Raw genomic sequence first — 60948 nt, 5'->3', positions numbered from 1 at the left:
TGTTGTGAGCTTGTGTGTCCTGGGCATTGGTAAAAGGTTATGGGGAGGAGTGTCTGAGCAAAAGTTACCAGTTATACGGCCATAAGGCGGACACATACACCACTAGTACGTTTTAATTCCAAACACATCAACAGTTAAAAGCCAACATGCATGTGTACCAATTACACTGCCACCTACAGTCTTCTGTTTGGTGTTTCGCTATCGCTATTTAGCGAAAAAAAAAAAAAAGCGCTATTTCAATTGGCTGTGACGGATGAATGCTTTTGAATAAGGCTTCAAAAAGCAAGGCTGATGATGAACATGCACTCTGAGGTTAATGTCCACCCATAAATGTCTGGTGATGTCACTTCTGCTACACACTCTGTGCAAATAGTAGGGGAAAATTGTAAAAATCCATCCAATAGTCATTTTAGTGTGTGTGTGTGTGTGTCCATAAGACTTTGGTTTATCTCTTTAGTTATTTAGATACATATGTGTATTGAAACTAAATATCAACATTAACTGCATTGACTTGACTCAACATGAAGAAACAACACATGATAGAAACCTCTAGCTGTTGTAAGTGTTCAATTAAAGAAATATGAGCCTGGGAGCAGGCAGTGCCACGGAGGAATAAATCACTAGCCCTGCTGCATACTAATCTGGCTCGCATGTTGCTCAGCAAATTAAAACAGCTTGCTTAACTGACACCTTAGGCCATCTACCTCAGAAGTGCTTGGAGACTACTCCCTCGACTCCACCAGGGTCAATCACTCATGCCATTCACATGAAATTACACATTCCACCCGGGCATGTAAACATCGTTCAGTTCAATAGAAAGATATGGACGCTCTGGCTATTAAAAGGTTTTGTGGAGAATTGGATATACTGTCTTCACCACTCTGATGATTATCATTGATTTCCTTTTTTTCTGCAATGGAGTCATTGTGAAAGTAAACAGAGTAAATCATAAAAGCCCATATGGGCCATGACAGACCAGAATAATGTTTATTGCGGTTTCCAAGACAAGGAAATCTATGAGACTTTGATCTAACTACTGGGCCTATTTAAAACCATTTATATGATTTGGCGTAGCATACCATTCCACTCTCTATTACTTCACATGGTATACCAAAGAGAGAAAAAAAAATCATAAAACTGTAAACATCCTGTCGGAAGCCATTACACTAACAAGTGCCAATCATGCACCACACACAGTTTGTATTGCATCAGGATACATCAGGCTGGATATGACAAATATTTGTCTAAAAAGTCACGGGTATTACAGATGAACAACAAATTATGCATTTGCGCTCTGTGTCTGTCATAGGGCACTAATGCTGCTTTGGAGTGGAGCAGATTCTCACCGCCTGCAGGCCCCCAAAGCCGTCCACAGTGCTGGAGTTGCCATGACAAATAAACATGGCAGAGTGAGTTTAAACCCCCCCACACACACACACACACACAGTGAATTCACCTGCCTCTCAAGAGCGAGGCCAACATGGCGCTAAATGCAAAAATAAACTCCATCAACAGGGAGGCGATGTCCCTGACCTGCTGGCGACCTTTCATTAGAAGTGTTTATTTAAATGTGCGAGGAGAAGAGGCTAAGTGGCTTGTTTCCCAGCTCTCCCTTTTTGTTAGCATTTCACACCAGGACTACTGCTTACCTTCCCACCCTACCCTGCCGTGCCTCTCTTTAAGCCCAAATTGGCTCATTAATCGAGCATCAGCTTTGAAAAGAGACCAGAAATAACTTGTCCAGACCCCCTACCCCCCATCACACCACACGGGCACACACAGACATACACCATCACCAACTGCCAATGACTATCCCATTAATAGAAACTCTCCCTAGTGAAATCTCAGATGATCTTATTTTTATATATAATATTTTATTTATTTATTTACAGCCAGTGCCCAGTTTGCAATTAGATCAAACTAAACTTGAGCTGTCTTGTTAGCTGTGACTTTCTCAACTTATCCTCAAGTGACAAAGATAGCACAGGCGTGGTGCAAAACACCATTTTACCCTCACTGCAACAAAACACCTCTGTGAAGGCCTCTGTGTTGTGCTTTTGGTAGCAGTACTCAGAAGGCACAAAATGTAATTTGCTGCCTCTGACATTATAACAAGGCAGAAGATGGCAGCCATGTTTGTTGTTGTACATTTATTTATTAAATATTACATATTCTTCTACAATCGTTTGAGCTGAGCTAGACTGTGGGAGCAGGACACAAAACCACAGTCCATGACACAGAGTGCCTGGCAGATCAGTCCATGACACAGAGTGCCTGGCAGATCTTTCATTTGGTGGCGAGTGCTCCCCACTTTGGCTTTACAAAGCAGGGATCGCTGAGCTGTATTAATGGCATACTGCCCTCTGTGCACACACACACACACATACGCGTATGCACGTACACACACACACACACTCATATGCACGCACGCGCACACATACACACACACACACACACACACGTGTACGCACACACACACACATATTCTCTTCCTCTCTCACACACACACACTCACACAAATGTTCTCTCTTTTTTACACACACACACACATTCTCTCTCTCTCACACACACACACACACACACACACACACACACACACAGGATAGCACCCTATTATAAAAGACTGTGCCTGCTGTTAGAAGGAGCGAGCTGAAGGACTGTGGGAATGGAACTATAATAATATAGATCTACCATACACCGGCCGGACTAATCTGCCAATTTAAGCCTCAACGAGCCAAAGGGAAGCAATCCAGAAGATTGATTTCAAATGCATGCAGCCTCTTCTCCTCTTCTTCACAGACTTGGAAATAAACTGCTGTGTGTGTGTGTGTTTCTGTTAGTATTTTTTTTCATTATTATTATAGCAGACTTGAACGAGTTGCTAGAGGGTGAGCACATCAATTCAGCAGCATGGCTGACTCTGATCTGAGCAGAATCGAAGCGCTTCTTTTTTTTGTGTGTGTGGGGGGAGCAAGAATATTGGGGACGGCGAAGAAGAGGAGAAGAGCGTAGCAGAGCGCTGAGGATGTGAGGTTAAGCAGACAAGAAAGTAGAGAAGAGGGTCTGTGCTGGCCTTCAGGCCACTCCATTGATCCTGTCACTCAGGGAAGAAGCAGCTGCTTGGTCCATGTGTGTGCATGTGTGCGTGTGTGTGTGTGAGTGGGTTAGAGAGAGTTCCACGACTGAGTCAGCATGTCAGTGCATTTGATCTGAGACGCTCACAATCTTGGTTGCAGCGGAGTTTAATGAAGGCCACATATTATATATATATCTATATATATAAATATATAAATAATATACCCATCCTCCAACTGTAGTTGTTTCAGAACAAACTAAAACAAACTGTATCAGAAAAGCATTCACAGTTGTCGGCCTCCCAGTGCAGTGTGCCACAGCCTTCGTGTCGATTCATTTCAGGTCACAAGACCCCTCATTTAGGTCACATGTGGGGGGGGGGGGGGGTGTACGTGCTCTGGGTCGCCGTGAGCTAAAGCTAGAGAATGGGTAGTAGGCCAAGTGTTAGGGTGCGGTGGAGACAGCGTCTGTGTGGGTTTGGGTGCATGCCTGTGTGTTTGGCGGGGACACGAGAGGGCCAGAGAGAACAATGTGACATTGTTGAATCTCTCGGGAGCCCAGGGTGGAGGTTTACAGAGATGGGAGGTTAACAGGAGGGCCAGGGTGAGAGTGTAGAGTACAGACAAATGCTTTTCTATGTGTGTGTGTTTGTTGTTTGTTTCTCTCTCCCACACACACGCAGTCATATGGTCATATGGTCCATACACAGACACACACATACTTTCTGTCCCGGTCATCTACACACACTCTCTCTATTTCATTGTAAATACTCACCCATCATGGTCCATCAGGCACACTTCCTCTCTTCGCATTTTTCTGCTTGTCAGTGGTGCCCTGAGGGAGTGGAAGGTGGGCAGTCTTTCTCTGTCGCTCAGGTCAATACTAATACCGTCCTGCAGGCCAGCCACGGAAGCCTCACAGCGGAATGGGACACAGCTGTTCAGGCACCCCACTGAGCTGGTCGCTCCGACTTCCCAGTGCCTGTGGCCCTCTGGCAACATGAACAGGACAGAAGCCCTTCTCTGTTTATTCACTCTCAACAGTGTGTGTGTGTGTGTGTGTGAGTGAGAGAGAGAGCGAGAGAGCGAGCAAGCGAGAATGTGGGATCCACGGGTATGCATGGGCTGATAAGATATACTGTACAGGATGTGATGTTATCTGAGCTGGTGGTGAGGATTGGATACATGCATGTTTGGTTCTCTTACACTTTCCTCTGCATGCTTTTCTACTGAGTGCAGGTTAAATATATAAAATATAATATATATATATATATATATTTCCATTTGATTGTGTACAAATACAGTATCTTTATGTATGTCTTCATTTATAGTAGCCTATGAGCCTTGTGATCATATTTGGCATGGCTGGGGCACCACAGAACTTAATCCTGTGCCAGAGTGTTACAGTCGAGAGAACACAGGGTGGTATGGCAAACCTACCCCACATAAGACCGCATGCAGTGTGTGTGTGTTGAAGGGGGCATGTTCAGATTTAAAAAGCACCATACTAAACTCAAACAAGTCAACAGAAAGCCACTGAGAGAATATATACTCAAAAATAACTGCATCAAAAGAGGGACATGCACATGGTCTGTCCCACTGGCTCATTCATTCCTAATGGGCCGTCTGACTGGACGGGACGGTCATGTTTCCCCCACAGTACTACACACAGCTTCTGCACTGTTCTGTGCCAAGCCTTTCGCACTGCTTTCCCCCCTAGGCCTGCTGGAGAAGGATGTGTGTTTTGGCTGTGATTCAGAAGAAGTCAAGCTCCAAATAGAAGCAGGTGCGTGTTGTGTGTGCGCGCACACACACACACACACACACACACACACACACACACACACACACACACACACACACAAATGAATCTCATACAACAGTATGGCTTGTATATATAGATATAATATATATAGAGAGATATACTTTCATATATTTTCAGGATTTCAACAAGTTGTAAACACCACTTTCGCAGGAAAGGCACAGTAAAGCCAGACTCAGCTGTACTCTCAAAACAAACCGATGGTACAAAAAGCCATTAAATTAGAATTCACATGAAATCTCCTCTGCTCATTTCCCAGGGTGAGTCTGAGATCAACTCAGTAGGGGGGGAAACCAAACTCAATATGCAAAGAATGGAAGCATCACATTGAACAAAGGAGAAATAAAACTAAATGCAAAGACTTTAGCTTAGCTGAACATACGTGAAAGAAATATTCTTTTTTTCCCTTAACCTAACAGAAAGATATCCTGTAAAACACATTTCAATGAGGGTTTCTGAATGAGCTTCAATGGGGCAACCTTACAAGAACATAAACACAGCAGTACAAATGTCACATTCTAAACTCAAACATTAGGGGGACCTGAGGTGTAACTCAAATCACTACTGGTCCAGCATGTTTACCATTCTGTCTCCAAGTAAGCACGGGGAGAGTAACAGATGGTCTACTCACCAAGAGAATTATGAAATATTCCCTTTAAACATCATTCACTGACACAAACAAAAACAAGTATGTGTGGATGGGATGGGATGGAGTGGTATTCTTTGGTAGTCAGTGGATGTCCATTCTTGCACACCTGGTGGTTCTCAGGGGTCGGTGCAGTTCTGCTGTGTACATGTCATTAGGTACCCTTGACATTTGGAGTGCCAGAGCATGTAAACCGCTATTACATACACCGCATGATACAGCAAACAGGCAGAATGAAAAAGCCAGAAAGACTGGCTTCAGAGGTCGAGCCAACTTCCCACAATACACCACACAACACACACACAAAGCCCAGAGATTTAAAATATTAATACCAAATGGGCATTGTGTTCACGAGTAGCCTTGACTGATGGATTTGTGTGTGTGTGTGTGTGTGTGCGCGCGCGTCTGTGTGGGATTGTCTGTCATACTAGAACTACCCCGTGCTGTCCTATAGACCTGTGTCACAAGCGTCACAAGCCCCCAGCATGCACCCTCCCACATATCGATCGCTGCATCCATCACACACACACAGCTGTCGGGTCTGTTGTCCTTCTGACCGGCCTTTATCACCGCACATCCCCTTCCCACCAACCGGCGCACGGGACGTCGCCCCGTTTATAATTATCTCTGATGAGAAGCACAGAGCGCCCATGCCCACACCCACGGTGATCAGTTCAGTCTGATAGAGAGGCGGTGGGGGGAAAGCCAAAGCAGGAAAGGGAGGATTAGTCCACCACCCCCCCCCCATCCTCCCCCAACCCCTCGCCCCCCTGTACTACCTCAGCCCACTGTTGCTGGGCTGTGTGTGCTGCGTGAGGTAATCGCGGAGGTCCTTGGCGGCCTGGAAGCGGCCGTACTGTCTGGTGGGTTTGGCGCACTCGTCCAGCAGGGCTTCCAGGACCCCGCTGCTGACCACGTCGGCCGGGGGGTCGTGTAGGAGGCCGCCCGTGGCCCCGCGCCAGGTGGCGTGGCGCGAGAGCAGGTTCTGGCACACGGCGTAGTAGTTGTGGTCCACGGTGACCCGTGAGCACAGGATGTCCTTGGAGAAGGAGAGGCAGGTCTCTTTGTCGCATTCTTCAGCGCGACTTTCATACCAGACGTCGTAATTCTCTGGTTTATCTGCATACAGAGAAAGGGAGAGAGGAAGAGACCATGATGTGTTATTGTTTTTGATAAAATCCAGTCTTTTCAAATGACTTACTGTAGGCCACATCCAGTGTTATTGTGTAACAATTCAATCGGTGTTATTCATATAGATTTGCCTCAGCAATTGATTGTTCTGCTCTACAATAATGTGGTCTTGCAGAGATAAGTGCACAAAATCTACAGAACATCGATTGAAAACACACACACGGGTAGAGGTGTGAAGTCTACTGCGCCCCCCCCCCCCCCCCAAAAAAAAAAATCTACCACAAAACCACTTCCCCTCTGGGCCTTCTCTCCATCTCAACCATGCGCGCACACACACACACACACACACACACACACACACGAGCAATGACCTATTTTGAAGTGTGCCGTCTGCCGAAAGCAGCGGAGCAAAGAACATAACCTCCAGTTTCTTCCTTTAGTGTACTAATGGAGCGGACTGCTCACTGCATTCAGGAGATCAAGTGGAATCAAAGCCTCAAGACTGAGCTTCAGAAGCAGTTAAGGTGAGGCCAAGTCTATTCATCACTAACAAATCAAGTGCTCCCACTCATTCAATCAATACCAGAGAGAGAGAGAGAAAAAAACAAAATAAGAAATACAGAGTGCAAGTGCTTGCTATACTGAAAGATATATGCAGAAAGAAAGAAAGAAAGAAATTTAGACCTCAGAATATCAGAGGAGGGTGAAAAAGGTAGATGGTTTGGAATCGTCATGACAAACAGGCAGGAAGAGTGTCCCGTTCATCAGCACAAACTATATTCGGTCACTGGGCCATAAATAGTGACAGATCCGCTTTCCCAGTCATTTGACACAAGTCAATGGCATGCCAATAACTAATTAGAGAAAATGAAGTCACCACTCTGCCAATCAATCCCTGCACAGCCAATTATGAGGGGGCTAGACAGAGCACCATAGCGCAGCACTTCCGCACAGGCCACACTTTAAGCCCCATAGTGACCAGCGTGGCACCACGGAGTACATCTGGTGTGTTACAGACCCAAGTGTTTTACAGAGAGGAGCTGACACTGCAGATGTCGTGTTGAATGGATGGCGGAGTAAAACAGAGAGAGCATATTTCTGCAGTGCAGGAAAAGAGAGAGAGAGAGAGAGAGAAGTGGTATTTGGCTCATGTATCTGTGACCTAAAATTTTGAACTGATATAAAAAGACACCAACCTCAAACTGAAAGAGGGTATATACTGGATGATTTGGAGCAAGCGCGCACACACACACACACTATGTCTTCAGTATCAAAAGTAAGCATTATTATTCATATCACACACGCTCAGGTAAAATGACTCACAATTCTATCACCTTACACTAACTTACTTCTAAGTTGAAGAGTTGGGTATTATTCTTCCCCATTTTGCCACAAAGGGAGCTGGAAAGGCCCTTTCATAAATACCTTTAGCGGCTCACCTGTGGTTTCCTTTTAAGGTGCCAGTGAGGTGCACTTAAAGTGGAGAGCATGGAGCTATGAAATTCAGTACCAAGCCTAGCGGGAACTACCACAGAGATTGGACCTACAGCAGAGCGCTCCCTGAGAATACTAAAAGAATGGCATTTTGGGTAACACAGAACTGCTTATAATAAATCAAGTGTCAGTAATCGTGAACTGGCATCAGAAACTAAATGAAAGGACAAGTCTCACCTAATGGCCACCTTACACCAAACAACTTTGACAAGATTTGGGAACGATTCTTGAAAGATTGGAGTCTTTTGAGTAAAGCTTGAATGGGGGGCATTAGTTAAAAGACTACAATCTTTCAAGAATCTTTCCCAAATCTTGTCAAAGTTGTTTGGTGTAAGGTGGCCATTAGTCATTTAGATGTTTATGAAACCCTTTATGAACCCTTGTTAAGATAGAATTAGCCATGTATAGCCATTATATAACCCATATAACCCTGAGCCTCCAACTTACTTTGCTTGATGAGTCTCTTGTCAGCCACGATGACATTCTCCGCATCCACCACTATGACTTTTCCATCTCGCGGGCCCACAGCAAAGTTGTCGAAGCTGACGTCCAGCAGGTAGAGTGCAAAGTCGAAGTCGTTGTTGGTGAGCTGCTCGGCGATGTCCATGAGCTGCTTGGCCAGGTCTAGGCGCTTCTCCCACGGGGCATTGTAGAAGCTCCAGAGCTCCTCGCCCACGTAGTTCTCCGCCACCATCCGCCCGCACGCACCCAGGTACTTGGCGAAGGGCCAGCCCTCGTCAGATGGGAAACTCTGAGTGAGAGTGAGAGAGAGAGAGAGATGAAAGAGTAACATGATCAGAGGAGATGGATGGCCCCAATTATCCCAAGGGCTCGTCGAACTCAAGAAATCTCCCCTTTCTTACAGGAGCATATGGGGGAAAGAGGCGAAAACATAAAGTTGAAAAGAAAAAAAGAAAAACAAAACAAAACAAAACATGACAGAGATTGATACACACAAAAACGCCACTGTGTAGGTAATATCCACATTCTGCAGTAAACGGCTCAAATATTAATGCTTTGTAGTTCCACAGGGTTTTGATATCTGACTTACTGGAATGCTACTATTCTCACTAATACTCAGCCGCTCACAGGCAAATGCAATTAAATTAAAGATTAAAGGCGAAATTAATAAAACCATGAAAAAAAATGAATGGGTGATTTCTCAGACTAACAAGCCTGGGATGGAAAATGACTGTGGTGAGAAGGAGAGAGTGGAGTCTGTCCTGAAGAATAGCTTCACTGTGTTCTTGCCTACTCGGCCAACAGAAGAAAAATCAACCTTGACAAAGTTTTTTAAGCACAGTGGATATCTGATAGCCCCATTTCAAGTGGAGTCATTAAAAATGAATGGATAGCTATTTAATATTTCATAAAATGACTCCAATAATTCAGGACACAACACATACAAGCACAGGCACTCAGGCACGCTCACACACAAGCATAGAGTATGCATGAGATGGCTAAGGAAACGGACACGGCTACCCACACACTTCCGACAGTGCCAAGTTAAGTAGGGCTGCGATGTGCTTATGCATGACAACCCACAGACAGCCCTACATCGTGGCTCTGCTAAAAGCTCCAGAATTACAAGGTCATCTGACAAAAGGCTCCTAAATGGCCCAGGACACTCTGTGGAGATGGGAAGCAGGCTGGCAACCACACACTGGCAGAGAAGGGAAACGTCATGCTCCCATCTCTGCTGATGCACACAATAAGAGGCTAAGGCCGGTGATGGGCCATGTGTCTATTTATACTGCATGTCTGCTTAATAATGTGACAAAGAGTGGTGAACAACCCATTCAAACATCAATTTCCTCACTTTTTACCACAGAGCTGTAGACATTGCATCGGTGCTGCTGCAACTTCAAGTGCAGACAGACAGACAGACACTACCGATAAACCTGCTTTTCAGCTTAGTTCAAACTGCACCGTCAACCTCCCACCAAGACCCTGAAATGTTTTCTAAACCATGGCACACACTACTGCATATTCAGCATTATTGTAGATTCAACACTAGCCTTGGGTAAACAAACAAACAAAAAAGTCCATTCAAAAACATCCCCAAGGTAAAAAGAAAACCTATGATTTTAATTTAAAAAAGGACCCCATTTCAACCAAGTACTATTCACCAACATGAGTGCACTTGATCTTAAAAAGCTGCTACTACGGAGCCTATATATATTTTAGAAGTATTTTGAGTCGAAGTGTAGGTGTTACTTCGGAGTCTGGAACTTTGGAGAATTTCATGACGTTAATGAGCTCCTCTGGCACTCTAGGCACTTAATGAGGAAAAACAGTTGCCGTTTAATTAGTAAAACATTTAACTTTCAGTGCTAACCTTTCTACCACACAAATTAAACACCCTGCTCAAATCAATGCGGTTAACTCTGTGCTATATATATATGGGGCTTGTCCTATGGCTCAGTGCCATATTCTTTGACCTTCAACTTAGCATAATATAAACATCCTCTAAATGCAGGAACACACCAGTGTCACTAGTTTGCTGGCAACACATACTGGTTCCAATCGGAAATACAGGAAACTCGATCCAAGCAACACGCACGGGGGGGTCGAATTCATCTAGCAGCAGCAGCTCCATTGGAAGGTCAACATACAAAAATGAGCAAACAAGCCAGCCAGAGCTTAAGTCAACGAGGATGCCTGAAGTCCATTTCCCTTGTTTACTTTCCATACCACTAAGGCAGCCTTGGAGGTGAACTTATAAACAACCTTCCGGTCACTTTTAAATAAATAAATAAATAAATAAATAAATAAATAATCAATCTCTGTTACTATGGCATTTGGTGCCCATCAAGTCAAAAGGGAAGACCAGAGGAAAGCGCCTGAGGTATTTTAACATAGTGAATTCCCTGTCAGGTAAGGCAGGGAGCTTGGCCAGCTTTGTGACCTGAAAGAGATTAATGGCTTGATGGACTTGTCGTCGTCGTCGTCGTCGTCCCCCCCCCCCCCACCACCACCACCACCACCACCACCACCCTCAGGCTCGGCCCGTACTATTCTCAGCCTGACTGAGCAGATGGGCCATGCTTTCAAAGAGGGGGGGGGGGGGAGTACGAGTAATGCATTCACATGGTTAACAGGCACCCACTCCTGAAGTAGACCGTACAGTGATTGTACACAAAACCTGTGTCACAGAGAGTAGAGAGTATGAGGGTTAAAGTAAATGGCATAGGATAAAAAAAAAACATTGAAGTAAACATTCTGATAAAATGGACAGCATTAAGATTCTTGTCACACGGTGCACTAGCAATCTAAGCAACCCTTCCCTTCTCATGAGATAGCCCCCCTTCAGCCTGGAGCAAAGTAGCCAGCCCCTGCCCTCTACACGACTCGGCAAACAAAAAGGAACAACAAATTGTTTTTCCATCGACACTAAAAATACATGGCCACAAAAGCTGGAAGCTAGCAATTCAGGAAGCATGCTGTGAGGAGAATGGAATGACCTCTGCGCTAAACAAAAGTTGATATGCTGTCATTGTCAGTAGCAAAAAGCTTCCTCAGGGCATTGTGCTCAAGTGTCAAAAGACCTTAGTAAGAGGGAATACAGTTAATCACTCAAACCAGAGAAATAGGATTTGTTTTCGGTCTCAAACACTTCAGTCACAAACTGAAATGTCAGGTTTGGTTTCCCCCGAATGAGACTGAATTCACTGATGATTTGTGATGGACTGCCCTGGACAAGCACCTTTTTAGCTCCTCTCATGGCTAACTTGAAAAGAAAACCATGAGGCTTCAGAGGGCAAGGCCTTAGATCACCATTAAGCATTGCATAAACAAATATCAATGACTCAGGACACCATCAATCAGTGATTGCACTGAGTGGCTGAGCTGCCCTGCTCTTTCATTACGCTGATGGGATCACTGTGCAGGCTGCGTGATGGGCTTTGGGGGGGGAGTGGGCTGACACAAACAGGGCTAATCACAGTCAATGGATCACACTTTGAGAAGGAGCTGATTTTGCCGTTTACTGCACACACAAAGAAAAAACTATTGGCCAAGGTGTCACAGACGGAGTGAGTGGACAAAGTTAAGGAGATCAATATGTACATCAAGTACTTTAACAAACGTTGTTTTGTTTACTGGCTGTTTAGACAGCGGAGGTCGATCATAAGCATAAGTCGACTGGAATCAATGAGTTTTAGCAATGCAGAGGGGATGCAGAAGCATTGATGATCTCGGGAAAAAAAAGCTTTGCAGGACTTTCAGCTTAACGGCTCCCACACACAGCTGCGTTCCGTCAACGCATGCCAGTGGGTGTTCCTCGACGGTAGCTATGCTAATGACTTGAAGTAAAACCGTAATGTGATTGGTTGGTGCCGTCCGTAGATTGGCTTGATTTGCCGGTGCCGTCTGTTGGTGCAGCAACAGCTGAACTCCTCAACGCGAGCGGCGGGAGAAACGCAACGGACCCACAATTCAGTTCGGCAACGGATCACGTGAGCCCATGTAAAGTGAATGGGATGTGTCTCCAGCAACGCGATGCACGCAGCTGTGTGCAGGAGCTGTTACGTGTTACATTACAACAGAGAATACAGAGTGCTCTGGCGTCTATCCGTTAATACATCGTGCAAGATTGTAGGCTACTCCAATTTTGCAGATAATTTGTTTCCAATGAGATATGAAGTTCCGAAGCCAATGTTTCTGTAACACGGCACAACTCGCAGAAGTACATCGTATCTCCTGTGAACATTTATGCAAATGTGGAGACCTTTCATTAATTGCTGCATAGCATTTCATTTCAACAAAAGAGTCCTTCAATTCCATTCAACTACCAAATTGCACAGAAAAGCACAGCAGATTTCAATCCAGAGTCTTTATGATGGGCATATTCATTGATATAATTCATATACTTTTTCAAATGTTACACCCATGAATTAATTTTGAAACCTGGCTTCAGTGCTACTAGCTCTGAATACAAGGTAGAGGTTGTGGTAATTTTAAAGCCTGCCAGTTGGCTGCATGCAGGGTTTTAGATGTGGCAGTTAATTTGAATCCACAGTTGTGACAAAATACATACATTCATATAGGACTTTTTTGGACTACGGAAACAGAGAGGGTGGCTGGTAGAGTTCTTACCTGCAGCACTAGAGGCTCTGGGTTGAAAGCTAACGTCATGAGCAGCTGCATCCGCTCTGTGTCCTTCAGGTTCTTCAGAAGGAAGCTTCCGGAGTCCTTGGTCTCGGCGTAGCGCCTCACCACCCGGTCAAGCAGTCTCTGGGACGGACAGTGCACCAGGTCGGACCAGCCCTCCACCACCTCGGGGGTGAGGAGCCGCACGTCACCGTTGAGCCGTGCAAACTCGGTCTTGTACATGGACTGGATGAGGTCACAGCGGGGGCGGCCCGTGGCCCGCTTGCAGATCTTCTGGTCAATGTCGGCCAGCTCCTGGTTGGAGCCGAGGCGCTTGAGCACGACCCGGCGGGTGCCCTCCCGGGGCTCACCGTACTGGGCAAAGTAGACGTTCTTGACGTTGAAGAAGTCCAGGAAGCGAAGGCGACCCCACGTCTCGAAGGACACTTGGCCGTTCATGAACTTGCGGCACCAGCTGGTGCCGAAGCAGGCCGGGCACTTGTTGAGGCCAACAAATCGCCGGTCGGTGAGCTCGTTTCGCTGGAAGGAGGCCAGCAGGCTGTGCGTGTTCATCAGCACGATCACAAACAGGCCCGCCACCAGCAGGAACTTGCTACAGCGGTACAGGCGACTAAACTTCAGAGACAGAAAGCGCATCATGGTGTCGAGCCACAGCGGTCAGGGACGGGGACAAAAAGGGTAGGGAGGAGGGAGCAGGAGGTGAGGGGTGAGGGGAGATTTGAGACGAGAGTCAACGTCTAGGGTTCATCATCATCATCATCATCATCATCATCTGGGGCGGCGGTGGCTGCAGTAGCTAAATCTTGATCCTCGTCATCAACGTCACAGCCATCGTCATCATTGTGGTCACCTTCATCTTCACCACTACTGGCATCCAGAAATGTCTGTGTTGGGAGCGAAGTAGCAGATTTGACTGAGCAGCGGTTTTCCCAATGTCATTTCCAAGAAGTGATGAACCTCCGCCAGTGAGCTTTTCAAGAAAGAAAACAAAAAAAACATTAAGGAATCATGTACATCTCTGACATTTACACAATGTAAATTGTATGAAGAACATAACACACTGTACATAACCACTCAAAACACTTCAACATTGTATGAGAGTGTTGGAATATTGGCAGCTCATGTTGCTTTAATCATATTAGTGCAGGGGATGAATATGTAAAGGTACACTAAAGACCACATCCTTCACTGGAAGTTGAACAGACTTGGAAACCTTAAAGGCTGCTATCACTCACCCACAGTCCAGAGGCAATCATTTAGCCCAGTGACTCAACAGTGACTACAGACTTCCTAGCCAGAACTCTTCCAGCTCAGCCACAGAAAGGCATAAGGCTTTGTGCAATGGACCGCTGTTAGGAACATGCTGTAGGTTCACCATTACTGTTTACACATAATAACGATAATAACCCATTTCTGTGCCACAAATTTAATTAAACGAAAATTAACAGAGTCAACTGGTATAATGCTTTTCCAAATCCTGTAGAGAAGTATTCAGCAATTCATTAGGCTACATGCCTAAGTATACCTAAACTTCATGCTATCTAGGTTTGCATGTTGACACTCACATGCTTCCTTCTATTAAACCAAATGCCAAGTTGGATGTTTTTCAAGGCAGCCTGTGATTCCTGTGAACTAAATCTTGAAAGTGGACTAGGAGTCCAAGCCTCTGAGAGACAGAGAGAAATCTAAGACCTGTCCCAATGTAAATACATGAAAGCTTTTGATTTGTTTTATACTGAAAGTGTCGGATGTTCAGAAGGAAAATATGAGCATGTTCATCGACTGCCTTGCAATTAAAAGTTTGAATGAATTCCTCAAAGTATTTTGTGCCTGAATCATAAAGAGCACAACTCATGCCAAGAAAACTGCCAGCTACTTACAAGGGAGGGCACTTTATCTCACCGTTTCCCTTCATTATAAATCCTAAATGAATTCGGCTGACTCAATACATAAAAGGGCTGCTACAATCTCGACTATGTGATCTTCACAATTAATTTTAATTGGCCAAAATAATTTGTGAGATAACAGAGAACTGCGGATATTGGGGTCTGCTTAGGGGGTATTGTTGAAGACTGGACAATGGTTTATGTCTAACCTTTGCCCCAGCTTCAAGAACAAGGAAATATAATTAACCAATGATAATAACCGTGATGAGAGAGGCTTGGAATTGGGATCTCCAAAAAGATTCAAGATAACGTTGGACAACAGTTTACATATATAGCCCTTGTCCCCTGACTTCAAGAACAAGAAATTATAATTACGCTCAAATGTCTCCAATGATTCCTGCCTGCACTCTCTGATCACATGCAGAGCTAGGCACTCTAAGGCATTCATCATAAATCTGCAAATTAGGTCACATGAAATTCAAAATAATTAGAGGTCTAAATCTCAAACCACTCAACAAACAATTATTTCCCCGAGGCCAGCTCATAAAAAGCAGGTTTAATTAGAGAGACTGCAACACAAATATATTCCTGGAAGTGGATGTTGGACTCAACAAGTGGTCCACACTATTAAAAAAGGTGACTGAGGTGGTCACTAAAGAAGTGTTTCCCTCTTTTTTAACCTTACGCTCTCACTTCGAACAAAATAGAGCAGTCTTAAAGAAAATATGAAGGCCTAGCACCTTGCTGTTAAAGGCATGCTCCCACTCAGCAGTCAAGGGCATGTGATCAAGACAAGCCACAGCAGGCTTCAAGTACGTTCCATCCCACCGCACTGTGATTTAATGATGCCATCAGTGCAGCTGGATGCCAGTGACAGTGGGCTTGTAGATTATCTAGGTGTAAGCCAAGCAGAGATAACGACACTGACGAAGCCGCTTAAGGCAAAACTTCTTCCCTAAATAAAAGCCATAGATATCTGACCGCAGAGCTTTGATATATGCTAGCCTCTTCAAAGTTCCTTTGGTCTAAGGAACCAGGCGCTGAAACAGTCCAGGGGAAAAATTTATTTACATTAGCATACCTAGCAGAGCACAATTTCCCTACTTGTTGTTTCTTTCGTGCCTCTTTATTCTTTTTCAATCACCAAAAGAATCCTTGGGTCAAAGAATTCGCATAGTCGGTTATTTGAGCTGGGATTACTTTTCAGTGTGAATCATCGGGGAATCAATCACAACTCAAGGTAATAATCAGATGCAGCACGTCCTTAAACACAGAGGCGAGCTTTAAAAATCAGTGCATGCACACGCTCCATTGTATCTGCATCGGTCATGATGACCATACCAGACTGTGGTGAATTCCCCCGTGAACATAGACCAAATGGTCATTTTTTTAGGGAGTACAAAGAAAACACAAACAGGACCATCGTTTTGTGTTTTGTGTGTCTGTTGCTCTGCCAGACTAGACATTAATCTTGTTTGAGTTATTGATCTGCATTTACAGCAGCATGCGTGCCATGTCACAGACACAGATGTAGCACAGCCATTCCGTTATGTTCTACAGTCCGTCACAGTGAAATTGCATGAGACGTTCCTGCTCTCCTTCATGACAAACCATCAGTTACACCAGGAGAAGAGAGGGAAAAAAACAAGTCGATAAAAGACTGAGTCCCTCAGATGCATCCAAGATCATCATTAGACACAAGACAGCAGAGGGAGTTTCATTCAGATGTTCGAGCAACTGCTGAGCATGAGGGTAGGTAGTCTTCAGCAAAAGAAGACAGTGTTAAAAAGCTGAACATAAAAAAGCACATGACTCATCCATGACAATTTTGTCCAAACTGTCCCACTTAAACAGATTTAGGTATAGCCCTTCAACTTGAGAAATCAAACAATAGTAACTGCAAGGACAGTGTTTTTTTTTCCAGCTCTCTCAGCTTTTCTTCACATCCCTGTCAGCGCTGCTTGTCCTAAGCTTCCTTTACAAAGTCCTGCAACTGAAGGCTGCTCAGAAAGAAGCAACAAAAGCTTTGCCGTTTTACCCTCCACTCAGTTTAGGCAGAAAATACTTGCATGGAAATGAAAACAAAAAGACTGCTACTCAGTAGTCATTTAAAAAAAAAAAAATAGAGAATGGGCTTTTTTGCAGAGGCTATTTTACTGTTGCCGTTCGGTTCAATAAAGACTACCGCTCATAAATACAAAAGAGGATTGAGCTCAATTAAAATTCCTTTCTATGCAGTTTGCATGTGTAGGCCTACACTTTCTTTCCTTTATTAGTGACTGGTAGGCTACAGCTACACCACTGTGCTCTCAAAGACGAAAAAAAGAAAAACATTGCTATTCTTGTTGACTGACTGTAGGAGTCAATAATGTTTGCTCACATATGCATTCAACATGGCATTATGTTTACTCAGACAGCTTTCAGCTTCTCAACGGAGGAAGTAATATTACTGTAGTTATGCAGTGTATGTAATTCACTACAGGCAAGGCGAGCTGAGCTGACAGATGAACTCCAAGGCAGAGGCCAAACATTCTCCAGCATGCAACATGTAGCCTACAGCACACATGCAGACAAACAAATCAGTAAACTAATTGTTTACTTGGATTTATTCATTCATACCTTTACAAAACAAACATTTTTTTGAGAGTCAAAACGGCAGTTCATAGGCAGGAAGGCAATAGAACATGGAAAAAATGCCTTTCACTGCACTGCCTAGGCCTATACTGTAGAAATACAGTATTTGGAACTTTTTGTAAAGGCCTTATCCCAGCAACTATTTGTTAAATTGGCATTAATGCTTATAATTGAAGGATTTCCCTTGTTAAGTGGCTTTTCTAGCAACATATTACCATGTGAAATATCATTGAGAACTTACTAGAAATTACTAGTTCTAAAGCCTACACGAGGGGAACAAAAGAGACTCCGCGGATATCTCCAGCCGCTTACCACGCACTCTTGGTTGAATAATGACTTCTGAGAAAGTTTGGAAATTCTGTCTGGTGCTCTAAATTCCAACTATATGGGGATGACAGTATGTAGGCCACTCTGACCCACATGTGCAGTAAGGCTATGCGTTGATGCCGAAACCCTTCCTGCCGGAAATCTCGTATGCATGGTGCATACAAATATCCCCATCGGGATCACCAACACCAGCAAACCTACTACAATTATCGTAATTAGAAGCATGCAAGCTAATCGGCGACACTAATTTTAAAACACAACCATCAGTAAGCTAGAATTGTTGCCACTCGCAATTCCTGAAAGCAACACGCAGACGGTCACTGAACTCAAACTCCTGATGTGTGTCGAGTTTATGAAATCCTTCTCATTATAAAATAGGCATTCACAGACCAGCAGTATAGGCTACTTACCAAAACTACCACTCGACTGCAGGAGATGGGTGATTGCTCTATTAACCAATGTGTCCAATTTGAAAATATAGCGATATATGTTGTGACGATACCATACTCCTACCTTCTGAATGTGGACATAAAGTAGGCTGGCCTAGTTCACAAGTAGATTACACTGTTTTGTTGTATTTTGTTGTATTGTCCGACATTGCTGTTCTGGAGTTAAGTAATGGTGCAATCTGACAGATTTTAGTAAATTAGCTTAGCCTATGACGTTCTTCATTGGGAAGTTTTCTGTGGGGTCTTGCTGTATGTATGTAGCCTAACGCTAATTCGAAGCGTCAGCTAGATAAATACATGATGGGTCGTCGTCGTATGCATCTGCAAAAACAAATCACTTATGCACGTGCATCGAGCAAAGTTCTTAAGGTACGCTATCAGTATGCCGATTCAACACGATAGCACCGGGGTTCGGCTCGGCTCCCGAAACAGGAAAGATTACACAGCACAGAAGTTCAGTAGTAGTAAGATAACTTAACAGCAGCAACCCGTTTTAGTCTTGAAGACATATGTCCGCGGAACATAGCCTACTAGGCAATGTTGATTAAGACTACAGCTTACAGTTCCACCGGGGTGTCGTTACATCAGGGTTTACATTCGGGCGATCATTTCCCTAAAATTCCGATGTATTTTCATATGTAAAGTTAGTAAAAGTGTGTACAGAAATGCAGTCCTATAAAAAATATTAGTTTTCTTGGAAATTATCTAAAGCAATGGACCTAGGCTACAAAACAGTATTGGCACATAGGCTAGGAAACGTTTTGAGAACCTACCTGTGTAAAAACTAAATAGAACAGTTGTCAACTGCATTGGAGAGGAAACATTTCCGATCGATATTAAACTCTTCTCCGACCAAGCAAGTCTTGGTCATCGTGGAATCTCGACATCTCCGTGCTTCTTAAATGCATTGGAAGTCCAGTTCTTATTCCCGTAGATAGTTTATTGAATATCATTTCTCCTTTTTTGTAATCCGGGCTCCGTGGTCTTAAGCATTCAAGCAGCGGCACAATAGCTCTCACTTCGACTTTCTACCCCCCTTCAACAGCTCCGGATTCAATCTTTACGACCCCCTTGTCGGTTTACAGCATTTGTTGCTAAGCAGCCATTCCTCAATTGGTTGGTCTTTGAACCCCTCTAATTAAACCCTATTTGTTGTTACTTCACATACAAAGATTTTAGGGAATTTTTGGATGCCCCCAATTGAGAAGGCTATAGACCTCGTTTTACATTAAAGATAACAAATTGTAGCAACCCTTGGGTCCAGCAACCTTTACTGATGTCCCCTACTGAAAGGCAGCTCAGGATTAATGGCCTAACATGACCTTTAAATAGCCTACCAATAACGTTAAAAAGCTACAGTAGCCTATAACAGTCTTACAGTAGGCTATTTGTTTGTAGGCCAACTTGTAAATAGGCTTTTGAACCATTTGGACACTGAATTAATTCAGTGAATATTATTTTTTGTCTGTAGCCATTATGTATTTGATATATTTCGTATGCATTGACTTGGGTGTAGGCCTAGGTCTATAAATGTGTTAACAAAATTCAGGGTGTCATGAATTTCCCCTGGGGATCAATAAAGTATCTATCTATCTATCTATCTGGATATGGTAAATATTCACTGCACACAGCATTTTTTATGTAGGAAGTTGCAAAACATGTCTCCTTTAAAAATAGCACTATCAGTGGAGAGGGGAGTGAGTGAATATCACAATGAATATTTTAACAGAAAGCCTAAAGTTAGTGGGAGTCAGCCCTCTATGTTGTGCACTAAGGCCAGTGCCTTGTCAGTCAGGCTCATCCAAACTACAAGTTTTACTGTATCTTTGCAATTCTACAGCATTGTGACAGAATAACTAGTTCACCAATTTTGTATGTAATGACTCAAGCAATTAAATGAAGACTATTAGTTTTATTGGGAACAACTATTCATCATCCATAAGTATAGTTCATTTTGACTGACATGACAAAGCAACTGATACATGTCCAAAAGCATTTGCAATTTGTTCAGAGGAAGGAGAAATTGCTACTATGATGCGCATGATGAGAATTTTCATTCTGATCTGAGAAAAGCACCAAAGCGACTGAGAAAAACTGTAACTATCTTGTTCATAAACAATGGTGTCAAGACTTCTCATTTTGATGACACTGGCAGTTTCATTGACATGAAGACTTGCTTTTGAGGAATGGACTATCCATTTTGAGCAAGTGACGTGCTTTTGCAGGTTATCCACTAGGTTTTGCAGTTTGCACTAATTGTTTTGTGAAATGCACTAACTGCTGTGCAAATGTTAATAGTGATGTGAGAAAAGCACCAAAACTGTAAGCAATGAGCTTGAATTGTTTTCATCCATTGCCTGATGAAAATTCTTATACTGCATATTGTAGCCTATACATTGCATAGGCCTGTTTCATGGGTCCTGACTGTCATGACATTTGTATTTTATAAACCGACCAGCTTTTTGAATTCAATGTTACAATGTGAATTTCTGCACAGTTATGTAGGCTACTTCCAGTGAAAATTCCTGTGAGGTCCAAGCTATGTTCAACTTTCCCCAGTACACTGATGCCCTCTGGTGTTCATGTTGTAGAGGTGTCTGTGCACATCATTAATGAGAATCTTAGGTCTGACTCGAGCTATCACAGAGGCACAGATAGAGTTTAAAATTTCATCTTAAGAGTTTGCCATGGCATTGTTCATAAAAGCACTTTGCAATTGGTCACATAGGGGAAGACCCATTTGGAAAGGAAATGAAAGATTGAATGGGGAAGGAAAGATCATAAAGCCTGAGGTTACTGTGTTTCAGACTGACAGAAGCTGTGTGACTTCATTATGCTGTGATGCCACTGTGGTATTCATTGACTCTCTTCCAATATTTGAGAGTAAACATCTATTCAAAATCTCCAAACAATGTTCTTTGTCCAGTTGCTGCAGAATTTAAATAGATAGATAGATAGATAGATAGATAGATAGATAGATAGATAGATAGATAGATAGATATGGGGTATGGAAGCATACAGTATGTATATATATAGGAGCAATTTAAGGATCATGCCCTGAGGACCAGCTTTCTCTCGGACTATGAATGTGTCAGCCTTGGGCATGAGCAGGTCTCATTAGTCTGCAGAGGAGAGAGGAGGATGCTGTCCCCGGCAGAATTCAGCTCATTAAGCAGACGGCCCAGATGGACTCGGCCTGGAAAAAGATAAGGCTATCATCACATTACAGGGTCCATTCAGTGGCTGGTCATTGGGGAACCAGGTTCTTGCAAACCGCAGTCAAATTTAATTTAGCATCAAGGTAATTAGCCAGTAGTAAAGACCAACCTCACACTTGGTCTGAGAGAGAGAGAGAGAGACTGTGTGTGTGTGTGTGTGTGTGTGTGTGTGAGAGAGAGAGACTGTGTGTGTGTGCGTGTGTGTGTGTGAGAGAGAGAGAGAGACTGTGTGTGTGTGTGTGTGAGAGAGAGAGAGAGAGACTGTGTGTGTGTGTGTGTGCTGGGATGCCACCCATTTGAGCTTGTTGCACATATATATGCATCATTTGCTTTGTTACTAAAGCATCTGTCATCAAGTTTTTTTTTTCTTTTTTGAGCAGCAAAGTCTGTGGTGTCTGGAGGTCCTTCTGCTGCTTGGGTAATTGATTTAGTGGAAAATCTTTCTTGTAAACAGTTTGGCAAAGTAGGCAGAAGTCGGCTCAGGAGAAGTTTCCACTCTCCTCATGCCCAAATGGAAACCAATTGTGCTTAGTCTGCCTGACAACACCAGCTGGATCCATCAGTTGTCATTACAACAGCCAGATAAGTTTGCTGCAATAGCCCATATCTCACATGCCTTATCCATGTAATGTTCAGTTCTCCCCCAACTGTCTGAGCATCTATGTATTTATCTCAAAAGGCTTTGTGTTACAGCAAATTATTAAAAAGACTGAGCTTTTTGGATGAAAGTTGATGAACTAAGAATTACTTTAGATATAATGACTGATTGCAAAATGTTATGTTTATTCATTCAAATCACATATATTTTAGCCATTTTGAAGTTCATCATCACTTCACTATCTATGAACACATACACATCCTCTTCTACCTCCAATATCCACTAGATGGTGCTCATGTCCCACGTGCCAGTGAAAGTTGAAGTGCATGAGAAAGTGATTCATCTCACTGAAGTCAGGGTCTTAATGAGAAACCCTGATGTTTCAAGGCATGGAGCTTCACAGCACATCCCATTAGCTTACATGAAAAAGACTGGCATTTTGATAGAGTCTCACACAAAGCACAGTTATGATTGTTGCACAGTGGTGATTAACTCACCTGCCCAGAGGTTGGGGAAAAACAACCATTTATTCATCTTGGTCAAATGGCCCTTCGGCAAAAAGATATTTCCGAGAAGCTAAAACACTAACACTGAAACAGAAGTAATAAGCGCTAACACACACACACACACACACACACACACACACACACACACACACACACACACACGCACAACACACACACACACACAACACACACACACATACATGTACACACACACAGCATCCATTCCAGAATAGAGAGGTGGTAGGGTCATTACCAGAGGATGTGGAACTGCGCTGTGCCAGCATTTTGAATGCAAATGAGATACTGTATCAGCTGAAGAGTAACTCTGATTCCAGATTCACTTCCTTACATGCTCTGTGTGTTGTGTGCACTCGATCACTTGATAGTAACATTGCACCATTGGCAATGCATTTCGATAGTCGTAAATGCCGGGGTATTCTCAGCGTAAAGTCTCTATGTACTTACAACCGTTTTACCCCAGTTGAGTTATACTGTGTACTGATATTTTGGTATTTGTCTGTATGTCTTGGTTACTGTTAGCCTTCTAAATGTAAACAGCTATGAAAGGCCTAAACATGCTTTTATGATACCTTTGAGACCACATTCAGTCAGACCTTCAGTAAGCAAGAGAAATTAAGGCTTTTTAAATATGTGTAGCGGACATTTCAAAGGTCTCTACATATTCAATATTTTGGAGATCAAAGATGCCTTTCACTAAAGGTTTTCATCCAGGCAGTCTGACCTCCTGGAAAGGCCTCACTCGCAAACCTCATGCATAAACATGTATCTCTGAGCTGTTTTGCCATGCTTCAGTTCTCTGGGATTTACAAATAAGCCATTTATTCTTGTATGTATTTTGACCTTTTTTCCCCCACTATGTTTTCACTTTGAGCTCATCTTCTATACTTGTGTAGGCACTAGGCAGTTATGTTTACTACATGGTTAGGTGGAGTTTTAGAGCTCAGGGGAGATTGGAGGTGAGTAGTAGAGGTGATGTACTGTACTTGTGCGATTTTAATTAGTCCACTAGAGGACCTATCTAGTGTTATGGCTGGAAGGCAAATAGCATTGGGAGACAGATTAGAATATGAAAGAGTATCTTGACCTCATCAGACATAAGAAAAACAATCATATCCTATTGGCTATGAATGCAATACCTGAAAGTGTAAGGGCAGTTTACTCTCACACAAAGGTCGTAGACATCATTACACTCATAGATTGTTAGACTGGGAGCTATTTTGACAGAGGGACAGGTACATTTGTCTCCTGTTTTGAAAGGCTTGTCTTGCTTTTCCCAATGAGAAGGATGACTGTCAATTACCTAAGTGCCTCTCCAGCACCCTCCATCTCCCTCTAGCCCTGGGAGAAAGGAGACAAAGGACACTTTTTTAAGGCATAGCTCAACACTTATGAACCACGATGGGCCACCAAACCTTTTTCCATGGTTGCATTGTGTCCTGATGTATATTTGTTTTGTTTTATGGTCTATGTCAGTGTTTTAGGCCACAGGTTCTCAAACCTTTCTATGCCTACCCCCCCCAACCATACTACAGTGCCATATACGTAATAGCGCCTAGGTCTGGCCTACTACCTCTACTATACTACTCTATTTACAGGGATTGGTGATGCATTCTCTCTCAGTTTTGCATTGTTGCATTCTCTCTCAGTTTTGTACAAACACACAACCTCAGGTTTTCCTCATCCTGCTTTGAACACAGTTGTGGTGCATTTTGAGCACCATCGGCGTGTGCTGGCGACTCAAATAAAATCTCCTGCGACCCAGCCGTGGTCCCAGTCTTTGGGAACCAATGTTCTACTCCAACGCCCTTCATGTTGACATTTTTTTTTGCTGTGTAATTTTAGATCAAACAATTGCCCCTGATGTAATGCAATATGCAAACAGACTGGTCCTCTCAGGGGATGTTTGACAGTTTAATGGAGCTCTCTTCACACGTGGGAAAACGGCTGTTTGTAGATTTAGCCTACCAGCCCGAGACTATGGTGGCTGAAGAGTGGCTCGCTCATTCTGACGCTCTCCACAACTAAGTGCTCCATGTAACCAATTTTTGACATTAGGCATCTGATAAAAAGGTTTGATTAAGGTCCAGTCCCCCCCCTTTTTTTCTCCTTTTTCTCCAACTCTCCAAATCTCCGACCTTAAAGGCGCTATCGAAAACACTCTAAAAGCTGCTCCTTGAGCTACCTGTCACCAGAAAGGTTTTGTCATGATAAAAGGGCCTCCTTGATTGCCCCAATGGCGTGTCAAAAAACCTCTCGCCAAATCTATAAAACTAGTAAATAAAAATAATAATAATAAAAAAGATGATAGGAATTAGTCACTAGCACAACACCTTCTTCTTCTGCAGGAAATAAATCAGATGGATCATGTACAGTATGTGAGATTAATCTCTGCTGTTTTGCTAGGTTGAGACAGCTGTCAACACCTCTGTCTGAGCTCTCTCTGTTTGTGTGTGTGTGTGTGTGTGTGTGTGTGTGTGTGTGTGTGTGTGTGTGTGTGTGTGTGTGAGGACCAGTGAGGACCGATGATGTTCCGTTAAAGATCCACTCGGCGGGGCATCATGGCTGGGAGCATTGAGGCGATTGATTCCAGATGCATTCTGGATGAGCCTGCTCCTCATCACTCACACTGGAGCACTCTCATTTGTCTCATTCATCTCCGACAGCAGCAGCGACTGGGAGTGAACCTACTCTAAACTATCTCTTTCCTACTCTAAACGATATCTTTCCTTTTACAAATAACATTTTTTACCTCATTATGTGTTTTAAAAAGGGCCTAAATATGAGTGATTACAGGAGGAATCATTTCTCCTGTTTCCACAAACGTTATTGCAAATGTCACAATGAAATTCTACAGGAATAAACCTATGTTTCAGCACACTGCTTCATAGTTGTTTACCTACAAGACATTTGTGTGAAATCATAAAATATGTTAGTTATTTATTGTCATACCATCCATACATAGTGTTTAGTTCTTACCTAAGATCATTTTGGTATAGCAACAGTCCTCTGCTTTTGACAGGCATTTACAGGTAGGTGAAATACTGTCTTGCTTTCATTTACAACTTGGAGCAGACAGCGTAGAAAACTGTTGCATCTTGCCTTCCCAGAAATCATTAAACAAGCTTCCGCCAAGCTCCCATTCAAAGTGGCCTACTCGTGGGCCCTGTCAGTAGTATAATGCTGGAAATGCTGAATGTGTTTTTACCCATAAACTAGAATTTTGCGCAGAAGCGCTGATCTTGCAGCAGGGCCTGAGACGTAACCCATCAATCCAGTCCCCTGAGCCAGTCAATAAAAGAATAGCTCCTTTTCCATTAGGTGCCTGTGCTATCTGCCTGCTCCTAGCCAGAGCAGGGGCCAGACGGGGGAGAATGTATGAATACCATCCAATAAATGTCAACAGGCCAGGATAAGAGATACTGCTCTCTCTCAGCAGCATCATATCTATGTGGTGGAGCGTGACGGCATAAATAGAAATGGCATTTTTATGCATAGAGGGATACACCCCATTAAACCTGACTCTCTGACTTCGTCTGTGTGCACAACTGCGGGTAATGTTTCTGACAAGAGCGCTCAGGCGTCAGTGGAAAAAAAGGGGGTTCTATGCGCTTCATCAAAGATGGTTGTATTTACCTCATCAGAGAGGTCATTTCCCTTTCTGCCAATTCTTCGTTTGAATATTAAACTGTGTTGGCACAAGCAACCTTGAATGGCCCCTGTTGCAATGAGAAACGACTTAGTGTGTATGTGTCACAATCCTGACTGGTCAGTTGTCACTGGTACTTTAGCAGAAGTGCTTTTGTATTACAGAGATGAACTCAGGGCATGAGCACTGGATGAATTATGAGCTAATTAATTTCTGTTAATTTCTTGTACCTAGTAGGCCTAATGCCTTTTACCTAGATTTCTACCTAGTATTATTATACAGCTCTTCAGAATGCAGAAAGTACCATTAGCATGAAGCGGGATAATTTCCACTGGTCATTATCAGAAAATAAGTCTCAACAGGTTGAACAGAACCCCGAGGTGAAGCGGAGGACCAGTGAACAATATATTATCCATAACATAATTACCTCCAAGCTAATGCTGTGTGGCAGCACAGTAAAATCTTCACCTCCCATATAGTGGACATATTTTTATACACTGCCTTCCTGTTCGTTCTGTCCTGTCCAAAGGCCGCAGTATAGCTGCCCGTCAGTCACAATGTTGTAAACGCCACCATGTTGAAGAGAGCACTCAGCTGAACAGCTGTGGGACGAGAAGCACAGACAGCTGCTTCTCCAGACAGGGGAGCTCTAAGACCCACCTCCGATGGAGAGAGAGAGAGAGAGACAGAAAGAGAGAGAGAGAGTGTGTGTGTGTGTGTGTGTGGTGTGTGTGTGTGGCAATTGTTCTGTTATTATTCAATAAATGTGCACAAAATGTCATATTAATAAACTCATATAATCAAATTTGTTAGTCAATTATGAAAACTTATTATAACATAAATACAAAATATGCATAACATATCATATACTTACATTATACTACGTAACAATATTCAATTTTAATTGATTGATTTTTGACACAAAACAAGTCATAATATGCATGCAAATAACTACAAAGCCCAATTCAAGTCAACTATAAATCACCTTAGCGTCTGAAACTTCATACAGCTTAACTATTCAGACCTTTGGGGTCTAGCGAAGCTCATGGCCTCAAAAGTGGCTTTTGCGCTGATGACAAAGTTATGTATCATATGTCTGAGCAGGACGGTGGTGGGGATACAGCGAAAGCGTTTTAAACTGGCAGATTTGCAAGAGAACGGTCCTCATATGACAGCCCTGAGCTGGTTGGTTGTTGTGTTATGCCAGGGTGATTATTCAATTACAGGCTTCCTCAGCCCGAGTGCAGGAGATCAAACCACATAATTACATAACAGCTGCTGAATTAGTCAAGGGGCTGGTGTGTGATCAGGCCGCGAACTGGAAGCTTTCTGTTTTGTGTTTGTTGCCGCTGTGAAAGTGTTTAATATATAAGCTACTGTATACATGACATTTTCCAACTTAATGGTCCAAATCACAGGTTTCTCCTATTGCTTAGTAATTTAATGAAGATGACTGACGAATGAGAATCCCACAAGGACTTAACAAATGCTATATGTTAGACTGTCTGTCTTTCCGTCTGTCTGTTGTAGTGGGTGTGAGGGTACTGTATATCATGGGTCTACATATGTACAGAGGTGTCAAAAGTATTCACATTCATTACTCAGGTAGAACATTCAGAACATGTTTGGTGATGGTGGAGGTTATTGTCCAATGTTTCAACAATATCAGTGGTATTAAATAGTTCCTAGCGTGTTGAGTGTATATATTGTGAATGTGAATAATACAGTGTGATTTTTTTATGTTAAAAGTTGCAATTGGTGAATAAACTCTTTTGAGAGGTGGATAAACTCTATTTCTGAAATTTCAGAGGTAGGTAAATTGTGTTTACTTGCGTTTAGCCTCCACTACATCCCTGGATATAGGGTTTAAAAAGACTTCTGTAGAAGTTGAAGTGTACAGTAAACCATAAACTCAAGTAAAAGTACTTGTTTCAAAACTACTTAAAGTATAAAAGTAAAAGTAATGTAAGGGAAAACAATGCCATTAAGGACAAAAGCTTATGCCGTGCCACAGGGGCCTATAGTGCTCTACCCCACCTCCCCCAAAAAACATTAATATGTTATATTAAAATGTTAATGTTGAAAAATGTTAGATGCACTGGGCTACCTGTTCAGCCGCACACAGTATATGCATTTTAGTATAGGTATGGCCAAGGACGTACAAAGGTTGGTTGGCAACCACCTTGCTGGTGCTTGGTTTGGTTGGGAAATTTTGTTCGAGTTCTCTCGAGTCTCTGCCACGGACATCTTTGTACTTGGCTACATACGTCTGCTATGTCCTTGCCGGAGTGTGACGTTCTTAGTGTCTTAGTGCGCAGGTGCAATGGATCACATACAAACCAATAGGATGTCGGAATGGTATATGTTTATACTTCTAATCCAACCACAATCAAATTCACTCTATCCGGATGGCGCGATTTAGCTGGATAGGTTTTTTTTTTTTGAACGATGACGTCGGAATGAAAACAAGCCGAAACAAAATAGGAGTAACGAGGCTATTTTTAAAATGTAAGGAGTAGAAGTAAAAAGTCGGCTGAAAAATAATTACTCCAGTAAAGTATTGATACCCAAAACTTCTACTTAAGTAAGGTAACAAAGTATTTGTACTTCGTTACTTGACACCTCTGCATATGTATGTGTCTGTGTGAATGCATGCATTTTGATTTAATCTTGCCCTGCTTTAAGTCATGCTTAAAAAATGTGCCATGGAAAAAGTGAGGCCATATGCGGTCATCGTTCATCACCCCCCTCCACACACACACACACATACACACTCCTCACCCTCACTGCGCTTTCCTGTGAGTGACATAGAGTGAGCAGCCAGGCACTGACATGAACTCAGACAGCTTATATAAGCCCAAAGCATTCTGACAACTGCTGAGCCTACTGGGCCTCCCTCTCCCTCTATCCCTCTCTCTCCCTCTCTCTCTCTCTCCCTCTCTCTCTCTCTCTCTCTCTCTCTCTCTGTATGTGTGTGTGTGTGTGGAAGTAGCGTATAAATGTGCTCAATACAAAATTGCCTCCTGAAATAAAAACATATCATAATGCCTTCATTTTTCTCCACTGCAATCTGACAAGAAATGCAACAATCCACAATGCAGAAAAATGATTTTTTGAAGTAGTGTCAAATGGCACTGCAGAAAACTTTTTTACATTGTTCTCACAATCTTTTTTCAATTAAATTCACATAATTCACGTGGTGTATTTCCATATTATGATTGTGTGTGTGTGTGTGTGTGTGTGTGTGTGTGTGTGTGTGTGTGTGTGTGTGTGTGTGTGTGATTGTCTCTCCCTCTCTCTCCTACTTTTTTAACGTCAGTGTGCCTTTGTGCCTTTCCGACGCTGCCATATTAGCCATTGCTCTCCTACACACGAGCTGTAGGCATCAGCAGCCTTGGCTGTTCACAGGGCCGAGGTGTTCTCTGATCTTATGCAGCCCCCTCCACTGTGCGATAACACTGATAAATGAGCTTCGCTCAAGCTGTCACACTCCCCCAGTCCTGTGGTGTTATATCCGGATAGTGAAGCTTCTGCTTTTAACACTTAACACGGACGGGCATCTCTGCCTCTTCTCTTAACACTTAACACACATGGGAACCTCAGGCTGTATTGCTCTTTGTGGTGAAGGCTGTAACAGTGTATATAGACGAATAATGACAATACATTTAAAGTGTGTGTATGTATGTGTGTGTGTGTGTGCGTTTCTCTCTCTCTCTCTCTCTCTCTCTCTCTCTCTCTCTCTCTCTCTCTCTCTGTGTGCCAACACATGCATGTGTGTGTAGAAGGATGATTGGGAGTGCAAGAGAAAGAGTGAGAAAACAGAATGAGAGATTGCAGGGGATTAAGCCCAGTTGTTAAGCTTTGTGTAGAAAAGATGTGTGTGCATAGTTCACATGTCGCCCATCTGTACCTTACTTGCATGCAGTGACATGTCTCACACAAACACACCTGCATGCCTTACTTCTAGACCCACCTGAGTGAACCCAGATCAATCTGACATCACCTCATTTTGCCTGGATTGTCCTGACACAATCTGGCGCTGAGGGGGTTTGTGTGGGCTCTTGCATGAGTGCCTCCTCCACCAATATCAGCCATCTGTCCTAGTGAGGGGAGAATACAGCAAGAGACTGTACAAGAAAAGGCACTGATTCCTATTCACAGTGGAGAATGAAACAATCTCCATCAAGGAGAGAGAGAAAAACAGAGGAAGGGGAGATAAAAGAGGGAAGACAGAGGAAATGATGTATGAGAAAATATCAATTCAAAGAGAGTAGAGGTGCATGGGAGAGAGGGAATAGAGAGAAAGGGAGATGGAGAGATAGAGGGAGAAAGAGGGAAGCGGAGGTGAACAGACAGCATTCTGGCTGCAGATAGACAAGTGCACTGAGGAGCACTGTGACTCTTTGGCTGCCCCTCCTCCTCATCCTCTCCCCCTTCTCCCCCTGCCAGTAATGAGGGAGAAAGCCACAGGCAGGCCCTGGGGCTCCAAGCACAACAGTAAGTAGAGTAAGAGGCATGGTGGCCCCAGTGTGTGTGTGTGTGTGTGTGTGTGGGGGGGGGGGGGGTGTTGTACTAAACCTGTGTTGTAGCTGTTGTTTTCGTTGCCGGTAATGCTTCCCTGTTTTGGGATGTTCTGTTACAATGATTTATTCTTATTCTGCCTCCTTGTCAGTATGTTGGGGAGGAAGATGAGATGAAGATGAGAGTTGGAGATATGAGAGTTGTCTTAACATTTTGACAGTTAGTTGTTTCTTCCTCTGTCTACTGCTTATTCTTTTTAGTACGGCATCTGTCTGCCAGCATATGCATGCTGTCCCTCTCTTGTACTGGTATCCCTGAAAGACCTTGGAGTTGTATTTTATTGCTGAACGTCTAGAAGAGATCTGATGTGGCCATCAAAGCAGTTATGTTACAGTTACTTTATTTCCTTTTTCATGCCTGCAGCTTTTCTCCCATGTTAGAATCTTTCATAAATTTAATTTCCAAAACTTTACAACTTTATTCCAAACTACATCAATACTAACTGAAACTGACAATAGTGTGGCATGGTGTTGTGTAGACGGCTCAAATAAAAGCCTTACTATATCAAAGAATCCTTTTTTTTCAGCATGTACTTGTGTTCACGTTGAGTATATTAACAGCTGCTGCAGTTGCATCTGAACTGAGACTAGTATGAGAGAAGACATGACTGCACTTGAACTAATGCAGCCCCACTCCGCCTTTATGAAATCCATACTGTTCATAAACACACAGCCTCAGTAGAAAGCATACTACTATAGAAAGCAAACTACTTACGACGTTTAATGACATTACATGCTGAAAACACATTGCCACTCCAATCAAGACAGAGCAGTGATGCTGTGGCATAACCTTCCTTTCCACTTCCCTCTATAGAAATTACAGGTTGACATTTCTGGAATAAAGAGTTGCATCAATGATACACAAGCCTCTCAGTGCTGGGGAAAGACAATACATCTTTACGAGCCAACCTGCTTACTGAGGCAGATCTAATAACGCTGCAGATGACGAGAGGTCAATCTGACCCCCTGCATAAGTAGACTAAAGTCACAGTCCTGCGCCCATAACCCTCCAGTTTAAAACATTTACTGTGTGCGTACCTGTATGCAAGGGTTGTGCTGCTGTGGATAGCGATGCAGTGGAGGTCGTTTAGCTCGGAGCTGACATCTCTCCATAATGCATGAGTCAAAAACAAGCGTGGCCCAGCAGCCATGCTCAGCAGCAGGGATAAATCACTCATGCCTGACGGCAGTGTAGCCGAGGGGGGAGGAAAACCAGTACCTGGCCTGGTCAAGGCACAGCAGCTCGAGTAGACATTTCCTCTGCCACATGAGTAAATAAATGCATGTGTGTGAGCATGAAGGTGGCAGAGGTAAAACTGGTCATGAGAGAGCCATGCAGGTTGCTCTATCAACTTGAAGGGGTTTTCTCTGACTCTGCAAGTCTCTGCAAGTCACAAGTCCACAACAAGAAATGTTATGGATATTTATCCTCACTAGACTATACTACTATACGACCATTTTAGACAACAAAGAAAGAGACCATGGACAGGCTGAATAACATGTGCCTATCATGTGTGTGTGTGTGTATGTGTGTGTGTGTGTGTGTTATTGTTGTGGGATGACACGGTGTCAGTTTCAGGCTTGAACCTGAATCTCATCTTCAGGCTGCAGGAAGTCTCTCAGCCACTGGGACCGGCAGGCAGGTCAGGGCATGTCAGAAATGTACAGATATACATATACAGACACCATGGGAGTCGATTATCCAAGGGTACGTGTCCCACCCACTTTTTATAACTGTTCATGTAATATCGAATGTCCATGTCAGACAAGATTACACACAGCTCAAAACACTTGTGAAGGCTTTCTCGTTTTGATTACAGCGGCGCTAGGTAAAGTTAAATCCATGTCAATAAAACATTGCTAACATTAGTGAACAGTTTTTGTGAGTGCTACATCCCAAATACAGAATTAACAAAGTAACAAATATTAACAAAGTAATTAACAAACACCCACTTTCAAAAAGCCTCCGACGCCCATGACAAACACACACAGAGACAAACGCAGACACACACACACACACACACACAGCCTTGCTGATAGTGATTCACATTCACAGAGCACACATTCTCTCTCTCTCTCTCTCTCTCTCTCTCTCTCTATCTCACACACACACACACACACACACACACACACAAACACTTACTCAGCTTTGCCCCCCTACCACACACACACACACACACACACACACACACCAACACTCCTATGGGAGTTTCAGTCCACTGTTCCCATGGAAGCCTACATTCTCCTCTAATTGGGTGGAGAGATATGTGTTTGTTGTTTTCATCTGCGACAAGTGATGATGCAGTTATTCTAGGGTTTATGAAGCACCATCTTTCTACAATGTTATTATTAAAAACGAAGACTTAAACTTACAATTTCTCTCTCTCTCACACACACACACACACACCCACAAAGACATAGACAGACACAATAACACGCACGCTCACACATTTTCTCTGGTCCTTTTGGGAGATTCTCTCCACTGCATAATTTTGGCTCTCCTACAGAGAGAGATAGAGAAAGATAGCATAAGGAAAGGGAAGAGATCAGGGAACATGTAATATGGCTGAACGTTTTTTTCATTGTTTTCTTTCCCCTAACTTAGACACACCAGTCCTCTGTCAGATGGTGGCTCCCTGGTTTACTCTCTCCCTCTCTCTTTCTCTCTCTCTCTCTCTCTCTCTCTCTCTCTCTCTCTCTCTCTCTCTCTCTTCTGTTTATGCAACACAGTATGTTGCTGTCATACTGGAGAAGACAATGCCCTGCTGGTCCCTTCCTGTGAGACTGGACAGTCAAAGCACTGCATTCAGGACGAGTCTGAGAAGCACACAGTCGTGGTTTGTGTTTATCGAGAACAATAATGGTGTAGAAAGACTAATCCAAGGCTTTTTCTGTACAGGGTACTTTGGCTTTGTATTGTTTTGATTTGTTGTTTTATGTGCATTATTGAGACACAGAGAACAATTCACCACTCCAACTGGCTGTTGTATCAAAAAGGAAAAGGCTTGTCTGAGTCAGAGCCATATAAAGGTAGAGTTGCGACAACTCCATTGACGCTAATGTTCCATTTTTTCCAACAATGGCAGCTAATGGAATCCTCAAATAGTTCCCGGAAGTTAACAATTAATAATAGCAGCAGTGCAGTTACAGCAGTATAGACTGTTTGTAGCCAACATTTCAGACTCAGATTTACATTCCTTTGCCTCATCCGAATAATAATAATAATAACAGTAATAGTAGTAAAGTAATAGTAGGCTATCAATAGCCTAATTATAATATTAAACGATTTATGTATCGACTATGACTTTTCTGCTGCTCAGTCTTTATCAGCTCCTCATCAAATAAAATAACCCTTGCCTATCCCATTTCAATTAGGCAGTACTACACCACCACGAACAAGCTGTTATTAAGTGTTTGCGTTTAGTAGGCCTACAACTTTTATGATGTGACGTTTCTTGGGCATTTAGCTTCACCATCACGTCAAGTTGTAACGTATGCGCAATGCTCATCTAGGCTATAGATTTAAGTGGCTTAAAGGCAGCAAAAGTGGGATATAGTGCAACTGCTTCCCCAAAAACAATTCCTCCATAACTGTGTATTTAATCGTTTGATATGTGGATAACTTTCAGTGGACTAAACAAAAGGTGAAGATTTTGTTATCACAAGGCTAGCTGGTTCGTTATATGGCGAAGCATATAGCCAACTTTGTTTGCAGCAGTGAAGCTGAGTTTGTTGTTAACATTGTTGGTAACTGTCAGGGAATTTAACCCCAACATATAGATACAAGAACCACAACACGTAGTATGGCTTTGCCCACAAACTCTGGTACCAAGAGGAGAGCCTGCTAATGTAAGGAAGAATTCCTCACACCATCAGTCTCTGACTCTGCAGCCCAAAAGCTGTGTCTTTTATTGTACAGATGCACACAGAAAATAGGAAGCAAGACATAGCGACTTCATTGTGACATACTCTTATCTCACCCACACACAGACTAGGGTGCAGTTCCTGTCTGTCTGGGTGCACTGGGTGAACAACATTTAACTTGAACTCTGTTCTTAGAACTCAGCACAACAATATTTCTGCTTACACAAATTGTTATACAATGCTAATAATAATTTCCTGACAGTAACGTAAACGTTTCTTCAGTTAGGAGCAGTAGCCTACAGTTTTTTTTATTTTTTATGTTGCATTCATTTTCATTGGCAAGCTAGCCTAATATGCATGAGAACCTATATAGATTTGAGGGAGCTGCAACAGCATCAGCACGGTCAACACAGCAGGCACTAGCCCAGTGAAGGATCGTGTAAACCCCATCCCCAGAAACCAGTTTCAAACCAAGCTTGCGCTGATATGATGCATGATCACTGATCAAATTGCTATTTTCTTACAGGATGAGCACAATCATGCAGGTTCTCTGAATCTCAAGCTCTTTAGCCTAGCATCTTAATGCTATATTCACAGCACGGTGAATGACAAACGGTGACAAAATGCTGTTGTTTATGAGTTCATAGCCTGGTTATTTATCAAGGACTATCACGTTTTATATGTTATTTTGGTCACTCGATCGCATTACCATGGGGTTTGTGTACAGTAGGTAATGCTACGGTTAACTTAACATGCCCACCATTACAGTGGAGAGATGTTAGAAAACTTTTAAACCTTTTTTTTTATTCTCCCGAGACGCGAGCTACTTAAGGTAGTTCGCTCATTATCTCAGATCAGTGAAGAACTACCAGAGAAAACGTTGGGGAGAAAACTCAAACAAGTTAATGTTACAGTTTCTCGTTGCAAAATTAAAATCTCCATGCGCTTTTGTAGGCTACACGCAGTCTCAAAAACACTGTTTACAGCTCTTGAGTCACGTACTAGGTCATTTTTTTTTATAACGATAATTTAGATAGGCCTAGGTTACACTTATGGGGTGGGTGCTATTGTGTTTTCTAAAGAATCTCCCGTCTTGGTTTTGTACAGAAATCAATATTAAGTGACACATACGTAAAAGGGAAAAAAGGTCACCTTCCGATATTTAGCAGGCTACGGTCTGGAATTTAAAGCAACACCGAGTTTTTTGTACCTTACCGTACTTTCTATTTGTCTCGTAAATCCGCCGCCCGAGTTGGAAAGTGTAAATTACCCAGCTTTCTTGCGGCATTTTGGGCAGGCACGCCCACTTTACCTCGGAGTACTTCAGGGTACCCCAAGGTGGACGTACGACCTTACAACAAACATGGCTGCGCCCATAGTTGAGATGAGATGACATGCATTTTTGTATATGTACTGTGTTGGTCATGTTAATGTTGATGTAATGCTCTTACACACTAGATTACATTGCTGCTTCAATCCGGTCGCCAATTCATGCATTGCACGGTTTTGCTGTGCCTGCAATACAATGTAACAATTTGTTTTCTAGCCGTTTAGCTAGAGGCTACATGTAGCACAAAACAATAACAATGACTAGCCTCCTGCTAATGCCCCTCGTGGCTCGAGAGAAAGGCGTTCCTATAGCCACTCATTCGTACATGTTGTACGAGTGGGTGTACGATGATTTACAAGACAAATAGAAAGCACCATTAAAATAATGTTTCGAAAATCGTTTCAGTGGTTCATCAACTCGTAATAGGGTGAACGGCACATTCTGCATTCGCTTCGCGGCCCTCTATCGGCTATAACCGCACGCACTATGTAAGTTTGCCGGATCGGGTAGCGGATCTGTAGTTCGATGGAATGAGACATGAGAAACTACAAATTTGACTTGCATCTGATGTCGCAATACATCCTACTTTCATAAAATCATGCAACATATTTTACATTGTCTGTGGACATTGTTATTTGCAAAGCTGGTGCTGGATAAACAAATAGTGCGTGCGACAGAGGAAAAGTTCTTTGGTGTTGCTTTAATTTAATATTGTTGTAATGGTAGGATAACTACACAGTTTACACAATAATTACACTGTGTTATAAATATTGTATATCAATGCATTTATTGTCTGTCAATTACCCAAAAGTGTGGCTCTGTCTCTCATTGAACAGTAGCTTATTTAATGCATTCTAATCCATTGTCAATCACTTCCGGGAACTTTTTGAAGTTTACATGAACCACGTGACCTTAACGAATTTTGAACACCCATTGTCGCAACTCTACCTTTTAATTTTGACCTTCTATTGCACCACCCAAACATGCACCACCCAAAAGAGAAACAGAGAAAGACAAACAGAGAGAGAGAGAGAACAAAGGCATATCCTGAGGGTACACTAGAGTTCTTCCCCTTATTAAAACTTTATTCACAGAGCTGTCTCAATTATGCAAGGAGCTTTGCCATGCATACTACTCACACCCAGGGATCAGAGGGGAATGGCCCGTTGATGCTCCAGCCGTAAACCAAACGTATAAAGTATAAACTGGTTCCTGAACATTTGATCCTGGCGTGCCCCTGTACCAGACTAGGAATTGGTTGACTGGTTGAAACTTGAGCTTTTGATCCAGGCAATCCTTTGTGTCAGGTGATAAAATGCTTCCGAAGCGTTTGATCCAGGCATGTAGTCGTGCATATGTGGCAGCAGGCTGGGGTGGAGTGGCACCATGGCAACAGCTGACACCTTTCCATCCCCAGAGAGCAAAGATGGGTCAAGGGCAGTGTGACGAAGGGCCAGGGGAATTACCGGGTCGCAGGAGGATGCAGCTTAGAAACAAGCCATAACAAGCCGTATACACACTCTCCTGCACACACATGCAGTATGCACCATGAACACATACAGAATGCATGTGCACACACACACACACACACACACACACACACACGATGTACACACACCTACACACGTACACACACACACACATACACACACACACACACATACTGTACATACACACACATACATACACACACACACATACACACACACACGCACACACACACACACATACTGTACATACACACACATACATACACACACACACACATACACACACACACACACACACACACACACACACACACACACACACACACACACTGTACATACACACACATACATACACACACACACATACACACACACACACATACACACACGCACACACAATTACACAATTCGGCACCTTTATAGAGTCACATGGCAAAGACGCAACAAAGGTTCACACTCATATACACCCAACCCAGAGAATGGCATGCTGTAGATGGACACACAGAGTGAGAACAGGAGAATGAGACAGCTTTGTCTTGGTAAGCACTCTCATCTTCCTCTGTTTTTTCTCTGCCTCCTCCTCCGTCTTTTCCTCTTTCACTATTCCTCCGTCAGTGGCATTCTCTAGCTTTCTTCGACATTCTGATTAAGTTATCCACTGTCCATTGTGGAGAGCTATACTGATTAGGTGGATCTGAGCAGCTATTTCACAGTAAACAAAGACTGAAAAAATTGACTGTCCCCCACAGCTCATTCAAATACATTATGTGCGAGTTTCTATTTGCCGGTATTGTATGTCATGATTCCAAAGAGCTCACACAAAAACAACAACAAGCACTAAGAGAGCAGGAAAGAGAGAGGTGAACAGACACAGCAGCCAAACACATTTGTTTTTTTATGTTGTCTAAATGAGCTTATGCAAGGTCTAGACACTTACAGGCCATTTAGACAAGAGGACGAGGTTTTGAGGTGTGAATGATACCATTACCAGCACTGTGAATACCTCTCTTCCTCAGACATGAAGAAAACTTTACTTGAATCATTCTCAGTCCTAGCACGTACCATGTGGACCTTTCTCTGACCAGTGAGAGAGCTTGCCTGAACTAATAACAGAGTGGGACAGAGAAATAGGTGAACAAAGAACATGCTGCTCTGTTACATAACAGATGTAAACCACGGTCAGAAAACATTACCAAAATAAAATCTTAAAGCAAACAGCACATCCTATTAGCATACTGTGTATTCCAATTCCATACTGTCAACATTTCCACTGCAAGTGTTTATTTCTAAGACGTTGCATGCATCCATCAACTGTAACATTAAACAATATTTTATTTCTTTCTGGCTTTGGAAACCAGAGCTGAGGTCACTATACCTGACTATTACAACTACATACTAACGGGAATGGTTCTGCCATACAGACAATTGTGAAACACTAGCCTTTTTTCCGTTCCATGCTGTACGCTCCAAATGCATTATGCCATTACCTACTCTCCTGGTAGTGGCTTATTGATTACTTTTACATGGATGAGCTGCTTAGTGGGGAGAGTGGCTGCCTGTTAGCCATGCAGTTGTGTGGTGAAAGCAGAAGAGAGAGATGGACAGATAAGTGAGACAGATAAGTGAGACAGACAGACAGTGAGACAGATAGAGAGGCAAGAGAGAATGTAAGAGAGTATGAAAATAAGAATGAAAGACATAGTGATAGAGAAAGTGAGAGTGTCTGCAAGAGAGAGAGAGCATGAGAGAGGCACACATGTAGACACAAACATATAGGTTTGTTAATCTCAGATGTTTGTTTGCCTATTCTTTGTTTTCTGTATTTAAACATTGTGTTTAATTGTGTTTCCCTTACAATTAAACAAAAAAGATAATGGCAATAAAGTTCACTTAAATTTAATTGAACTGAGAGAATATGTGAATGAAAGAGAGAGAGAGAGAGGGAGAGGGAGAGAGATGAAGATCTTGCTGGAGGATGGAAGGGCTGTCTTACATCCAGCTGAGGCGCAGCAGCATGCCAGAAGCCTCCCACATCTACGGCCAGCAATCCACACTCATTATCCTCCTGCCGGGGGAGGTGGTGGGGTGGGCAGGGGTAGGGTGGTGGCAGCAGCGGTGGAGGAGGCACTAAATGGCAATCCAATAAGATGGGAGGGAGGGGGGTCCAGGGCAGAGGGGTGCCTGGCGCCTAATTGCCAGGATCACGTCCCACGTGCCTCGGCCTCGCTCTGCATGATTAAGCCAGGGCACAGAGCGAGAGGCCTCAGCACAGCTTTAAATAACCCAGCTGCCTTGACTTGCTTACGAGAGGAAAGTACAGAGATAAGTGTGTGTGTGTGTGTGTGTGTGTGTGTGTGTGTGTGTGTGTGTGTGTGTGTGTGTGTGTGTGTGTGTGTGTGTGTGTGTGAGTTAGTGAGTGAGAGTGAGTGATCTGGCTTACCTGAACAAGGGAGACAAACAGAGACAGACTCCTGATGTCCTGAGAGAGAGAGAGAGAGACAGACAGACAGGCAGACAAGAGACAGAGAGAGAGTATGTGTGTGTGCAACCGTGCCTCTCCTCTGCACTATACTGAACTGCCTTTAGTCTTAAAGTCACATGTTAATCCATCACATTTCTCTCAATGAACGGCCCTCTGCACTGGTGTGAGCTATACTCACAACATCAGGCAAACACTAACACAGGGCCCTCAGGGTAAATACCTGGCTGTCAGGCGCATGGCCTCAATCACAAACTCAAAGGACACACATGAATAAAGAAGAGATACAGATACAAACAAGCTTTTCAGCGTCTATCCTCTTGGGTTCACACGTTTAATTGTATTATCTGCTAAAGGAGCACAGTCACGCGATCACAGTTTTGTGTTCGGGTCTCCCTTCACTCTATAACCATGTAGTAAAATGATCAAAGGGGACCATATACACTTATTAAAACTCCTTGGTTGGTCTTGTGACTTGGCGCTTAATGGTACAATTGTTCACCTTTGTGCTGATCTTATCAACTTCAAATTGTCATCCCCGGTGATTCTATAGTTCAAAATATGTAGTTTCCACATAGAAACACTCTTTTATGAGCTGAATATTTCTCATCATACTGAATTTGAGTATTGCTTTTGGACATCTAAGCAATACCATAATACTGTATGTATGTATGTATGTATGTATGTATGTATGTATGTATGTATGCATGCATACCTTATAAGCATTAAAATCCTTTTCCTAATCCAAACGGTGTTGCAGTCCTATGAACAATTCTGTGGTGATGTCTACAAAAAGCCTCCAGATCTGATGAGATGGGTTTGTACTCCAATTTAAAGGACCCAGTGTGGTGCCAGTACCTTACTTTGCATGTAGTTGATGGTAGTGTATGGCAGTATCCGCTTTGATGCGCCATGTTCTCCAACAAAGAGATCTAGCACAGGCAAAAAAATGGGTGACAATATAGAGCCATTGTGTTCAGAATAGAATTGTCATATCCCAGGAGAACTGTGGATTTACTGAAGCACAAGCATTCATCCAGCCCCACCATTGTTACAGATGGCACTGGCAGTGATTACTGCACGCTACAAAAAAGATGAATATGTTGTATATTGTAATGTAATAGAACTATACTGAAAGAGCCTTGTTACTCCATCGGAGGCTCATTGTGACTTTTTCCTGTGTTCCACACTGATAATTAATCTCACAGCCAGCTCTCTTCCCTACTTTCCCACTCATTTCCAGGTCACCTACTCCCAGACTGGCTGCTGGCCTGACCCCCTTTATCCTCTCAATTGAAGCACTCAGGAAGGAAGCCAAGGCAGAGCTTTTCAGTCAGGGCTTCAACTTTGACTGTTGTCAGAGACAATAATCCCCAGAACAATAATATTGAAATTATTAATTAATTAATATATGAAAACCATAACAAGGAATGTGATCCCTCTGCCATCCTCTGCGTTCCTAGGCCCAGTGAGACTGGTTCTCATCCCAGAGAGGAACCTGATAATAACCAGTAATTAGGTCAGGACTCCCATGTCTCCCAAAAGGGCTGCCATATAGTCAGATATCTATCTCACTGCAAAGAAAAAATAACACACACACAAAGATTAAGAGAGAGATTAACATTCTGTACTACTTCTACGCTATGTTGAAGCCATGCCATGGTGTCAAAATACCTCTCTACATTAAAAATAATGCACAACTAATAATGCAGCAGCCTATACAGTAATATTTCAACAGTGGCCTTTAATATTTCAGATTTGTCACCATCTTTAAAAAGGGCATCTAACATGTGCCATGTCTGCCCACATTTTGACAAACACGCCAATTAGGTGCCACATTACCTACAGCCTCAAATGAAGTCGTGCATGTAGATTGGCTGTTGGACAGTAGGGCTCAGGTTGGTGGCCTAGCCACGTTTGTGTTTGAGGGTCACTGAGTATATTTTTGGTTGAATTAGCTATGTGGGTGGAAGTAAGCACTTGAGGGACACCATTTTAAAGATGGTGGCTGCTAACTAGCTAAAGCTAACCCTCAGAATCCTGACCCCCTGGTTGGGTAGTACACAACATTTCTTTAGGCATCAGGGGATGAGGCTCAACCATTGCACAGATCTGGACCCACTGGCCTATGCTACATAAACAAACTCTAGACAGAATAAGGCCGTGGTGTGAATGGAAACGAGCAACAAATGCTTAAAGCACTGATGTGAGAAACATAGAATACATTTCTTTAACCATGCCTCCAGAGATAGGACACTACCAAGTCCTTAGATCATCCAAAGTACTTCATCATTACCCTTTGATTTCTTGAACTTTGAATGCTAAAAATTTCCACAACATAAATTTTCTTTCAGTGACAGAACATTTCCCCTAATGCTGCCATACTGTTACCCAGCACAAGCATCAGTGAGAGACTAGAGAAGAGGTACTGCTCTTACTTACACTAGGGGTCTCAGAATTCCTGCTGCTCCTCATCTCATCGTAAAATTAGGGAGAGGGCCGCCTAAGACAGATTTAGATCAAACATTTATCAAGCCACTCTTTCTCCCACCAAGCGTGTGTGTGTGTGTGTGGAGCATGGGGCTGATGAGAATGTGTGTGAACGTATTCTGACAGCATTCACACAATGCTCTGGGAACGTGCCAGGGGCAGGCCTGGAGTTCCTCAACAAGCTCAGTCAGGCCTACGTAAGCACTTATCAATCTCAAGAGGCATCTAGCAAGGCAAAGCTCATTCCCATTCTCACTGGCCACTTCAGTTCTCCAGTATTTAACACCACACCTCCAGCTGTAATGAGGAGTGCAAACATGGAGGAGCTGAAATGGTTTGTGTTGAGTCTGTATTTCACACGTCACCTTTACCTCACAGACTGATGTCTGCATCAGGTTCCATGTGTAGAGTTCCTGTGTTCACACCCATACACTTTATGCGTGACAGACAAGAAACAGCAACCCTAGTATGTAGCTTACAGTAAGTTCATTTGGGTCTCTAAAGCAGCGCACATAGTTACCACATAGTTGACCACACTGTTTGTTTATTCAAAGGATGATGTCTACAGCTTTAACCTGCACAGTCAAATTTGTTGAGCTTTACACTTGAGCCACACATGAGCTGTGGTATTTGAAGGATATTTGCTGGTATTTACTGTGTCATGCCCTCTCTCTGAGTGTCATTAATTCCCAGCGAGCCACTGAGCAGACAGCAAAATGTTTGTTTATTGGCACATACCCCAGCAATGCCAGGAAGCTCTCTCTTTCCCTCTCTCTTCCCCAACCCTCTCACTTGCTTACCATTCCTACGCCCCCCCTCCTCTCTCTCTCTCTCTCTCTCTCTCCTGCAGTGAACAAACAGGCAGCATCACTCAGCAGCCTCCCAATAACCATCCATCCCCTGAGTGTGGCCTGTGTCAGCCAAGGCAATTAAAACCATCCATTCTCTCCCCCTCCCCTGCTGCTGCTACACACACACACACACATGTGCACACGTGCACACATACACACACACACACACACACACACACACACACACATAAATACACACGTACAGACACACACACACTGTAAATACACACATACAGACACACACACACCCAGCCGCCTGTACTCGCTGCACACTGGGCCTCTCAGTCCTGTGACCTGTCTGTGGCCTTTAAGCAGTGTCGAAACCTCCACTGAATGCTCAGTTTCAGATGTCAACACAGGGAGGAGAGAACGAGGCGGAGGTAGAGAGAGAGAGACAGAGCATGCATGAGAGAGAGAGAGAGGATCTGAAGAGGTAAGGAGTGCAATAATTCATGAAACAGAAAAGGAGTGCTTCTCCTCTCTCAGGCCTGGTGTTAATTTTGAGGCCGAGGGTGGGGGTTGATAGTACAGATACAGATGGCACCTGGTTCTTCATTATGAAAAGAAGGAACACAGCCTTTCATGCTAAGTGGTGTTATTTTTAAAGGATTATATCAGTTTGGAGAGCAGGAGAGATGACTGCAGAGTAATGACTGCTTTGGCAATACAAACTCTCTTTTGTCATGCCAATAAAGCACTTGAAAACACAAGAGAGAGAGAGGAGGGGAGATACAAAATAAAGGAAATATAATGTTTGCCTTTTTAAAGTCTGTAGTAGGGAGGAAATGGCCCTGAGACCAGGTTTTTCACTGCAGTTGCTAAGAGCAGTTGCTTCCTTTTGTTCAGTGCCTACCAGCACAAAAGCTAAGGGATAGATGGGCTCCATTTGGCCCTCATCAAAGCAACAGACAGAAGAGCAACGGAAGGCATTTGCTCCCTTGAGCCGCCCGGTGTGCAGACGTGTGCAAAAGACTAAGAGCTGTTGATTACAGGGCACCATCCCTGTTGAAAGATGCTTTGACTTCAGAGCGGCTGCCTGCCACCATCCACCGGCATGATGCTGACACCCCTGATTAACCAGCTTTCAGCTGAAGGGATGCGCTCATTTTCAGAAAGGCCAAGGATATACCTGCTTGTAACAACAAGTACACACATACAGTACGCAGCAAGGCTGCAACATGTATCCCGCCTCCATTGTGCACGTCCTCAAAAAAACATGGCCTGTTCCGCTAAACTGGTAGTATAGGCACATGAGCAGCCAAGACTGGCTTTATTTATGACTCTGGGTCAGAATACTATTGTCTGCCCTCTAGCAGAGTTCTCCAGTAACTTGCGTAGTGCTCTCACTGCTCCCCGAGCGCCGCTGTTGTTGCAGGCAGCTCACTGCGCCGGGATTAGTGTGTGCTTCACCTCACTGTGTGTTCACTGTGTGCTGTGTGTTTCACTAATTCACGGATTGGGATAAATGCAGAGACCAAATTTCCCTCACGGGATCAAAAGAGTATATATACAGTACTTACACATATAGATGTGTGCGCAAATGTATGCGAATGTTAAAGGAAAAAGCAAAAAGCAAGCATATCCTTTAGGATGCTGGGGGTCTGCAGGCTGAAGCTGCACTGAAGTGAGCTGGTTTCACCTCCCATAGCCTTACAAGGCCTCTCCTATTCCATAAAATATGCATAACATCTACAGTATCTGACCAAGATGTGCCAAGGCCATGTTGTTCAATAATTAACTGACTTCACCTCTCATTTATTTTTGCCCAGCTGTGTTTTTTTTCCGATTACCTTTGTGGGCAGATGAGTCAATCTTGTGAAATCTCAGCCCTGATACAGTATGTCGAAAGTGAAAGGGAGAGTGAAAGGGAGCTTCACCTTATTTGTTGGGTTTTCCTTGAGCACAAGTGGAGTCTCGCAACAAGACATACCAGCCCTAGTGCCAAGCAGACACGGTGCGATTTTGGCCTGTTTTTATCACCGAATCAGTCGGACCTGATAAAGTTTTGAATCAGGCAGAATTCCTGTCCAATTTGTGGTGTAGTTTGAGTAGGCTCTCAATGCCTGATTAGAAGGCAAAAAATAATTCCTGCTCTGGTTTGATTAGACTGGATTTCTGCCATGTCAGACATTTTTGTCGGCTGCAAGAAGTTCAAACATATGAGTGTGAGCACAGCAATTTTGTCGGATTGAAATGTAGTGTGAGTTACCATGTCATATGTAACAGAAAAAAGTAGTGTCTGCCTGGTTTAAGGGCTAAAACTGGGCTTAAACTATTCTTATCAGATGTCATTCTACCAAGCAGCACAATAGGAAAGGAAAAGAGAAAAAAGAGACATAGTGTATGCAGCTAACTATTGTGTCTTGGACATTACGTAACATGATATAATGTCATAGTTGGTCATGTAAATAGCCACCATCATCCATCTTCAGTGTGCAGATGATGCCATCACAGCCCATTCAACACTTTTCATGTTCTGGTTCAAAAGTTTTGCATGTGTGAGTCTCAAGCAATAAACTAATATCTAAATGTTTTGTTTTTTTCAACAAGGAACCAGTATAATGCTTTTTGACCCAAGGCTGTAGCCATGGAGTCAACATTGGGGACGACCAAATGTGCATGGCGGGTGAAATCAGTTCCTGCCATTTTATGTAAAAATTCATGAACACATGATATGTTCACTTCTATTTTATTTTTATGAATAATGTCTAACAGTACTATTTTATACTGTTTTTGTGTCATTCTATCTGATTCTATTGGTTGGAGTGACCACAGGGAGGTGTGTAAATAGATAGATAGAACTATCAGATTACGCAGCTAAAAGGCCTTCGGACATCATTTGGCTAGTAGTACCAGGCGATTCTCAGTAGACATATTCATAACAATGGAAAGGTTTTTATATAGATGCAGTATGCTGCATTATTGCATACTGTATGTGGTCATTTGGTCAGTTTTCTGAAATATTATGTATACTGAGCCATTATCTAATGAAATATGCAATCATTTGCTTAGATTTCAGAAATTCTAACACTGAATAAAGTCAGGTTCAAAATTCTTCTTTTTGTTTTTCATTTTGGCAACATATTTGAGTGTGGACCAAGGACTAGACCAATCCAATTCAATCTAACACCAATCCAATAATCTGGTATGGTGATAAATTCTAGTGAGTGAAAGAGATACAGTAAAAAAACACATTTGGAAATGATGAAAAACACTACAGGATATCATAATTCCATATTGAATTGCATTACATGACTATGTATTTTGACTGTCTTGGTTACATACCATACAAAAAAGGACTTTCATTTTGGTGTGACTGACTATTAATTTAAATAATTATTCACTAAAACATACACTAAGCATTTTGGGGGGGTAATCCATATGATGGTGCTGGGCATATGAATTGTTTAGAGAAATGCACTCACTATCTTAAAAATGTTAAGGATGATTTGAGAAATGATAACTGAGAAAAACATCAACAAACACTGTAAAGTATACAGATGAATACACAGGGAAACGTTATGAGAGAATATTTTTTCCTAATACAATATGTGCAAGTACACCCCCACCTCTCTGATCTATAATCATAGAGCTTGCTGATAGGCTTTTCATAAATTTTTAATGGCATACTACGATTTTCGGTCAGGATAAAGCTGTCTAATTACTAGGTTCAAGGAAAGCTGAATCATAAGCAGATAGTGGGAGACGGTAACGGATAAGTCCCTTCAGGGCGGAACAAGACCCCTCCGATGCGCGTCGGGGTCCGGTTCGCCCTGTCGGGACTTATTTTCCCAATAATGACCGGCGTTCTATACATTATCCCTTACGTATCCATGTGTTCTCAACAAAAAATCAGATGGGGAAAGTTGGCTAACGTCTTTACATCTTTACAGTATGTTAAGCTTGAAAGTCTTTCCAAAAAGTATATCATAAACATCAACTTATTGCTAAGTCATTTCAACAAAAATATCACCATTGTGCACACACAGAACACCAAAAGAAATGGGTGCATGTATAGGCAGAATAACCCTATTCACAATTGTTTTGTCACAGACTGCCTTATACCAAACACATATCCAATATCTAATCAGACGGCACAAAACAAACTCCATCTGATTGTCATGGACGATGTCGAAGGGTTAAAGCTTGGGACAAATGATCAGGTTCCCAACCATTCTGCACAAATTGCCAGGGTAGCTGAAGCCCCAAGAACAAGAATAATATGGACCAGTATGACATAATGTTGGCATGGCATAGCTTAAAGGCCATTCGTGCTGAGTCAGATCTGAGAATGTTGAGATCCTGCAGCAAACTAGTGTAACCTGTGTTGTGTGGATTACGCGCCTCCACCCTGCACTCGCCCAGACTCAAACCCACAAACAGCAGCACATTGGAAATCGAGCATGCTAGCAATCGAGCTAAAAGCCCAAGCTGCTAGCTCTCACTGGCACGACTCTTATGGCATCGGGAGGGAGGTTTACCAATGTACATACTGCACAGCTACGGACCAGCTGGCTACCGTTACACTACCACAAGAGCCAAAGGTGCACAAACACCAGTCCTCCTTACCAGAAGGAACAGCACCTCTCCTCTCCGACCCTCACCGAGACACGCAATACAAAGTACACCACAGGTCCTGGAACTAAATCTGTAGGATGTTATTGGGCTTAAACGATCATGTCATTTTGTCAATTTAAACAGCATCTACAACATTACACAGTGGCCTCCTTCACTACTTCTTTCACTCAGCTGATACTGCTGCATCCCAGTGAGCATTTCCATCCAAGGCGAGCCAAAGCTCAGAGACGGTACACAGGAGGGATTTTATCAGTAGATTTCCTCCATACACAGGCACTGACCCCCGTGACCTTGGCATTACCTGACCTCAGAGAAACTATGGGAGCCTTTCTGCCTCTATCTCCACAGCCGGGGTCCACAGCTGCTATTTCTGGAACAGCAAGAGCTGGCTGCCTCTATCTCGTATCCTCAGACTCTCTCTCACACACCATGCTCCTTTTTGAAACACACACACACACACACACATTATTTGGAATCTTAATCAGAGTATATCCCTAGTAAACATGCTTCACTTCTTCACCATCACCATCATCAAATCTTCTATCTGGTGCACATATGTGGGGTGTGTGCTTTCCTTTAGCCTTTAGAGAGTACTTTAGAGAGTTTCTCACAGAAGTAAATTGTGGTGATACTTGGACTGTACTTGATGGTCTTTTCACCTCAGATGTGATGTCAACCTAAATGTATGCAACCTACATTAGACAACCATGGAAGAAACTTCAACACAAGCACTCCAAGACTGTTTAAAAGAAAAAAGTAAAAAAGGTTTACCAAGTTACCATTAACTTGTTATTAATTAAACAATGTCAATGTTTTATACTGCATATTCGCATACTATTGAAATCCTTGGTTACCTTTTTAGGTATTACTGAAGCAACTCATACTTTGTGTGTGGCAGTAAATAAAGGTCATATCTGTTATCTATCCTATTTTAGTGTTGTAACTGTTTGTACCTTGCTAAAACCAGCACTGATTTTGATGCACAATTACTAGTAACAAAGTTTGAGAGTGACATGACACTGTCATGAACGTGTCATACACATTATAAACAAGTCATGAACGTTTATGTGTATATATATATATATATATATATATATATATATATATATAACACTTCTGTCAAAGTGTCATTTGGTTTTTGTCATAGCAAGTTAGGGTTAGGGTTAGTGTTAGGGTTATGACAGTGTCATGTCATTCTTATGTAGATACCTTCAAGTAAAGTGTAGCCAAACTTTGTTACTAATAATTGTTACCCAAAGGTTAGTAAGTATAATATTGAGTGCAACAGAACATACTTGGAATTACAGCTCCAAAAATATTTCACTAGAGAAAGCACATATCAAATACCATAAACACTTAGTAAATAGTAACTTTTAAAATGCTGCCATTAATAAATAAGTTGTATGTGTGAATAAGACTCAACAAAATGTTTATCAGTGTTTTCTTTTCACTCTTTTGTGATCAGACATATTTTTATCTCAGTAACACTGGAGGTCCCAAAAAATTACAATAGCATTGAAACAAGCTATACATTCCAGCAATGCATGTGGGGGTACCCACATTACAAACACCTTTGTAAGGACCAATTAAGTTGTAAGTAACGTCAACAGTTAAATACATGGAAATTGCATGCTGTCTTTGGTGGCAACAATGTTACAGTTTGGGCACTGTCAGCAGTGGTTTACTCAAATCTCTAGCCTCCCCAGATGTTCGGACACGAATGTATCCAAGCAAAGACATGGAGTGGTGGCAAAAGTCTTCCACCTGTCTAATTTGCTGGAAACTGAGGACAGTCCTCCATGCACTTGCAGCTTGCGTTGCATTCCTGGAGGAAACGATGAATGGCTTTGAAGATGAAGTAGTCCCACTTGTCATATTCAAGGCAAAAGACTCAATGTCATGATTTATTGAAAGATTGACAAAGCGGTAAATGTTCCTTACTGCTTTGATGGGATTTTCCACTAAATCCTCATAACGCACAGTCATGTATTTCCCCTTAAACCAGTTGGGTGGATTTATAGCTGTTTTTAGAGTTCTTGATGTACGGTCACATATCACTTCCATAGCTCCAATAGAATGGTAGTCAGAGCCGTCTTTTTTGTTGGCCTTATGACCTGGATCAGCAAATGGCATACGGTGAAGTTTGGGGTCCCTGCTGCGTACCACCTGCAAATTTTCACGAATCAACCCATGTCTAGATTTAATCCTTGAGTTGGCAACAGCCCTGGGGTCTCTAACCAAATGAATCACCTTCAGATTGAAGGAGGGGTCTTCCATTAAAGGAGCCAATACATTGACATCCAAGATGCGCACTCCCTTGATTACTATTGTGTTGTATTTCAAGCACTCCTCTTCCAACATTCTGAGACTCTGAGGGGGACATTTTTTACACACCTTGTCATCAACCATTCCCACCACATCTTTCCTGTATGCTGTGCAAAGAGGCAAAGAACACATGACTTTATTGAGAGTGGCACCGAAGACTCCAAGAGAAGTTACATTCTTGCCGCCTGGGCTATTGTACAGCTGAAACACCGAGAAATCACAGCGGTACAGGGAGTTCAGCATGTCTCTGGCTGCCCCCTGGAGAGACACCGCATCACCGGGGTAGAGCTTCTGCCATATATGCCACATGGGTTCGTACAGGAAGAATACATCGGGGTTCTGATTGAACAGTTCTCCGAAAAAAGACGACCCAGATCGCCATGTTGTCAGAACATAGACCAGCTGTCTTTTTCTGGTTTGAGGGGCTTTGTAAAGAAAACGGATATCTGACCTGCTCTGAAAAGTCGTGCTCTGCATTTGATGGTTGCACTGTTGTGGCTCTTTAGTCCATTTGTAGTTAGCCAGGTTCAACATGGTCAAGGCTACAAGCAGAAAGTACGCGAGTAACATAATTATTCTCTTTTTGCGCAGCACTTTCATAACAAATCCGGGATTTGCTATGATCTTCGTATTGTTCCGGTAGGTTCTGGGTTTCCTGCCGAATCCAACATCTTTCTCCCATGGTGGCGTTAATTTGAGTTGATAAGGTTTGTTTTTCATTTGAAACGACTGTAACTATATCGTCTGGTGACGTTTAGATTTGCAACACTGTAGCATTCCGTGTAGCAGCTGCAGTGTTACATCTGGAGGCACACGTCTGCATCAAGTCCATCGATGTGGGTACTCACGAAATAAGTGATAAGCTGCCAAATCCTCCGAAACCCGGTTGAAAACGTAAACAAGTACTGCACTGCGCAAGTGTTCTCATTCGGATTTAAGGCCTCAGTCGGAGAACGACAGATCTATGTGAAAATGTACTTACTGAGAATTAACGCCTCGGATCCCCTAGTTTGCTGATGCATCTCGGCACAGACTCAATGGTAAACAAAGCAGCACCACCACCAAAGAGGTAGTTTACCCCACAGACTTTGGAAAAATGTCAGTTTACGTCGGACAGACACCATTTGGCACTAGAGATATAATAATAACTCCCCAATTACGTGACTGTGATCCTTCTCTTCAGTGAAATATTCCCTGCCCATCGAGGCTGACGCCGACTATAATATCATCCTTCCACTGAAACTAATTGAAACTGCGCGAATTCAATCAGAGCATGGCCAAACAAAGTCCCGCCCACCTGAAGATGTGATTGCTGGAAGTCCCGGGAATCAGTCAAGCGGCGAAGAAAGTAATTGGCCTTTCGCACGTCTGTCTAATGTCGTGACTATTCGAGGGACTGTCCCTTTGCAACATACAGCACCATTTAAACATCCCTGGTATCTTTCTTTCACCGATGAGCTCTGAACATTTCTGTCATGTCACATCCATAGCATTGATCATGCATATTATGTAAACTCACGATGTTCGCATGAAATGTTTGCATTACCATATCTAGAATATCCATCTAATTTTGATGCAATATAAAGGGAGAAAGGAATCCCCCACTGATGGACTTTAACTTATAACAGAGAGACTTTACTCTAGGCCTACAACAGCAGTATTAACCTATATATTAACTTAGAATTTTTAAAAAATTACACATTTCAGATGCATTTCAGAAGCATCTATTATGGGGATGAAAGTTGTATAAGATTAGGCTGATGTTATGATTCTCAATGGGGTTATATAAGACAGTTATTAAACTCACCCTTCCTATGGAGGCTTCTTATCTTTTACCACTTTTTTCATATTGTATGTGACTGCCACCTACTGTCGTAATGTTCCTGTCTCTCTCTCTCTCTCTCTCTCTCTCTCTCTCTCTCTCTCTTTCTTTCTCTCCCACGCTCTACAACCCCCACCTCCACACAACCCCAACACACACCACCTACAGTCAGGAAATTGAATAACTGCAAATCACCGTATGTCCCAGGTACAAGTACAGATATTGATTTTGTGACTTTTTTTGTGTATTGATTTTTTATTGCAAAAATTGGTGGCAGTACATTGTTTTTCAGTACCTATGAAACTGGAAAGTGTGTGTGTGTGTGTGTGTGTGTGTGTGTGTGTGTGTGTGTGTGTGTGTGTGTGTGTGTGTGTGTGTGTGTGTGTAAGAGAGAGAGAAAGAGAGAAAGAGAGAGAGAGAGAGAACTATGTAGCTCCATGGGCCTCCTTAAAAAGAGATTAAACTAGTGTGAGGTTCATGCCAGTGTTGCATTAGGCTGGCTCACTGCCATACGTGTGAGTTTGAACGGCCTAGAGTTCGCATTTACACCAAGTAACACCCGTACCCCCCACCTCCATGACACACACACACACACAAACACACACACACACACACCCACACACACACACTCACACACACACATACACACACACACACACACACACACACACACACCCACACCCTCTCCATCCTCCTCCATTTCTCCTCCCTGTCTCCCTGTAGTTCCTCAGTGTGTTTCTAATTGACTTCCCCGACCCGCTCCCTATCTCTCCTCTCACACTATTGCTCTGTAAACCCCTCCCCTGTGTCAGTCCTGCTGAGTACTTGGCCTGCGCTGCCTTCCTATTCTGGGGTCTGCTTAGGCTGCACCACAGATGAGTTAATATTAAAATATAAAAATACCTCTCACAGGGAACTGGGCAGTCTGAACATCAGCAGTGTGTGTGTGTGTGTGTAATCTACACCTATTTCTTACTGATGCTACATGACTAACCATCGGACCTGCCTTGCACATTTATGCAAATGTAGTGGCTGCAACACAGGCAATGCAGTGGAAACCAGGTTGGCGCCAGGGATCACATGGCGACACACAGCCTATACGAATCTCTTCTCTGGCTCTCTGCCTGTTTTTCTAAAGCCCTCTCCAGCTGGTCACTGTCCAAGCAGGCACACACACTCTTAACACTCTGCAAAAAAAGTGAGAGACCTATGGGCTTGGCCTAGTGCTTTGAGTGTTCTGGCAGCCTGTCATGGGTGGACGCATTAGCTGCTCCTCTCTACACTGACTCATCCAGAAGTGAGTCATTAGACCTCAGGCCTTTTTATGGAACGGCAGGAAGAGGCACTGGGGCAAGGAGGGCAGTGGAGCTCATTCTCCACATACTGTTATGGCAACATCTTCTCCTAAACACCAAACCTGTATAGTGGGCTCAGTTTTCCTTCGGAGCTATGGTGCACTGGTTTTTGGAGGTGGTTAATTTGTTTTTAATCAGTGTCAGCTCAGTTGAATGAGTTTAATTATTAAGCTGATTTTTTTCATAATGTTAAAATCAGAACTTTGGTTTCACTCATATCTACTATCAATCTAATCTCCATTTAAATGAGCAAGACCATGAACTCTCTCACACACACCATCTCACCTGCAATCATTATAGACCTTCAACAAGCTGCAACAAAAAGGAATGTGCATGAATGGAACGCTTCCCATCACCACTTCTCCATCCTTTGTCTATATACACTCTCTTACCTATAGACTCATTGTTAGAAAGTCACCCACACATAGAGGCATCTGCAGAATTCACACTGAATAATACAAATATGAAATAGTATCTGTAATTGGCCAGTCCTTCATGGTGTAGTTTGAAGTGGCACCATTGGCGATATAGTGCATAATCCTCATTTCAGATTCCTCGTAGTAGGATTTCCCTTTTGACCTTTGTATTCACAGCATGTGCGTAACTCTCCGTACTATCTTAAAACTATTTCCTCAAAACTTCTTTTGGGAACACTGAATATTGCCACTTCAATTTCCCCCATTTATTTCCCAGTGTTTAGTCAATAGCTTTACCATGATTCTTTTCATATATGTCATTCCTCAAAATCTTTTTTGAATTAATGAGCTACTGTAATGCTTGTCCCTGCATGAGAGAGTAGAGTCAGGTGCTTACAACCTTCCAGAGTCCATTGTCCTTTGTTGGCCCCTGAAGAAAAGAAACATTTGTACTGCCAACCAATTATTAGCTCAGCCCAACAGCTTTGCATGCCTAAGCACCTGACCTCGATTTGTTTAAAATAATTCTAAATCCCACTGTGGTAAAACAGAAACCCTCCTAGCCTTACAAATGAGAATTACCAATTCTACCAATTCTCTAATTTGCCATACAGATGACTTCCACAACAAAGGCCCCATCCCTGAGACAGGTGGGCAGCTGAGTGATCAAGTTTTTGATAAGGGTAGAAACTAGGGGAGCAGTGTGCCTTTTGTGACCCACTTCCTGCTCAGGGGCCCTCGCAGGTAACCCGATCCTGTCTTCGGGCTAATCAATAATGCAGGGTAACTGGTGACGACTCTGAGGCCTGTTGAATGTCTCCCGAAGGAGTGAATCAGCGCTGGATTGGGTTGCAGTAAAATGGCCGTGGGCTTCAGTGGAAGTGATCCTTCGTCTCCCTTACACTTGTTCGCCCACAAGGATTCCCTCTCCAGAGAATCGTTCATTTTCAACCTGGGGAGGTGAGCTGGACTGTTAGCTTGGCTGCACTATGGATTACTCCCGACCGGTTTAGAACACAGCCTGAGTTGTTTACATTCTTCCCACTGTGTTTAGAAACAGGAAGTGTTGTTAACTGAATGTGATTGGTAAGTCTCGAGTCTGATGTTTTTTTTTTTATGATGTAGTTTCTTTTCTTGAGAGTCAATGTTCAGATAAGCTTATTACTCACACTTTGCCATGAAAGAGGAGTAGTGGAGGAGAGATCATTGTTCCTTCCCCTGGAATTACTTTGGTGATCTGTTTCACATTAGACTCAAAATTGTACATTTGACTCAAACTCAAATATCCATTTCTTCCAGTTACACTGCAGCTGCAAATAGATGACTACCATTCGAATTTTGTCTGGCTCAGTTCTGGTATGACTTTGACACAGTGAAATATGGACCGCATCAGTGTAGCTTCTGCTTATGTTACTAAACCATAAAGAACCACTGACTGCTGCAACATAAGGGTTGTACCACCACCCACATAAAGACGACCTCCATACCCCTTATCAGTGAATGAGTTCATTACTGTTGTATCTGATCATATCTGATGGTGAAGTGTGTCTTAAGAAGAGATATGACATCCTTTTCCTATATCACATCTTCCATCTGGTCATTGTAAGGCTAAGGTAAATTATGATAGTGTTTTGTGTGATCAGGACAGCTAATGTTAAATGTAGTAATGTAACTAAGGTATTAATGTAGTAATGTAATCTCACAGTCTCAAACCACATCTATTTCTCTCCTGCCTGAGTCTCAAAGATTAACAAAAGCCAAAATGTAATTGCTGACACAGGAAGAACATTTCATCACACATCATGTTAATCAGTGTGATACCATAACAACCCGCAACAGTTTTTATAACAACTGATAAATGGCTGATAAATCGTTCCATTTATGGTGGATAGTAAACGTAATATGTCTTGATGACTTATATGCACATAATATGTGTTCTGGGTCAAATCCTTTGCATGTATTATTGCTTTATAACATGGTTGCAAACACTAAAGAAAAAAATCTCACTTCCACAGGAATGATTAACCTTGTGCACATACATAAATGTATAAATTCTCCTAGAATACTTAAGAGCTGGCTGGCTCCATTAGAATTCTTAAGAGCTGGCTTGAACAGTGGTGGTTCTGTCCGTGTGTGTGTGTGTGTGTGTGTGTGTGTGTGTGTGTGTGTTTATGAGTGATGTTGTGTGTTGTAAGTGTTTGTGGCAGATTTTGATGCCTTGATGACTGCTACTGGGGGCTCCCATTTAAAGCACTGTGGTTCAATGTCAGCCATTTTCACAGTCATGAGGCCATCCTTAAAAATATTAAAATATTCTTGTTTGCAGTAACAGCCAAAATGTGTACAATTTTGGTCGTGGTGATTACATAGGTATGAATTTAAACAAATGCACATATTGTGATGTAACTGACTGGGTCCTCAACCCGTGCCTTCAGGCGCATCACTGCAAACCTCAATCTGATGGCTGAGGTTATGTAGACCAGCCTTTCTCAAACTTCTTTGACCTGAGGCCCAGTCATGGCAGACTTTGGGGTCATAGGGCTCATCTACACGTACCCAACCCCACTCCCTCCAAATCAAATTGTCATTATCATTATCACAATCATTATTATGCCTATATTGTTATACATGCACTTTCACTTAAAGGAACCGTATGTAAGAAATTAAATTCAATTAATCATAAAATGGCCCTGATTTGTCACTAGACATTAGGAAATCATGCTAATTTCAAATACTTACTTAAGTGATACTTAAATATCACTGACAACAGTAGTCCGGCCAGGATATCCTCATTTAAAAAAGTGAAGTTGCAGCCCTCAACTGATGTTGATGTTTAAATATTTGTGTTTTAGCCTGATCCGCCACCCTCCACCTATCTAGTAATCACAAAGTCAGTGTTTCGGCATCTGGGTTGCCAGCTCTGCTCTAGTTACCACATCTGCGGTGTACTGTACACCGCTCTACAGTATTTTGAAAGTGATTGTAGTACCAGTTTTGGCCAAAATCCTACATACGGTTCTTTTAAATATTTTGTGACATGCACATCAGAGGACTGCTTTACTAATGTAAGATATAATTAGTATTATTGCTTTTGCATGGTTGCATGATGCTTGCATAAGAAAAGAAATACTTCTCAAAACAGCAACAATTATATGGGTGCTATTGTTTTGGGATGTTTCCCTCATGCACGCATCATACATTGGTAGGAAATGGAGAAAAAAAATACATGGTTTTTAATGAAGTTTAATTTGAATGCCTAAATGTAAGGATTCAGGAAACACAATACCAGCTTTTTTGCTCGCCAAAAAAATCACTGATCTGTTTATCTTTAACAGATAGAAAGAAGGCTACAATAGCTTTTGGCCACGTTATATTCAAATTTGACTATACCATACTCAGTGCTAGTAGTGTATTATACAGTCTCTGTTCTGTTTCTATTTAAGTTCCAAAAAGCAATGTTGTTCCATTAAGTGTCGTTAAACAATTAAATAGCATTCAACAGGTTGAAGCGGAGCTTTGAAAGTAGGCTATCGATTAGTTTCAGTTTCTCTCGCGCAGACGCCTGCATTGAATGAACGCTCATACCACAACTTTATTGTATGGCTCCATGTTGTAATGACATCGATAGCAGAAACGTTTGTTTTCTTTTTTTGTCGGTCCGCGGTATCTTGATCAACTGCGCAGCAAGTTATCAGACGAGGCACCGGGCCTAATTTCACTCCACGACTCTGCGGACCAGCAGTCTCCACGTTGCGGACCCACAGGTTGGTTGAGAAATCCTATTTTCTGATTGGCCGCTAGGTTAGTTACTGAACAGCTGCTCTCTGAGCTGAATGAGCGCACAGACAGCAACGTTGTGTGACATGTTTGTAAAATATAGCCCTTAGAAATTTATGTGCGGGCAAGTTAATAATTTTTCGGAGTGAGAAATGCCATGTGTGGCGTGTGAGCGTGTGAAGTCATTGAAATGCGTGTGTCTCTTGAGAGGTCTGCTCAAATTATTTTCAATCAGTCCAGCTCTGCAGGTGGCCGTTTACCTGTCAGGTGAGTGAGGCATGAAGACAGCTGATGACCCAGCAGTGGACGTCCAAATGTTAAACTTTAACTTGTATATTTCTCTGATCCAGCACCACCCACATTCACTGTTGGGATCAAAGGTCTCCTCTGCACTCTCACATCTCTGCCCAAGGGAACTCCCAACCCTGGTACCAGCAGTCTGTCAGGTGTGTTTAAGCTGAACGTCAGGGGACTCCTGTCTAGGAACTCTTCTCTTCACCAAGGAAAAACAAGATCCGACCCTGTCAGCTGTCAACTACAAAGGGATACCCTAAAGGTATAGTGCCTGCTGTATCTGTTTTAGAAGACCACCATGTTCATTTGTTCATATGTAGCCTATATGGGTCAGTTGATACTCTTGGTGGCAAAATGCTGGGTTGTGTTGCTTTGGAATTATCTGCCGTTAACATTCCTGTCACCATATCGACATATGAGTAGGTTTTGTTTTGACAGGCTTGTTGTTGAAAGTTGTTGTTGACAACAATAGTAGGATTGTTGCTGAGGCAGGAACTTACTTATGTTCCCGGGCCCTATGTTACCCGCTTTGTATGGGACAGAGGAACATAGGACCCTTTTTTAAAACCCTAACCATAACCCTAACACATAGGGATGACCCCGCTGAGGCATGAAGTGCTTGTTGTTTCTTTTTTGATTTTTGAGCTTTAAGAGCAATGTGTTAAGCATAGACATAAGATGTCTAAAGGCATTCCTGTTTCAGGTGTATGGGATCAGATCTCAGAGTGTGCTGCCTTTGCCTTTTAATCCCTCACCTCAGGATCACTGGACCAAAGGAAAAGTACTAGAGAATCCAACATGCCCAAAGGAAATGTAACTCAGATCTCACGAGAGGACCTGAAGGAACTCAGAGAAGCCTTCGACAAGATTGGTAAGAATGGTCCCAAAAGCATTTTATACTTCATGCATATTCTATTCAGCAAAGAAATGGCGTTATGAGATGTATTCTCTTCTATGTGTCCGGTCATACCCACTTTGCACAGACTAGATATGTTGAAAAGACAAAATGCCTCTGATTTGAAGTGTGCAACTGTGAATCTGTTAGAGTTAGGAAGTTAGGAAATTAGCAAACTAATCACATGACAGCTGACAGTGGTAAACCATTACCAGATTTTATAGGCAACATGATCACAAAACACATCACATCTATAGAATCCTATACAAGCTTGTACATGTAGTATTGTGTCAAAGTTTAGGTCCTGTTTAAATTGTAAAGAGATTAAATGTTTTATATGAATGATTTTATCTGTACAGATATTGATAACAGTGGCTATGTAAGTGACTTTGAGCTTCAGGACCTCTTTCGGGAAGCCAGGTATTCCTTGCCAGGGTTTCAGGTGCGGGAAATTGTGGAAAAGTTCATGACTGCAGACACCAACAAAGATGAGAAGATAAGCTTTGATGAATTTGTTGCGGTAAGGGTATAGCATTTGTATAGCAACAGTTTGGACTTCTGCTAAGTCCTCACAAACTTTATGTCTCCCCTATAGCGCAGGTAATCATAACATATCATAATTTATTTTGAGTGTCATTTTACTTTAAACAGTTGTTAGATGTGAATTACAGCATAAAGAGCTGTTCTGTATCTGCAACAACCACGCTGACTTGTTCTTACTAAATAGATCTACCAAGAACTAAAAAGCAAGGACATCAAGGAGACCTTCCGCAAGATGGTTACCAGACCAACTGGGTTAATATGTCTTCCAGGCACATCTCCATTCTCCACTGAGGGCACTCAACACTATTACTCAGGTGAGAGGAGAGTCAACAATCAATTTCAATAAGCAGCAATTATATAACAGTATGAGATCCAGCAGCACCTGCACCTCAGCAACCAAAACAGGTTACTTATTCCCTGGTAAGGACTGTGTGGGTTGCATGTGCGTATTGAATATTTGAAAAGTATTTTTATTTATAACCTGTATGTAAACCAGGCCAGTAAAGTAGATGGTGTACACAGTGTAATGGGAACCTATTTGGTTTCGACTGACAGCTCCAAAGTGTTGAGTGCAAAAGAAATGTAGCCTAACTTTGTAGTGACAGCAGTTGTTTTGTCCTCTTTGATAACCCATCAGATGAGGAGAAAGTGGCCTTTGTGAACTGGATAAATAAGTCCTTGGCCAAAGATCCAGACTGCAGACACCTCGTCCCCATGGACCCAGAAAATGACAGCCTATTTAAGTCTGTTAAGGACGGGATACTGCTGTGGTATGGGACCATCCATGACTGCCAGTCCTGCATACAGACCTACTGTTTGGTTCCACTGTGCATCACTCTGTGAACATGGATGTAATGGCGTGCATTTAGCCCGGTGGTGGTTAGGCCTAGACAATGTGTTCACTGGAATGAGCTAATAAATTATGGCCATCTGTTCATGGATTTAATCATCTTTGTTTTGTGTTTCAGCAAAATGATTAATTTGTCCCAGCCAGACACAATTGATGAGAGAGTGATAAATATAAAGAAATTAACAACTTTTACAATGAATGTAAGCACCCAATGTGACTATGTGTGACCTTGAAAACCTGTCATAATTCTCTGACTGAGACTTTTCAGTTGTTTCCCATTTTCAAATTAGAAACCTCTCTCTCATTCTCTCTCTCTCTCTACCTCTATCATTTTCTCATCTGTCTTTGCATCAATTATGTCCCATTATGTCCCATTCTCTCTCTCTCTCTCTCTCTCTTTCTATCTCTATCTCTCTCTCACCCCTCTCCACCCTCCTCCAACATG

At 42.7% G+C, this 60948-nt stretch overlaps 3 protein-coding genes across 5 annotated transcripts in view; 1 reads left to right on the top strand and 2 right to left on the bottom strand.

Annotated features, from left to right (window-relative positions):
- Positions 1–4959: 4959 nt before the first annotated feature.
- On the bottom strand, positions 4960–33209 carry dipk2aa (divergent protein kinase domain 2Aa). Of its 3 annotated transcripts, XM_042090784.1 has the most exons (5): positions 33199–33209; positions 19349–19593; positions 13265–14249; positions 8615–8918; positions 4960–6661 (listed from the first exon to the last, which is right to left on the bottom strand). In XM_042090784.1, the coding sequence occupies exons 3-5, from the start codon at positions 13916–13918 to the stop codon at positions 6318–6320; spliced, it is 1302 nt and encodes a 433-aa protein (XP_041946718.1). In that variant the 5' UTR covers positions 13919–14249; positions 19349–19593; positions 33199–33209; the 3' UTR covers positions 4960–6317. The 3 variants fall into 3 exon arrangements, with proteins under 3 accessions (XP_041946718.1, XP_041946710.1, XP_041946729.1); XM_042090776.1 differs by lacking the exon at positions 33199–33209 and having other exon boundaries at positions 19349–19720; XM_042090795.1 differs by lacking the exons at positions 19349–19593; positions 33199–33209 and adding an exon at positions 18537–19019.
- A 16444-nt stretch (positions 33210–49653) lies between these two features.
- Positions 49654–51819, bottom strand: chst2a (carbohydrate (N-acetylglucosamine-6-O) sulfotransferase 2a). The gene has a single exon (XM_042090741.1). It carries the CDS (start codon positions 51269–51271, stop codon positions 49880–49882), a length of 1392 nt encoding a protein of 463 aa, XP_041946675.1. The 5' UTR covers positions 51272–51819; the 3' UTR covers positions 49654–49879.
- A 6518-nt stretch (positions 51820–58337) lies between these two features.
- Positions 58338–60948, top strand: part of pls1 (plastin 1 (I isoform)) — a 9895-nt gene continuing 7284 nt past the window's right edge. The window contains exons 1-6 of the mRNA XM_042090436.1: positions 58338–58477; positions 58976–59086; positions 59470–59630; positions 59838–59967; positions 60291–60423; positions 60622–60703. Of these exons, the coding sequence (XP_041946370.1) occupies positions 59014–59086; positions 59470–59630; positions 59838–59967; positions 60291–60423; positions 60622–60703 (579 nt within the window). The 5' untranslated portion in view covers positions 58338–58477; positions 58976–59013. The remainder of the gene's footprint in view (positions 58478–58975; positions 59087–59469; positions 59631–59837; positions 59968–60290; positions 60424–60621; positions 60704–60948) is intronic.

This window comes from Alosa sapidissima, chromosome 1 (assembly GCF_018492685.1).
Source record: "Alosa sapidissima isolate fAloSap1 chromosome 1, fAloSap1.pri, whole genome shotgun sequence".
NCBI lineage: Eukaryota > Metazoa > Chordata > Actinopteri > Clupeiformes > Clupeidae > Alosa > Alosa sapidissima.
The sequence above is the reverse complement of the archived record's forward strand: the minus strand, read 5'-3'. Positions and strand labels throughout refer to the sequence as shown.

Coding starts and splice junctions, on each gene's coding strand:
- dipk2aa (XM_042090784.1), bottom strand. CDS start 13,918: ATGATGCGCTTTCTGTCTCTGAAGTTTAGTCGCCTGTACCGCTGTAGC. Junction 8,919..13,264: donor CAGAGCCTCTAGTGCTGCAG/GTAAGAACTCTA, acceptor ACTCTCACTCAG/AGTTTCCCATCTGACGAGGG. Junction 6,662..8,614: donor CAAGAGACTCATCAAGCAAA/GTAAGTTGGAGG, acceptor CTCTGTATGCAG/ATAAACCAGAGAATTACGAC.
- chst2a (XM_042090741.1), bottom strand. CDS start 51,271: ATGAAAAACAAACCTTATCAACTCAAATTAACGCCACCATGGGAGAAA.